Source organism: Medicago sativa, chromosome 3, assembly GCF_051527215.1.
Source record: "Medicago sativa cultivar Bolivia chromosome 3, Bolivia_mono, whole genome shotgun sequence".
In the NCBI taxonomy this organism is placed as follows: Eukaryota; Viridiplantae; Streptophyta; class Magnoliopsida; order Fabales; family Fabaceae; genus Medicago; species Medicago sativa.
Window position 1 is genome coordinate 71270692 of NC_140751.1, and position 55668 is coordinate 71326359.

A 55668-nucleotide genomic window follows, 5' to 3' on the forward strand; every position below is an offset into this window, starting at 1 on the left:
TCCGACTGGTTTCCGACGCCGTTACGGGGCTTTACTTCCTATTCTCCATACAAATGTGGATGAGAAGCTTGTGCACACTCTAGTGCAGTTCTATGATCCGGGGTATCGGTGCTTTACTTTCCCAGACTTTCAGTTGGTGCCTACTCTAGAGGCTTATTCTTCCTTGATGGGTTTATCTATTGCTAAGGGGGTACCTTTCTCAGGACCTGAAAACCCTCCTCCTCCATTGGTTATTGCTAAAAGACCACCGATGTCTCCAAGAATCTTGTTACTAAGGCACATATCCGAGGGTTCACTTCAGAGTATCTTCTTGGGAAAGCCAACCTCAATACCACTTGTCAGGACACTCTTGAGGCTATTCTTGCACTTCTCATCTATGGGCTTATTCTCTTTCCGAATCTTGATGGCTTCGTGGACATGAATGCTATTATGATCTTCCACTCCAAGAATCCGGTTCCTACTTTGCTAGCTGACACATACCATGCTATCCACGATCGTTCCGCCAAAGGTCGTGGATATATTCTTTGTTGTGTGCCTCTCCTCTATAGGTGGTTTATTTCGCACCTTCCGCAGTCTTTCCACGACAATCCGAGGAATTGGTCTATTTCACAGAGGATTATGGCTCTCACTCCTAATGAAGTGGTTTGGCTCACTCCCGCTTCTAGGGTCAAGGAAATCATCTTTGGTGGTGGAAAGTTTCTTAATGTACCTCTCCTTGGTACCCGGGGTGGAATCAACTACAACCCGGAGCTTGCTTTGCGACAATTCGGTTTTCCGATGAAAGATAAGCCCATCAATCTTGCTACAGCTCCTTACTTCTTTCACTACTCCAATGCTCCCACAGGCATTAGGGAAGATTTCATGCAAGCTTGGACCAAACTTCGGAAGAAAGAGGTAAAGCATATGGGTGTGAGGTCCGGTATCGCTCATGAGGCCTATACACAGTGGGTGATAAACCGAGCTGAGGAGGCTGGTACGCCTTACCCCTCTATGAGATATGTGTCTGCATCTGTCCCTACCATGCCTTTGCCTCTACTCCCACCTACCCAGGAGATGTATCAGGAGCATCTAGCTATGGAGAGTCGGGAAAAGCATCAGTGGAGAGCTAGATACTATGAGGCTGAGAACTTGATCATGACTTTGGATGGAAAGGGTGAGCAGCAGACTCATGAGGTCTTGACACTGAAGAAAGAGTTAGCTAAGGCTAGGAGAGAGATTGAAGAGAAAGATAGGTTGCTTATGAGGGACTCCAAGAGAGCTAGGGGTGCCCGTGACTTCTACGCACGATACTGCAGCTATGAGTCCGACTCTGAGGACGATGCTTCCACTTCCTATGCTTGAGGATTTCCATTTCCTGTTGTTATTTCCATTTGTTCATGTTGGATTTGTCTTGTAAAACTATATGTTAGTTGTTTGATTCCCGTTTATGTTAATTGTTGTTTAGTGATGTTTACGAGTTTATAATTTGTCTAAAACCCTTCGATAACCTAAAAAGAGTCTTTTTTGCATATACATCAACACATTTCATGCATCATATGCATTCATTGGTCACAAAAAACTTCTCTCGTGCTCATTGCCTCCTGGTTTTGTCCGCCGCAGTCTGAAAAGTGGCTCGTGTTCGCAAAGTCTACCAACCAGATAGAATTCATCAAACAAGATTTCACAAGAGAAGGATAATGGCTAACTTTGAAGAAGAAAATGCTCAGCTCCGTGCCGAATTGGCTGCTATAAAAGAAGACTTGGCCAAGGCTCATGATGCTATGTCCGCTATGATGGCTGCACAGGAACAACCAGCCACTTCTGTTCCAGTTACTGCTGAGGTGATTCCCTCTATCCCACTGTCTACTGTGGCTACTAATGCTCGTTTTGTTATGCCCAACGGCCGTCCTTATGGCCTCTCAGCTTACTACTCTCCTAATACTGCTGCTGGTGTCTCTGGTTTTGCTGGACAAGGACAGATTCCTGTATCTACTGCTATGCCTCAGGTGACTACTGTTGTTACCGACCCTATTGTACACACTGTGCAACAGGTGATTGATGTTGACGCTCCACGTGGACAAGATCCCGCAATGGAAACTATGAAGAGACAGTTAAGGGAGTTGGCTGGAGAACTCCGTGAGGTCAAGGCTAGCCGAGGAAACAATGGTGCCCCTGCCAAAGCTCGTGATCTGTGCTTGGTATCCCGATTTGAGGTTCCTAAGAAATTCAAAGAGCCAGAATTTGACAAATACAATGGGACTTCTTGCCCACATAACCATGTTATCCGGTATGTCCGAAAGATGGCTAACTATGCCGACAATGATGCGCTGATGATCCACTGCTTTCAGAGTAGCTTGACGGATGATGCAGCAGATTGGTACACTAGTCTGAGCAAAGATAACATCCATACTTTTGAGGAACTCGCTGCTGCTTTTGAAAGTCAATATGAATTCAATACCCGTCTGAGACCAAACAGGGACTCTCTCAAAGCCCTGTCTCAGAAATCAGATGAGACCTTCCGTGAATATGCTCAAAGGTGGAGAGGGGCAGCTGCCCGTGTTTCTCCTCGACTTGATGAGGAAGAATTAACGCAGACATTCCTGAAGACTCTGAAGAAGGAATATAAGGAGAGAATGATAGTCTCTGCTCCTAACAACTTCTCTGATATGGTTACAATGGGAACCCGTCTAGAAGGGGCCGTCCGAGATGGTATTATTGTCCTAGAGAAAGGTGAATCTTCAAACAGTGCGCCAAAGAAGTATGGCAATGGTCACCACAAGAGGAAAGAATCTGATGTAGGGATGGTGTCTGGTAACCCGTCTGCAGCAGCCATGCAACTACCTTTGCCCTATCACTACATGCAGTACTCTCAACATCCCTTCTTCCCACCATTCTACCAGCAATATCCTCTGCCACCGGGTCAACCACCAATGCCCGTCAATGCTATCCCTCAGCAAACACAACAACAGCCTCCTGCTCAACAGCAACGGCAGCAACAACAGGGTCCCCGACCCAAACCCTCTTTTCCAACAATACCAATGCGGTACGGTGAGCTACTCCCAACTCTACTAGCCAAGGGACACTGCGTCACCAGACCAGGCAAGCCTCCGCCTAATCCATTGCCTCCCAGGTTCCGACAGGATCTGACATGTGAGTTCCATCAGGGTGCTCAAGGCCATGATGTCGAAGGTTGCTTTGCCCTGAAATATATTGTGAAAGATCTGATAGAAAAAGGACGGTTGACTTTTGAGAATAGCGTTCCTCACGTCCTTGACAACCCACTTCCAAACCATGCTGCCGTCAATATGATTGAGGCCTTTGAAAGGGTTCCCGTTCCTCAAGAGGATCCCATGTTAGATGTCCGCAATGTCGTAACTCCTTTGGTGCCATTACATGTCAAGCTGTGCCAGGCTTCTCTGTTCAAACATGATCATGCTTCCTGTTCAGAATGTCTTTGGAATCCTATGGGCTGTTGTGTTGTGCAAAACGATATCCAGAGTCTGATGGATGATAAATACTTGATCGTCAGTGATGGATGTGTGATTGTGCCAGTGTTCCATGATTCTCCTGTTGAAACTGCATCTCATACAAGAAATGTTGAGCCTTTGGTGATCAGGTTACCTGGTCCGGTATCTTATACCTCTACCAAAGCAATTCCCTACAAATACAATGCAACCATGATTGAGAACGGAGTGGAGGTGCCTCTCGTATCCCCAGCTACAGTTGATAATGTTGCTAGTGAAGTTACAACTCTGAGAAGTGGAAAAGTCCGTCCACCCTTGTTTCAAAAGAAGGTGGTGACACCTATTGCCACGGTAACTCCACCAGTTGCTCCTCCTGTTGACAAGAACACCGGCCCAGCAGGCCAATCTATTGAAGGGTCCAATCTGGACGAAATCCTGAGACTTATCAAGAAAAGTGACTATAAGATTGTTGACCAGCTGCTACAAACCCCATCAAAGATATCCATCCTGTCTCTGCTCATGAGCTCTGAGGCTCATAGGAAAGTGTTAATGAAGATACTCGAGCAAGCTTATGTTGACCACGAGGTCTCTGTGGATCAGTTTGATGGGATAGTGAGTAATATTACTGCCTGCAACAACTTGGGGTTCGGTGACGATGAGCTCCCCGAAGCAGGGAAACGCCACAACTTGGCTCTACATATCTCAGTACATTATGGATCTGACCTGATATCCAACGTATTGGTAGACACTGGATCATCTCTGAATGTAATGCCTGAATCCACGCTAAGACAATTGAGCCATCATGGAATTTCCCTGAGGGGTAGCAGCTATCTGGTTAAAGCTTTTGATGGGTCCCGCAAGGATGTTCTTGGGGAAGTGGACCTGCCAATCACCGTTGGTCCCGAGACATTTCAAATAACTTTCCAAGTTATGGACATCAATGCTTCCTACAGTTGTCTCCTCGGAAGACCATGGATCCATGACGCTGGAGCAGTCACGTCCACTTTGCATCAGAAGCTCAAGTTCATGAGGAATGATAAGATTGTCACTGTGCACGGTGAGGAAGCATATCTAGTTAGCCAGGTATCATCGTTCTCTTGTGTTGAAGCAGGGTCCGCTGAAGGGACGTCGTTTCAAGGATTGACTGTTGAGGGTGCAGAGCCCCGGAGGGCTGGTGCTAGCATGGCTTCACTAAAGGACGCCCAGAAGGCTGTTCAAGCAGGGCAAGCTGCTGGCTGGGGCAAAGTGATTCAGATTCTGGAAAACAAGCGTAAAGAGGGCCTTGGATTCTCCCCGACATCTGCTGTTTCAAAGGGAACCTTCTACAGTGCTGGGTTCATCAATGCTATTGCTGAAGATGCTGCTGAAGGTGGTTACGTGCCTGCATTTGTTATACCAGGAGGCACTGTGAGAAATTGGGAAGCCATTGATGTCCCCTTAGTCATGCATGCTTCCATGTAATGTGTCTTGTTGCTCATGTTTTTTTGTTTTCAAAATAACAATCCTTTCGCTTTGCCCAAGGCGAAAGTGATATCATTGTAAGGGCGTGTTTGTTTTGGCATTGCCGTTATCAATAAAAGTTGTCGTTTTTCTCACGACTCTTTGTTTTTTTTTACTTTTTAGTGCCTTTTTCTTGGAAATAATGGTAATGCCAGAAAAAACCAAAACATCTGTATTTTTCTTATTAATTTCAAAAATCTGCATGAAAAACTTTTTCTAAAATCATCCCAATCATATTATGCAGATTGAACCATAATGAACCCGTTGAACACAGTGACCCTATGGTTCCTCCAAATTTTGAATTCCCTGTATATGAAGCTGAAGATGAGGATGATGATGATGAAGAGATACCATATGAGATCACTCGACTGCTTGAACACGAAAGAAGAGCCATTCAGCCTCACCAGGAAGAGATTGAACTCGTCAACCTGGGTACTGAAGAGAACAAGCGAGAGATCAAGATTGGTGCTGCACTTGAGCCAGAAGTGAAAAGGAAGATCATTCAGCTTCTCCATGACTATCCAGATGTCTTTGCATGGTCCTATGAAGATATGCCGGGTCTAGATCCCAAGATTGTGGAACATCGGATACCGACAAGACCTGAATGTCCTCCTGTCAAACAGAAATTGAGAAGGTCTCGTCCAGACATGGCTCTTAAGATCAAGGCTGAGGTGCAGAAGCAAATTGATGCGGGTTTCCTCATGACAGCTGAATACCCTGAGTGGATTGCCAACATCGTACCAGTACCAAAGAAAGATGGGAAAGTTCGAATGTGTGTTGATTACAGAGATCTGAATAAAGCCAGTCCAAAAGATAACTTCCCATTGCCTCATATTGACGTGCTTGTTGACAGTACTGCTCAATCCAAAGTATTCTCCTTCATGGATGGTTTCTCTGGCTATAACCAGATACGAATGTCACCTGAAGATAGAGAAAAGACGTCCTTCATCACTCCGTGGGGAACGTTCTGTTATAAAGTAATGCCGTTTGGCTTGATAAATGCTGGTGCTACCTATCAAAGGGGTATGACAACTCTGTTTCATGATATGATTCACAAAGAAATTGAAGTATATGTTGATGATATGATTGTGAAGTCAAGTGATGAAGAGCAGCATGTCGTGTATTTGAAAAAGATGTTTGAAAGATTGAGAAGGTACAAGCTGCGGTTGAATCCTAACAAGTGCACATTCGGTGTACGATCTGGGAAGTTGCTAGGCTTCATTGTCAGTCAAAGAGGCATTGAAAGTTGACCCTGACAAAGTCCGAGCCATCAGAGAGATGCCAGCTCCTCAAACTGAGAAGCAAGTCAGAGGTTTCCTCGGACGTCTGAATTACATTTCAAGATTCATATCTCACATGACTACTACTTGCGGTCCAATTTTCAAATTGCTCAGAAAGAATCAGCCTGTTGTATGGAATGATGAATGTCAGGAAGCTTTTGATAGCATTAAAGAATACCTGTTGGAACCACCTATCCTTGTCCCGCCAGTGGAAGGGAGGCCTTTGATTATGTATCTGTCAGTGTTAGATGATTCAGTGGGATGTGTTCTCGGTCAGCAAGATGAGACTGGTAAGAAAGAGCATGCTATTTACTATCTGAGCAAGAAGTTCACCGACTGTGAGACTCGGTATACAATGCTTGAAAAGACTTGTTGTGCTTTAGCTTGGGCTGCTAAATGCCTGCGTCATTACATGGTGAATCATACAACTTGGTTGATATCCCGAATGGATCCAATCAAGTACATTTTTGAAAAGCCTGCTGTTACTGGAAAGATTGCGCGTTGGCAAATGTTATTGTCTGAATATGATATTGTGTACAAAGCTCAGAAAGCAATCAAAGGAAGTGTCCTTGCTGAACATCTTGCTTGCCAACCTCTTGATGATTACCAGCCAATTAAGTTTGATTTCCCTGATGAAGAGATTATGTATCTGAAAGCAAAAGACTGTGAAGAGCCACTGATCAATGAAGGGCCAGATCCCAATAGCAAGTGGGGATTGGTGTTTGATGGTGCTGTTAATGCTTACGGTAAAGGAATTGGAGCCATCATTGTGACTCCGCAGGGGCACCACATTCCTTTCACCGCTCGAATAACCTTTGAATGCACGAATAACATAGCTGAATATGAAGCATGCATCTTGGGCATTGAAGAAGCCCTTGATCTGAGAATTAAGCACCTTGACATCTATGGAGATTCTGCACTTGTTATTAATCAGATAAAGGGTGAATGGGAGACTCATCATGAGAAGCTGATCCCTTACCGTGACTATGCAAGACGTCTGTTGACATATTTTACAAAAGTTGAGCTGCATCACATCCCTCGGGATGAAAACCAGATGGCTGATGCTCTCGCTACTTTGTCTTCTATGTTTCGTGTCAATCACTGGAATGATGTGCCCGTAATCAAAGTGCAGCGTCTCGATAGACCCGCTCATGTGTTTACCATTGAAAATATGCCAGATCAAGCTGATAGAGATGTGAATGATAAAAAGCCTTGGTATTACAACATCAAACAATTCTTGCAGAATCGTGAATATCCACCTGGTGCTTCCAACAGGGATAAAAAGACTTTGAGACGATGGGCTAGCAGATTCCTTCTGGACGGAGAAATCCTATACAAGAGGAACTATGACATGGTCTTGTTGAGATGTGTTGACAAACAAGAAGCTGAGAAGTTGATGCATGACGTACATGACGGTACTTTTGGGACCCATGCTTCGGGTCACACCATGTCAAGAAAGCTGTTAAGAGCCGGCTATTACTGGATAACTATGGAGCGTGATTGCCACAAACATGCCAAGAGATGTCACAAATGTCAAATCTATGCTGATAAGATTCATGTGCCTCCACATGCCCTCAATGTTATATCTTCCCCATGGCCTTTCTCTATGTGGGGTATTGACATGATCGGAAGAATTGAACCAAAAGCTTCCAATGGACATCGTTTCATCCTAGTGGCAATTGACTATTTCACCAAGTGGGTTGAAGCTGCCTCCTATGCCAATGTGACCAAGCAAGTGGTTGTCAAGTTTATCAAGAATAACATCATCTGTCGATATGGTGTTCCCAACAAAATCATCACTGACAATGGTTCCAATCTGAACAATAGCATGATGCAAGCTTTATGTGAAGAATTCAAAATTGAACATCACAACTCCTCTCCTTATAGACCTCAGATGAATGGTGCAGTTGAGGCCGCTAACAAGAACATCAAGAAGATTGTTCAGAAGATGGTCACTACTTACAAAGACTGGCATGAAATGCTACCTTTTGCCCTGCATGGTTACCGTACTACAGTGCGCAGTTCAACCGGGGCAACTCCTTTCTCTCTTGTATATGGTATGGAAGCAGTTCTCCCTCTGGAAGTGGAGATTCCATCTCTTCGAGTAATCATGGAAGCAAAGTTAACTGAGGCTGAATGGTGTCAAAGTCGGTATGACCAGTTGAATCTGATTGAAGAGAAACGTATGGATGCCATGACTCATGGACAGTTGTATCAAGTGCGAATGAAGAATGCTTTCGACAAGAAAGTCCGACCTCGAGAATTCAAGGAAGGCGAACTTGTATTGAAAAGAAGGATAAGTCAGCAACCCGACCCAAGGGGCAAGTGGACACCTAACTATGAAGGTCCTTATGTTGTCAAGAAGGCTTTCTCTGGTGGTGCTTTGATTCTTACACACATGGATGGTGTTGAACTCCCAAATCCTGTCAATGCCGATATAGTCAAGAAATACTTTGTCTAGAAAGAAAAGAACAGCGTGGTAGGTCGAAAACCCGAAAGGGCGGCCTAGGCAAAAATACGCTTCCCGGTGGATCGAAAACCCGAAAGGGCGATCCAGGCAAAAGTTAGGGACAAAAAAAACAAATATATGAAAAAGCTCGCTGAGATTGTACGCAACTCAGGCAAGAATGAGCGCCTCGATGAGCCGAAAACCCGAAAGGGCGGTTCATGCAAAAATGAGGTTGACAATAAAAGACAAGTAACTATATCCGGCAAATCACCACCACCCCTTGGGGCATCTGCAACTGTCAATGATCATCTTCATCGGAGGCTTCTGTACTTGTGAATTCAAAATTTCTATGAAATGTAGCGGTCATCGTGTTCAATGTATCACCAACCAATAAAATTACCATTTTCCAAGCTTTGTAAATCCGTGAAGCCATGCCTTTGGCTGACCCTCACTCTTCTACATCAATTTGAGCCTTTCTATTGTTTGAAACTCTATTTTTCTTCCTGCTTTCAATGCTATATACAAAACATTTCTTTTCCATTTGATAATGTCAATGTCTGAAACAAACATCTTTTGAAAATTGAAAAATCTTTTTCTGTCTATTTTGAAAGCAAACCTGAGCAACAGGGTACATTTCAATGAAACATGCATGAATAAACGAATGTCAATGTCTATTTCAATACATGTTACAAGCAGGTTACTCCCCAGGATGATCTGTGGTCAATGGCAAGAATGAAAAAACAGAATGAAAATGAAAAAATGAAAAAATGAAAATGAAAAGCTCGCTAAGTTGAAAACCCGAAAGGGCGGCTTAGGCAAGAATGAGCACCCCGCTGATTGACAACCTATGAAGGCAATTCAGGCAAAAATGGGGCAATGAAAAGAATATTTATTCCCCGGTGAATCGAAAACCCGAAAGGGCGGTTCAGGCAAAAATGGGGTTTGAAAAGGAAAAATGAAAGAATGAAGTATTGAAAAAGCATTGACCACAGATGCGAACATCCAATGTTTACCCAGCACTGACACGCCTAGCAATGGCGACCTGTATCCAAGAACTCTCCAAGGGTCTATCCTTTACAAGTTTTATTGCCCTCAGCCATGGTTTCGATACGTCTCTCAACGACGGTCTTTTCCAAAGAGGTTTTCTCCTGTGAATATGTTGCAGCACGAGCCACTACGTGCCCAATCTTCCAATGTTTCGTCTGCCTTTGTGAAACTTCTCTGTCAAGCTGCCAATCAATCATGCATTTCAAGCATTCATACATGCATAATCATGCATTCTATGTGCTCATACATCCAATAATCTTGCTATACCATACATACATGTTGCATATCCAACTTTCAACTTTCAACTGTCAACTGTCAAATTCAATCCAAATTCCAACTGTCAAATTCAATTTCTATTTCAATTTCAATTCCAATTCCAAATTCAATTGAATTTCAACCTGTCAAATTCGAAGCAATTTCCAATTTCAATGTCAAACTGCCAAATTCGAAGCAATTTCCAATCTCAATTTCAATTTCAGCTGTCAAATTCGAAGCAATCTCATTTCCAATCTCCAATTCCAATTCCAATGTCAATGTCAATGTCAATGTCAATGTCAATTTCAATTTCCAAGCCAATGTCAATGTCAATGTCAATTTCAATTTCCAAGTCAATGTCAATGTCAATGTCAAATTCAACTTTCAATTCAATTCAAATCAATGTCAATTTACTCTCAATTTGCTCTTGGGCCAACAAAAATGGTCATGTCTATTTGCAAATCAGGTCAATGACAATTTACCCTCAATTGGTATCTTGTTAAACCAGACTCTCAATTTGTATCTTGTTACTGGTCAAGTGCCAGGTTCGATCCAAAAAAGAACCACTTGTACCTGCTTATATACCTATGCTTCCGGACAAACGGCAAGTTCGATTTGAAGAACAGTTTGTACCCAGCTTATGCTTTGTTATCGGTCAAACGACAAGTTCGATTTGAAGAACAGTTTGTACCCAGCTTATGCTTTGTTATCAGTCAGACAGCAAGTTCAATCTGAAGAACAGTTTGTACCCAGCTTATGCTTTGTTATCGGTCAAACGACAAGTTCGATCTAAGAGAACAGTCTGCACTCTCCCACATGATGTGGTGATAATCCAACAAGCAAGTTCGATCCAAAGAAACAGCTTGTATCAACCCTTTTGTCTATGTCTCCAGCCAAACAGCCAGTTCAATCCAAAAGAACAGTTTGTGTCTGCCTATCTGTTTGTATTTTCAATCAAGTGTCAAGTTTGATCCAAAAGAACAGCTCGTATCTGCCTATGTGTCTATGTTTCCGGTCAAGCGCCAAGTTCAATCCCAAGAACAGCTTGCACCTATCTCTTGTTTTGTCTTTCTTGGTCAAGTGACTAGTTCGACCCAAAGAACAACTTGCACCTTATTTTCTACTCCCTGGTTTGTCTACCCTGCCAATGTCTATCTGAATCCCCAGTGACATGATAGGTTCCATAGACTCCAGCTGTTTGTCTTGCATTCATAATCAAAGTACTGCATAACATTCATATCTTTGAAACTCTGAAAGCGTATTTTTATGTCCAAAAACAGTGCAAATGTTAATATTTAAGTATCTTCGTCCCGTCAACTCTAAGACTTCGTCTCTTGACTCTCCGGACAAAGAAACTTAAATAGGGGCAGCTGTTATACCCTAATTTTGGACCTAAAAATACTAGTCAATTTTTCTTTTCTTGCATTATAAGCCACTTGAACTGGCTCTGATCAATTGCACCTTTCTCTGCATGTTATTTCAATGATATTTGCAAAATGTACATGCAAGGGTATTTTAGTCATTTCCTATGTCAAATTTCTCTCAGTCTTTCAAAATTTTGTTTGAGTCCTTTCAAATAGGTTGAATAAGTCTTTGTTTCATTCTATGTCAAAATCCATTCCAAAATTTGCATTTGAAGTCATTTTGAGTCAGTTTTGCCCCTAGGGGCATTTTGGTCATTTCAAGTGTCAAGTCACTGTTTAAATCCTAAAAATTGTCTCTGAGTCTTTTAATTTTGCTTGTATGAGTCTCTGATTCAATTTCTGTTAAAAATCCATTTTTTTCCAATTGCATCTGAGTCATTTTTAGTCGTTTTAGCTCCCAGGGGCATTTTGGTCATTTCACACGAAATTTTGGCAGAGAGGTACTTTAAAGTACCTCATTTAGGCCATTGGTTCGTTTTAGTCCGTTTTGTCAAATTTTAAACGTTTCACTTTACGTTTAGTCAAATTACCCTTTTATTCCAATTTTATTTTAGTTTTTTTTCTAAGTCCTAAAGTTCCTAAAAATTGCACTTTGGTCCTTCATGTTATTTTCCCTTATTTTAAGACCTTTTTTTTTATTATTATTTTTATGTTTATATTAGGTCAAATTTCGTTTAAGTCTTTTTGGTCAAAATTGCACTTTAGTCCCAAAGTCCCAAACATTGCAAGATAGTCCTTTTTGTGTCCAGGTCATCTCTTTTTAAGTTCTTATTTTTTGCAGGTCAGTCCTTTTATTTCTCAAAATTGCAAACAGGTCCCCAAGTCCAAAAATAGTCCAAGGCCGAATTATTTCAAGTTCAGTTCCAGGTGTCACAAGGCTATTGGTCCAGAACACTACACTTGGCCTATAAATTGAGGCCACATCACCAATTACACAGAACTTTCCCAATTACTCAGTGACACATCACCATCAGAAAACTCTAACAGAATTTCTCTCTCCAATCACCACCGTAACAGAATTCCATCACCACCGTAACAGAATCCAAAACCACCGTAACAGAATCAAAACCACCGCAAAAATTCTCAGTTTCATACCAGTTCCACCACATTCATCATCAAACACACAGAATCAGTATGAACTTTTGAAAAATCAAAACGGAAGCATAAAAATTCAACGAAGTTCTTTTGAGTTTGGTTCGTTCTCAGAGATTTTCTACGAAAATCATCATCATCGAACGTTTTCCTTCTTCCTCTTGCAATTCAAGCCCGTAGGCGATCACAAGACGAAGGTCAGAGAGAGAAGAAAGGGGAAATTGAAGCAAGATCACAGTTCGAAGAAGAGAAAGATCAAAACACCGATTTATTTTCGGTCCCGAAGCTCGCTCAAGGATCTTACGTTCGAATCTCCAAACAAATCCAGGTATATTCATAAAAACCTTCTCGTTTTTGCTTCGAAATCATCATCGAAGGTTTGAAATCAAGAATAAACGGTGAATTGAAGAAAGATTTTGAAAAAGATTCGAAGAAGTTCGAACGAAACCCTGGAAATATGAATCGTCCAAAATTCACCGTTTATTTCATCAATTGAGGTTCAAATCCATGATTAATGAAGAAAGTAGTTCGAATTAGGGTTTTGATTCAGAAAAATTCGAAAAGAAAGTTGAAACCCTAAAAACGTAAGCATCCAAAATCAAACCTGTAGAAACATGTAGATCGAAACGTTTTGAACGCTCGTCTTCAAAGAACTTGTAGATCGAAACGTTTCGAACTCTTGTTCTCCAAAAAGTCAAAATCGAACGGTTCAAACAACTTTCTTCAGAAAAGTAGCAAGATCGAAGTGTTTCGTGTCCATTCTATGTTTAATTTGAGTGTTGATTCATAGTTCATAGCCCAAAATCATGTTCGATGTGTGAATGCCATGAACGGCGCCGCTAGGGTTAGGGTGAGAAGAAGAGAGAACGAGAGAAATCTGAGAGAAGAGAGAGAAACGAATGGGAAAATGAAATGAACCGGTCTTCAAGACTTTTTATAAACAGACTGAACCGGTTTGGTTCAGTCTTGGACCACTGGCTTTGCGTCCTGGCCGTTAGATCTGAGGGTTGATCCAGTTGGATCAATCCAACGGCCTTCTATGATTCCTGAAGGATCCAGGATCCGTTCCTCTCTTGGGCTTGGGTTTGGGCCTAGTCTTACTGCGTGTTTCTTTGTTTTTTGCTATTCTTGTCACTGTCTCTTGCTATTTGCACCTCTTCATGCTTTAAAATTTAGTTAAAAATTCCAAACCATTTTTCCATGCTTTCTTGATATTTTCTTGGTGTTTTTCTAATACTGTTCCACTGGAAATTTTGATAAAAAGTATATAGACAATTTTAGTGTTATTTTCTTGAATTTTATGTTAAAAAGTGGTGAAAATTGGTCCAACTTTGTTTCTTGTCCTCGATGTATGTTTGTGATACATAATATGAGCGCCTATAATTGTTTAGCCACTGTTTGAACAGGGTTTTGATACTTGTATGTGAATTTTAGTTAGTTACTTAGCTTACAAGTTACTTGTGTGAATAGATAATGCAAGTATGGTAAAGTTTGTTTTAAATGCCAAGTAAATCATATGGTCTTAATTCCCATTCCAAGACTTTATTATAAACCTTTTGAAATGGAATTGGAATGTGAGAATTATAGGTCACTTGGTTCTTGCATTTTTTATGAACAAATTTTAGCTATATTTGCACTCCTTAGCCTTTATTTTCTATCCTTTATGTCCTAGTGTTTCTCTTGCCTTATTCCCTTTAATATTGCTCTATGCTACTAACCTTTCCATTTCATGTTTCATATTCATCATAAGCATTCCCACTTCATCTTCTTCTTCATCTAGTTTCTTGCATTTTAGGTTTCAATTCCATGCCAAGTTCAAAATGTAAATACTTAGAGGTTTTGTAATATTTTACTTTCATGTCACTTTAATTTCTTGGCAAAGAGGCCATAGAATGTATCTAGGGTATGATGTAAAGGACAATGGACTCTAATAATGTACACCGACACAAGCACCGACACATGCACACACACCACTTTAGGTATATAGCTAGAATATGTATGTTTAGATGTATGTTTAGGATTGTATGTTTAGATGGATGTTTAGGCTTTATACTTAGAAAAATCATTTTCCAAAAAATATGAACAAACTTCACTCAAACATTTTTCATAATAAACCTTGGGGTCAAAACCCCATTGAATTTTCCTTTTATTTTCTTAATCAAACTTCAATGAAAATAATCAAACTTAGACCCTTTTTGCAAATGACTAATTCCACCTCACTCTTTTCATAATCTCATGCCTTTGAAGCCCCTTTCTATGCTTCAAACTCCAATTTTCAAACTTTAAAATCAACCAACAAAAACAAAAACATTTTTGAGAGAGAACTACGGTGGATTTGATCCCTTAAACGGGTACGTAGGCAAGGAACAAAATTCCTTCAATTCAACTAAAATAAAAGTTCAAACACATTCTTCTCCCTCCAATTCTTCACTTAGAACATTCTTAGGTTTAATAAACCTTTTCAAAATAGCATTTAAAATAAAGCGCGCGCGTAGAAATTAAAGACGGTTCCTATAGGTTACTATAGTCGTTATGGGTGCCTAACACCTTCCCGTAGCGAAAACAACTCCCGGACCTCGATTCTCAAGGGTTTTGCTTACTTTTTCCCTTCCCAAGAAAAAATAAGATATCACCGGTTTAAAAGGTTCAAACGTAATCAATGTTTGACACCCGAAAACCAAGATAAAACATGCATAATACAGGAAAAGAACAGTTTGAAGAAGATTGGTTCAGCTGAAGAAAGACATGGCTTATACTACTTGAGGATAGATGCAAAGTATAATCCAACTTCAGTTTCAAATGTGTCTGCTTCAAATAAAGAGCATTTGCCTGATGGAGTTCTGTGGCATCTCAGGCTTGGTCATTTGTCTAAAGATAGAATGATGAGTATGAATAAGTTGTACAGCTATATTTCTAATAGTTCTCACACTGCTTGTGATGTATGTCAGATATGTAGACAGAAAGTTTTACCTTTTCCTGTTAGTAGTAAGAATGCTAAATCTGCCTTTGAATTAGTGCATTTTGATATTTGGGGGCCATTTGGTACAACTTCTGTGCATGGACAGAAATATTTTCTTACTATTTTAGATGATTGTACAAGACATATTTGGATTGTGATGTTGCATAATAAAGCTGAAGTTTCTCAGAAAGTGAGAAACTTTATTTCTATGGTTGAAAGATAGTTTGACTGTAAAGTCAAGAAGGTTAGAAGTGATAATGGGCCAGAGTTTATGTTGAAAGAGTTTTATGATGATAAAGGAATAATTCATCAAAGAAGTTGTGTGTATACTCCCCAACAAAATGGGAGAGTTGAGAGAAGGCATCATCACATACTTAATGTTAGTAGAGCTCTTATGTTCCAATCCAAATTACCAAAGAAATTTTGGTCCTATGCTGTCTTACATGCAGTATACTTGATTAATAGAATTCCTATAAAGATTTTGAATAGCAAATCTTCTTATGAAGTGTTATATGGTGAAGTACCAGATTTGAGTAATCTCAAAGTGTTTGGATGTTTAAGCTATGCATCCACCTTACCTGTCAACAGACATAAATTTGATTCAAGAGCTAGGAAGTGTGCTTTCTTAGGTTACAAGTCAGGAATCAAAGGTTTTGTACTGGTTGATATTCACACTTCTGAGATAATAGTTTCTAGGAATGTGAAATTTTTTGATTTAGAATTTCCATTCCATTCCTCTAGTGTCACTAGTGTACCCTCCACTCATATCTACCTTGACAGTCAGGTAGCTACTCCTGAACCTGTTGTTGATATTGTTGTACACTCTTCTGAAGATCATGATGAGGTTCTTCATGAAGTTTCAGTTAGTGACACTGAAGAGAGGGAAGTTGAAGCAGTACCTGTTGTTACAAGAAAGTCCTCTAGATGTTCTCAGGCACCACATTACCTGCAAGATTATGTGTGCAATTCCACAGCTGGTTACTACCCTATGACCAATTTCATCAGCTATTCAGATTTTTCTCCTAAACATCTTGCTTATGTTTACTCTTTAAATACTGAGATTGAACTAACTAGTTATCTTTCAGCTGGTAAAGATTCTAGGTGGTTAACTACTATGCAAGCAGAAATAGAGGCACTTAATGCAAATAAAACTTGGGAGTTTGTTGATCTTCCTTCAGATGCTATCTCTACAGGTAGTAAGTGGGTATATAAGATCAAAAGGCATGCAGATGGTACTATATAACGTTTCAAAGCTCGTTTGGTTGCCCAAGGTTTCAATCAAACTGAGGGCCTTGATTATTTTGAAACATTCTCTCATGTTGCCAAGCTATCTACTATTAGGGTGTTACTTGCCCTTGCATCTATTCGTGGATGGTATTTACATAAACTTGATGTAAATAACGCCTTCCTCCATGGAGATTTACATGAAGCAGTTTATATGAAGGTTCCACAAGGTGTCACTCCTCCTAAGTCTGGCCAAGTTTGCAAACTTCTCAAATCCCTTTATGGTCTGAAACAAGCCAGTAGGCAGTGGTTTGAGAAACTTACTCAGTTTCTGTATGCTCAAGGGTTCATTCAAGCCACTGCAGACCACACTTTGTTCACCAAAATCACTGCTACTTCCTATACTGTGGTTTTGGTGTATGTAGATGACATCATTTTAGCAGGAACCTGTCTGCAAGAGTTTGATGTTTTGAAGCAAGCTCTTCACAATGCCTTTCGTATTAACATGTTTTGTTAGCTGTTTGATGTGGTTTTCTTCTCCATGATTTGAAGCAAGCTCCTTCACGCCTACCTGTCCTCTATTGTGACAACCAGAGTGCTCTTCATATCTCAGTAAATCCAGTATTTCATGAGCGTACTAAACACTTAGACATTGATTGTCATCTAGTGCGTGAGAAGGTTCAAGCTGGTGTTATGTGTTTGTTACCAGTCACTTCCCAACATCAAACAGCTAACATGTTTACCAAAGCTTCTGGACCGAGACAATTTCATGAGTGTATGCTCAAACTAGGGATGGTAGATCTCTACCAACCACCAGTTTGCGAGGGGGTATCAACATCTGAAGAAAATAAGGCAAAATACGATAGCTTGGGGCGCAAGTTAACTAATTAGTAGCATTTGAATTTCATTTCATTTTACCAATTGTAATTTCATTTGCATCTAGTTAGTTAGAAGAATGATGAGCTGGCATTATTATGTATATAAGCAAGTGTATTGAACTATCTCAGGCTAATGAATTCAGTTACTACTTTTCTTCACTTTGAAGCTTTTCTCTCTTTAACCATGGTGGTTTATTCTTCTCTGACATTTGTGTTGTGTTGCTGCGGTTGTCAGATGGATATCCCTTGCTTTTCAAATTTTTCTTTAGTTTTGAGAGAAACAACAAAGAAAAAAATCTCATAACAAAAGGGTGCGAGAAAAAGAGGAAAACAGAGGAAAGGTTTATTTACTCGATTATGAAGGTACTGTTCGTCACCTTGAAGGTTAGTTCTTACATATTTTAGTGAAAAACTGACAAATAGTGATGTTTACATTTTTCACATTAGTTTACTTCAATTACTTTGATATTTGATATTTAGCTAATAATAATGATATGTTAGTTAATTTTTTCGTTAACAAACCATGCCTTCTGAATTCATTGATTTTGCATTTTGAAAGACATACATGTCCCTTTGATGGACTAATATGAGAAAAAGTAGATTTGCAATCTTTGAATGGCAGACTCAAACACCTATAATGCATTATATCGGTGGAGGTGGATGGGGCAATCTTATAACCAGATTGAATTCATGTATTTTAACTTCCATTGAGTTGTGCAATTGTTAGCAACATGGTGCACTTTTGAAAGTATTTATGATGTTTACTCAATTGAATGAATATATAGTTTTGGGTTGACCCTTTATTGTCACCAACATGTTGTATTTTGGAAGTATTTATAGTGTTTTTGATGTAGTTTGCAAATTGTTGGGTTTAATTGCTTAGTTTGTTCAAAGTGTAGTTTAGTCTAACTGAATGCATTCTCATAATTCTATTATTAATGAATAAGTAGTGAACATATAATTTAGTCCGACAACTATACCTTAACTAAGCGAATGACTTATATTTTAGTATGATTAAATATTGACACCCCATGTAAAAAATATCAGTTGTGCTATATGTCCCGAACAGTTCTATCACGAAGAGGCATAATAAGTAGCCAATCAAAGTTGCACCTGGCCGGGAAACACGGCAGATCATGTCCCGAACAATTCTATCACGAAGAGGCCGTGAAATAATAAGTAGCCAATCAAAGTTGTACCTGCCGGCAAACACGGAAGATCTGTTGTTAATTATTTTTATTTTTTTTGAAGTGAGTCAAATTCTTATAAAATCCAATGGACACTAAATTGCCACCTTACTCGGGAACACATTCACGAACTCCATTTCGCTATATGTCGCATTATCGAAAAAATATTATCGAGTACCCTCTCAGTCAAATAAACTATTCAATACCCTCAAATAGCTAAGAACTAAGTATTGAAATATTTAAATTTGTCTATAAGGTATTTAATGAATTTGCTTGATATTCTTGGAGAAATATCTTGGAATACACAATTTTATGTTTTTCAACTGAAGTTATTGTTGCATCCATAGAAGCCTACATATAGGCTCATAACTTAAACAAGTTTATTCCTTCTTAGATTCAATACTGAATTCTGATGTAAGATTTTTACATGTCATAAAACTATTTACACGTGAGTATAATATAGGATCGTTTCCACAGGGAGTTGCTTAAATCATAAGCATTTTCACAATAGTTCACATTAAGGGTTTGAGTATAACTTGTTTGTTTGTAAAACTATTTTCCTATTCGACATAAAAGTAAAACGAGAGGAGATAGAACTATTTCGCTTGCGGTTAGAGATATCAACCAAGCATAACAGCAGCAATCTCTCGATCGATTAACGGATTCTAGCTTTATAACCAATATTATCACAATCACTCGACAATATCATTCGTGTCCAAATAATATCGTTAGTTCTAAGGGATCGTTTAAACATCGATTTCCCAAACATTTAAATGATCACAAAGTCGTTTGAAAGATCTAATCGACGATTTCCCAACCGATTAGTTTATCCAAAATCATTAAGTTCTAGATTACAAGTGATTATCAAATATTAACATCCATGTCTAGAGTATTAACTTAAGATATATTGTTATTCTATGCCTAGATTCAAAAGTTCGTGTCCAAATCATTTTGAAACTCAATAAACATTTAAAGCAAGAATAACAACAATATTGAATCATTAAGCTAGAACCATATATTAAAAGATCAAGAAATTATATAATAGCTTGTTTGATTACCTCAATACTACAAGAGTAGATGATAGCTACATATGTCTATGAAAGCTATGCAAAGGATGAAAAAGAGATGAAGATTCATTGACAAGATCCATGATGTCTCAACAAATCTTGGCTTGAATCTACTCCTAACACACTTTCTTTGTGTTTCTCTCTTAAGAAATAGCTCTAACCTCTCTCTAGAATGCAGAAAATTGAATAAAACAGTAAGTGAATGAGAAGAGAGAGGTGAAACTTCTATTTAAATGGGCTGAATTCGTGACATCTCGCTTAAGCGATCTGAATCTCGCTCAACGAGTAGCATGAGAATCCCACTCTGGCCATTGATGTCTTGCCAAGTGGACCTTATCCCTGTAGAAGTTGAATCTCGTGTGAGCGAGATGCACTCGCGTAAGCGAGCTGGCTTCGAACTTTAAACCGCCTTTGAACCTTTGCTTGCGCGAACTGGAAGCGAGATGGAAAGCGAAATTCCATTTGCTCTCGGCATAAATCTCGCGTAAGCGAGATACCAAAATTCACGAGCGAGATGGAAAGCGAGCTAGCTGCGAGATGCTATGTTGGTCACTGGAACTTTCTCGCTTAAGCGAGGTGATCTCGCTTAAGCGAGTACTGCTTAGCTTGGAAAGTTGATTTTTGGTCCTTGCTTGTCATTTCCTGCACAAGTTAGAGGAGAGTGAGACATGTAAAGCATAAATGGTGAAATTACAACAATAGATTGCTTTTCCTTAGATAACTTGCATAACAAGTCACTAAAATGTCTATTTTAACACATGAAAGATATTACTTTTAAACTCTTATCAAATTCATATTTTGCATATATCAACTAGGATTAATAGGCTGTCTTAGGAAAATGGTGGATGAAGGGAAGAGATTTTTAAGTTGTTCTCATATCTTTTTGTAATTAGAGGTAGAAATAGGTTATTTGGTCCACTGAGATAAACTGCTGACCTATCTTAGGTTAGATTTAGGATAAGTTAGATTCTTTTAATAAAATAAAGATAAGACCACATTTTTTATAAATTTATTTGACTAAAAATACCATATTACATGATTTTATAAGTTTATTTGACCGAAAATAATTTTTTAAACCTACTCTTTTTTTACGCAACATTGTAAACCTACTAAACTGGCTTGTTTAAATATACGTTGTGAAAGTTAACTTAAAATCAGGTTCTGGAGAAATCGTGCCACGATTCAGAAGCAACGTACCACGATTGTTGAAAAAGATCCTGAAGCAAGTCACTGGAAAAATCGTGCCACAATGGAATCGTAATGTGGCACGATGGGACGCTGAAGACGAAAACAGAAACGTATTTTCAATGCAGATTTGTTCCAAATTTTAAGAGTTACTTTTACTATAAATATAAACCTTGTATTAGATGAAAAAGTGTGTAGAAAAAAGGGTTTAGAAGCCAACATAAAACTAGGGTTTATAGAGAATTTCTCTTGGCAACAAACACTAGGGTTGGGATTATTTTTGATTCACCTTGAACAAAACACTGTTAGGATTGACTCTCTTGGCCACGGGAAGAGATTGGGACTTGGATGAAATTAGGTTTGAAGAATGATTCTTGTAACCCTCAATATCTCTTTGTAAAGAAACTCATATCATTATAGTGTAACGGAGAGCTACGCTTTCCCCTAGAATAGGTCATCATTAGACCAAACTGGGTAAACAAATTCTTGTGCTCTCCTTCTTCCTTTTATCTCTTGCTGTTTATTTTTGCTTGAATTAAATTGTTACCCGCTTGATTTGATTGTTTGGTTTTAATTTTCTCCACGCATCAAGCTTTTATTGGTGTGTTTTTGTAACGAATTCACAACATACGTAAATATATCTCAATGCAAAAAGATTTCTTTGGAAATGCATCCTCAAGATTGGTGATTGTGTTTTAAATATACTTAAATGTGACAGTAGCAGCTTTGATATGCATAGCATTAGTTGATTTTATGTCAACTTTAGGTGCCTAATGTTGGGGTTTTGACTTGGTGTCCTGTTGCTCATTCTTCTGGACTTCTGGTGACTTGTGCATTATTGTAAAATTGTGGGTTTGTTTACTAGCTGGCATCTTAAATTTGGGAAATAGAACAGCCTTGTTTCAAGCATGACCTGACTTGTTGGTGAGGAAGAGAAGAGATAACTTGAAGGTACTAAGTTCATAGACGGTTGTAGAATATAAAAAAATTTCCCCTTCCCCGATAAAAAAAAAAGTTGGTGGTGCAAAAGATTTAACAGTTGTCGAGTATACAATTCAATTATCAAATGTTAGTGTTGGAAAACTCATTATATATAAATCCTTTAAAAAGGGAACCCTCTGTTGAAGAAAAACCCTTGAACAAGAGAGAATTGATCTCATATCTTTGACAACAGAGAATTGTGAAACATACTTATTACTCATTTTTATGGTATGAAACCCTTGATAATAGTCTAACTCAATATAAAGCAAACCAATCCTTGTAGATTACAATCAAATCCATACTTGAGATTGCTCCAGTATCAGTAATTTCATACATTTATAAGAGACATTATTACGACAAAGACATTACTATATATTCCACATTAACATATGAAAAGAAAATCCACTTGCCATATAAGAAGCACATTGAAGCTTGTTGAAAGTGAAACTGCGGTCCCAGCTCATAAGTCCAAAGTCATTTATTTTCAATTTTTGAGTTTCTTTAACCTATTTTTTAACACATTGTTTGTCGGTTGATGCATGCATTGAAGATAAGTACTGAACCAAATTTACATTGTTTTCACTGCATAATCTAGTAGATTCTCATTTCATTATGTCTCTACCTCTCATTTTCTTCTATTTTTTTTTGTCGTTTGCCACAATGAATACTTTCATTTGTCACTAAATACCATTTTCTTCAACCCTTTTTGTGTTCTCCATTACTTTAACTGAGATGCAAAGGATGAAGATGTTGCAAACATCTGTGAAATGGAACCATTGTTTTCTTTAGTACATAAATATTTGCAACATCAACACCACAATTGATAGAAATTTGCATAGGTAAAACTGAGCACAAATAAAGAAAAAGTTAGCTCTAGATTTTGAATGATAAAGTTTTGAATTTTCTGTTTTACATAAATTTACTAACTTATGGAGCCATTTTACAGCTTCAAGAAATGTGTAACACATTTATCACCAAAGACATATAGATAAACTACATTCCAATATAGAAACGTAAGCACAAACACAACAAAATTATGAGATAAGGAACCAACACCTTGAGTGTATAGTCTTGCAATTCTTTGTAGAGGCTATCAAGAATTTAAATTTTCCGTATATAATGTATATTCATTTTAACAATTCCCTCATGTCTATAGTTAAGAAAGGTGTTGAAGTCGAAGGTACAGACATATTTTATTTGGTGTTGTCCGACAAACGTAAGCACAAAGCATCAACAATAAGTAAATTGTTCATTTCAGAAGTCTGGACCACTGTTTCCATCTTTCAAAGTGTGGATAATGCTAACTTTTTAATCTCATATGAGTATTCAAAAGTTGAATAGCCATCAGCGGATCAGAGTAACAACTTAATTAGAGTTCTATGTCCCATGTGTCAAGCTAGCTCTAAACCTTTAAGAATAGTTAAAAGCTCAGCACGAAGGAAGTTTGATAAGCTAATATAGCCAGCAAACTCTGAAATCCATTGACCTTCTGATTAGGCCACCAAAACCATACCTGCCTTTTCAATGGAAGGAGTATAATTCTAGAAGTACAACCTTAGGAAATTTTCAATATTTTTGGGAGCATCTTGCTTCGAAATCCAAGAAAAACATGTGGCATGGTGAAGGGGAGTGTTATTTATGGTTAGCAAATCATAACCCGATTTTGTGGTATAGTTCCCTTCCACATTTTCACTCGAAACAAGCACATATCAGGAACTAATGAATTCAAGACAAAATACATGAATTTCTTCTAATTAGTGATGTTTTGTGGAAGGTGAGTCCAAAGAGAATCAAAATTTCAACGATCATTGTCATAGACATCCTAAATTCTCAGAGAATATCATGAATGGCTACGAAATCAACAAGCACACAAATAGGGAAACGATTACCACAGTTGGAAACCCAATTTTAATACCTCTTGAGTTTGAAAATAGAATTCCACATACAATAGCTAGTTCCCTGAGAGATCACTTGGTTGCTAGATCACTCTTCAACCTTGAGAAGCAGAGAATTCCACACACAAAAGCCTTGGACGTTATTTGTTTTCATGAGTTGAGATTGCTTGACATACATGTAACTCAACAACTGGTACCAGATTTTATTGCTTTGGTGTTGCGATCCTCCAAACCAATTTTGCAAGTAAGGTTGTATTGGCTTCTCTGGATTTTCTCATCCTTAATCCACCCAATTTTTTTGGCAAAGAAACTTTATCCCAATAGACATATGAAATATCTAGTATATTAGGTTGCAAGTAGATTGAGGCAACCAAGCTATTTGAATGTGGTAAGATGGATTGAAGGTAAAAAAATGATTGTGCAAGAGTAAGTCTGCCAGCCTTATTAAAGACTATGTGCTTCTAGATTGCAAGTCTAGTCTTCATCTTCTCAATGATAAAACCAAAATCTTTCTTCACTCTTGATTAACGATTAATAGTGCATCCTCAAAAAGCACCTAGTCATAAATGATGCTGCACACCTATGGACAACTATGGACTATACATCGAGATTGCATTTGTGGAGATGATGCAGTTGGAGAGTGTGGCAAAAATATGGTTGATCATGTTGAATTTAGAAAGATGTAACAAAATGTTAAAAGAAAGGAGCCACCTAATGGATAGAAAGCCACATACTCCATACTTCAATCTAAAGAAACCATGATATTGTATAAAATGAGACAACAACATCAAAATTGTAGGATTTGAATGGAAGATACCACAAACCTATAGCACGATTAATGTATTGAAATTTTGAGTCTGCAAATTTTATCAATCAAAACACTTGTGATTGTTTTTCGTCCAAACTATAATTTACTCAATTTCATTTGCTTGATCATTCCACTATTGACAGAGACTTGATTACAACTAATTAACTCATTCTTATAAAACTGGACCTACTTAACTCATTTACAAAACCTACTAGTTCCAACAATCTCTCATCCAATGTAGCAAGCATGTGACCTAATAAATCTTGGAACCAGTCTGTTTCGACAATCTCTCATCCAATGTAGCTAGCAAGCACGTGACCTAATAAATCTTGGAAGAGACTCGGTTATCATCTAAGGATTTTTATAGTGGTCTAACTCATCCTTATAAAATCGGTTTTAAAGGTGTAGGGTGCCTAACTTTATAAACTCTTATCAAAAGTCTTATCTTTCAAATATGAGATTTAGGTTTTTCCCAATAAAGCACACCACAAATTTGGAATCATATTGTTTTTGTCATTGACAACAAAAAGTTGAAGACAAAGATTATGCCAAAAATTTAAAAATAACTGATCAAAATTAATCCAAAGCTCGGGTATGAATACAAAGAACTAAAAGGTGCATTAGCAAAAGGTAATGACTCTAGTTGACGTCTTTAGGAAGAAAGGATGGGAATGACTCAGCATCAGTTTCAGCTACGCCCTTGAATATGGGCAGTGCGAAGGAAAACAGAGCAACCATTTTCTGTGAAGGGAACTAAGCTGGTAATAGTAGCGAAAAAAACTGGAACTTAAACTACGCAGCTCAATCGAGATTTTTAAGAAATTTGATTATTTAATATAAATTAGATTTTAAAAAAACATTTTATATTTTACTTTGTTTTTATGTACATATGTCACTACCATGTTAATTTAAATATAACCTTGTTTTTTGTAATTTTTTTTTTTGTGGAAATCGGGAATTCTTTGTCCCTAACTGCAAACACTAATCTATCAATTTGGATAGGATCACAATGAATGATAATGTTCTCAAAATACATATATTAATTTGATACTACCTACTAAATACTTTATTTAACAGTTTAATTGATTTATAATATTTTCTGTAGCAGAATTGTTTTAAAAAATACACATCTAAATTTTTATCATAGCTTTTTTTTTATTTCATTTTAACATCTTTTTCAACAAATTAAATTATTTACTATTAATTCAAATCTTCAAATTATATTTTATTTTTTATACAGATGGGCACTCCCATGTTAATTTATGTAATTTCTTATCTTTGCAAATTAGCTATTTTCATTGATACTGAGGTTCCGCTTTAACATCTTGATGTAAATTTTCTTTTCTTGGCAACATTACAACTTGCAAGTCGCTTTACAAGGACTAGACACGTGCTCTCCACGCATCCTATTTCACATACACAACAAACTATCACATGCACAAAACAAACTATCACCCCTAATGGAAAATAAGATACAAACTTTATGAAAGAAAAATGAGAAGCAACATATTTTACATGAAAAAAGGATTTTGTCAAATTAAATACAATGGATGCATGTTCTCTATATAATAGAGCATACTTTTAGTTGTGACTATTGGACATTATAAATATATAAGCATTAACAACAAAGCAAATAAAACATAGGTTCAAAGAGGGGATTGAGATATGTGATACAAAAAACAACTCATTCTTTCTCCCTCTCTTGTAAAAACACTCTCAACCATATATTTAATTATTTATACAACATTCTAACCATAAAACTTTGATCACGCATCAAACCATCTTCCTTTGTTTTTTTAATAAAAAACTTCAAATCACACCTCTCACATCATTGAGCTGCTTGGTTTAACTATAGTTATGTATGTATAGGTATATCCACGCATTTTTCACTTCTTTCAAATATGGTTCCACAGCCCACTTCTCTTGTCATTCGTTTACTGCATCTATTTATTTTATTTGACTATATATTTTCCTTTAAACATCACTGACTATGCAATCTCCACTATGCTCCTTTAATCATATGGCTATTGTTTTTTTGAATTTTTATATCTCTTCCCTACTTACTTTCATTAATATGTGAAGGACTGTATTTGTAAATGTGATAATTACTACTAGTATTTAAACTCATGCAACACACGAGGAAATGTCTATTTTGTGTAAAGAAAAATGCTATTGTACACGACAAAAAAATGTGCAAATCGCTCAAATCCGTAAAAGAGTGAGCTTGCCATTCAATTACTGTGTTTTTTAATTTTCATTTGCCCAATAATATTTATGACTATCTTCCCACCTTCTTCCATTGACAGTGCTTACCAACTTCAATATCGTGACTTTTGCTTGGTTTTTATATTCACTTCATCTTCTTTTCCTTTTCTTTAATTTTGCATGGAATATGACCAAGGAATAGAAATTCAATTCACTAGCATTCTTTAATTATGTTATTTTACCAATTGCTAAATGATATTGTTATCAGGAAATTAAATTGTACCTTATTTTTTCTCACTTATCCAAATTACTCACGTCTTTTTTATTTTTGAAAGAAAATAACTCATGTCTTTGCTTTGTCTTTTCTCTTATTTGTCTTCTTAATATCTGGAAACTAGTATGTAATGCTTTAACATTTATTTTATGAAGAAAACTAGCGGTCCAATAGTATGTTAAAGTGCGATCATGCAGAAGTTGCACCACATTCCATGCAGAAGGAAGAAGGTATTACTGTCATGTTTTATATAACTTTTATAGTTATCTTTTTTTTTTGAAGGAATATAGTTATCTTTCTTTATTATTTTTTTTATTTATCAGAAATAAAATTTGAAAAATACATTTGAATAAATGGGTTTTCCCGAGTTCTCGTGAACAAGTTCAACTTTATTTAACGGTAGTGCGCCAGCTATGTTAGGTTTACTTGTGTGTTAATATATACCAAAATGTTAGGATCACTCATAGTTACTTAATAAGGAAATTTATGGCGGGAAATGTCTTGTACATACTATTCTCTATGATGATCTTCAAGACTAGGCTATAAGGTGCTTATTAATATGTGTTTCTAATATGATACAATTCAAGGCATGAAGTGAATTATTGAATACTCAAGAACAGTTGGGAAGATGAACGGGGTAATAGTGTTACTTCTATTTCATGAGGCACGAGAGGTTTCCTTTCAAACAATACATGATTCTTCTAGAAGCTATATTCCACTCTTGGCCAGATTACTAGCTTTTAGGAAATTATCCTAGTTAGAAAGTTAATTTGGTGATTAGTGCATATATAACTTTTAAGTGAATATTGCATTGTCTTGAAAGGAGCTGATTGTTTCTCTTTAAATAGAAGTATTGATTATTTCCCCATTTATTTCCTCAATTGAGAATCCAATAATCTACTTTATTTGTATCTTATTAGCAACATATTAGGATCAATGGACGTTGTAACCCAGATACAAAGATCACAATTATAGAGGTTACATCATTACAACGAACAAGGCATTTACCATCATAAATTTGATCCTCATACAAAGGAAAACAATTGGTGCGATTAACATAAATTTTTAAGTGACTACAGGTGGTGATTACCTTTTTAAGTAAGAACACGCCGGTTGGGCGACAACAATTTGCATCAAGCTGAAATAAATTAGATTTCAATGATCTATATGATATGATACACCCTAAACGAGCCAAGACCTATGTTGCTTCAAGTTGCAACAAACAAAGTGCTTGGCCACCTATGCTGCTTCATATAAGGTTGTAGTTAGCTTATATGAAATAAGATAAATTTATCACTATCCCTATCATTGTCAGCGTCCCAAAATTGTGTCAAAAAAAAAAAAGCGTCCCAAAATTGAATTGTCTCCCTCTGTTGAGTTCGACCGACATAGTTCCTCAGCTCACTTCATTCAATTCAATTGACTCTTTAACGAAGGATAAAAAAAAAAAATAGTACATTATATAAAGCAAAAGTCAACATGTAATAAAATAGTAAATTATTTTTTTTGTTTTTTTTAATATTTTTAAATTTTTTAAAAATAATAATAATAATAATAATAATAATAATAATAATAATAATGATAATAATAATGATAATAATAATAATAATAATAATAATAATAATAATAATAATAATAATAATAATAAATTACATATGTGGCGTCCACGTCAGCATTGACTTGGTCAAAATTGACCTGGAGGGCCAAAATTGCAAAAGAGACAGTACTTAGGGGGCTGGATTGTATTTTATTTTGTTAGGGGGCTAAAATCGCAACTTCCGTCAAAATTGCTATTAAGCCTTAATTTTTTTTTTTGTTTTTTGATCAGGTAACCTAGTGGCTAGAATTCACCTTGTAATGTGATTTTGTTTTTTGGTCAGGTAGCCTAGTGGCTAGAATTCACCTTGTAATGTGATTTTTTTTGTTTTTGGTCAGGTAACCTAGTGGCTAGAATTCACCTTGTAATGTGATTTTGTTTTTTGGTCAGGTAGCCTAGTGGCTAGAATTCACCTTGTAATGTGAATAAGTGGAGAGTCCGGGATTCGAACCCCGACCCTTGCATATAATAATGCATTGTCTTACCAACTGAGCTATGCTCACGGAACTATTAAGCTTTAATTTTATTATAAAGTATTTAAAGAAGTTGCTTGATATTCTTGGAGAAATATCTTAGAATACACAATTTTATGTTTTTCAACAGAAGTTATTGTTACATCCACAGAAGCCTACATATAGGCTAATAATTTAAACAAATTTATTCCTTAGTTATTGTTACATCCACAGAAGCCTACATACAGGCTCATAATTTAAACAAATTTATTCCTTCTTAGATTCAATATTGAATTCATATTTTGTATATTCCGGCAACTACTCCCTCCGGTCTCAAATATAAGAAAAGATTCCTTTTTTAGGTTCATTGAATAATTAATGTATTTGTTTTACAATGTAGACTAGATATATTAACTACTCAATGAACCTAAAAAAGGAATCTTTTCTTATATTTGAGACCGGAGGGAGTATATTTTACATATTTCAACTAGGCTGTCTTAGGAAAATGGTGGATGAAGGGAAGAGATTTTTAATTTCTTCTCATATCTTTTTGTAATTAGAGGTAGAAATATGTCAGGTCGAATGACAGAAACTGATGACCAAATTTATTTTATCGAAAACAATTTTTTAATTATTTTACGCAACTTTGGAAATCTACTAAACCGTTTTTTTTTTTGGCTGTGTCTGAGGTTTGAATCACAGACCTTGCATATATTATGCGGAAGTTTTACCTTGTACCCCTACGACTATACTTTCACCCCTACAAATCATACATAATTCCAATTTTATCCTTTTTGTCATTTGATTTCACCCCCACAAAATATTTCCCAAATTTTATCCTTCTTGACCGTAAATGAAACCCCAACATCTACATAAGGATTTCTGGAATTTTAGCATTTAGATTCCTCCATTTGTTCATGGAACATAATTTACGGTTACGAGCAATAAAAAAGAATAGCATAGTCGACTTAAGCCAAGATTATTCATTTGTTTTTTCTCGGTAATAGCCATTCTTCTTTTTACATGTTAACTCTACAACACAAATCAAACAGCCCACATCTAAGGATGAATCATCCACCAATTTCAAAGTTGTAGATCACATATTTTTTATCTTTTGTTGAAAGTGTGAAAGTAGAATAATTATTTTGATTCAGGACAATTCTGGTTAACGATTCAAGACGCCATTTCATACATCGTTATTTCCAGAATCGTCATCACCATATTTTCATGTGTTTCTTCTATTTATCATTTTCAATTGACAATTCCAGTAACCGCTAACCCAGAAAACCTAGCAAATCTTAATCAATGATTCAGGTAAACCATAAATAGAGCAAACACATGAAAATATGGTGAGAATGAACACAAAAACGATTAAGAGAACAAGGAAAGAAGGATTACTCTTTGTTAAAAGTAGAAGCAGAACAAGGTTTTTTTTCCAAAAAAAGGGTTAACACGCGAAGTGATTTTTCCAGAAAAGTGTGGGGTGAAAAGTGAATGGGTATTGTGTTTTGTTTTATATAAAGGGTAAATTTGATAGTTTGTGTCAAATGTTGGGGTGAAAGTATAAATGTAGGGGTGCGAGGTATAGCTTCCATATTATGCATTGTCCTATCAACTGATATCCAGAAGTTTAATTGGGTATGCACCCATCATCCAATTACTCAATGATGTCATATTTTTGTATTAATTTTTTTAATGATAAAATCACATTTTGAATGAATTTTGTCTTCAAGGTACCAATACCCAACCAAACTCAAGAACGTATGAATTTAAGTTGTTTCTTTTATCAAAGTAATTGTGATACTCATACAATTGAGAAAAACTAAATTATTCAATGAATATTGTTGTTGTTTTTTTTGTTTGTTTTTTCTTTAAACAAAATTGGGAAAAACTAAATTATTATTAATAATTGTGAAACTAATAATATTGTACAATGGTCTATGTGTAATTTAAATATTGTGTCTTGACGTTACCACCGATGAGTTGGACCGATACTTTTTTAGTTTCAAAAAATGAAAATGATTTATTTGGAAAACACAATTAGTTTCAAAAAATGAAAATGATTTATTTGGAAAACACAAACTAGAGGTGTAATGGGTTGGTTGAAGTTACAAAGAAATTTATTTCTTTACAAGATTAAGAAACTTATATTAAGAAAACTTAAAAAATTAAGAGTAAATTACACTCCCCTCTCCTCAAAGATGCTTGAATTACACTTCCCTCCCCTCTTATGTTAAAATATACACTCCACTCCCTTGAAAAGTAAATTTACACTCCACTCCCTTATAAGATGCTTGAATTACATCCCCCTCCCTTAATAATTAAATATGGACTATACTTTAATCTATTTTAACATAAATAAATATTTGTATAATATATATTAATTTTGAATCACCATTTAAAAAATATAAATTCGTTTCTTAATAATCTAAATGACAATAACAATTAAATTTAAATATTTTGTTATTAATTTTATAATTTAGAGTATAAAATTCACTTTTAAATAACCATACTTAATCGACTTTAGTAATTTTTCACATATTTTAATTTTATTTTGGGTTGTTTCATATTTTATAATAGGGTATGTTAATGAAATTGTGAATAAAAAATAGAGAAAGATATGTATTCAAAATTTGATTATATTAAAATGAACCCGCAATGCTATTTTTCTTTTAAGTGTGTTAGATTATTTTTTTGTTAGATTATTAGAAATAAAAAAAATTGAGGGACTAAAGCGTAGATTTTAACATAAAAGGGGAGAGGAATGTAATTCATGCTTCTCTCAAGAGAGGAGAGTGAAATATTTTCTAATATGTTTTGAATAAGAGGAGAGGAAAATGTATATTTTAACATAAGAGGAGAGGGGAGTGTAATTCAAGCATCTTTGAGGGGAAGGAAGTGTAATTTACTCAAAAATTAAATTTCTTTCAACACACTTTTACACTGTTTATTTTTTTTGGTTACAAAGCTAAGCAGACAAACAAAAAGGAAAAGGACAGCAAAAAAGAAAAACTGCAGAATTTCCAGGTTCCTTTGATCTGGTATGGGAGGTCCTCAGTTATGGTTGAATATGCAAAACAAATTATGGCCTGATGATAGTTTATGTTTACTTAGTGTGTGCTAGTGTTGTGTTGTAATGTTTTTGGAAGTAGGACCTCCAGTTATGACAGTAGCAGCTTTGCTTTGCATAGCACTAGTTGATTTTATGTCGATTTTAGGTGCCTAATGTTGGGGGTTGTGACTTGGTGATGCAATGTTCTGGTGACTTGTGCAATAGTCTAACTCCTTGGAATGGAGTGAATTCCTGGGAGTGTGGTATGAAAATGGCCTAGATAATAGTCCAACTCAATATAGAGCAAACCAATCCTTGGAGATTACAATCAAATCCATACTTGAGATTGCTTCAGTATCAGTACGTAAAACCATACATTTATAAGAGACATTATTACGACAAAGACATTATTATATATTCCACATAACATATGAAAAGAAAATCAACTTGCCATATAAGAATCATATCGAATGTTGTTGAAAGTGAAACTGCGGTCCCAACTCATTAGTCCAAAGTCATTTATTCTCAAATTTCGAGTTTCTTTCACCTATTTTTTTAACACACTGTCTGTGTCAGTTGATGCATGCATTAAAGATAAGTATTGAACCAAATTTACATTGTTTTCACTGCATAATCTAGTAGATTCTCATTTCGTTATGTCTCTACCTCTCATTTTCTTCTATTTTTTTTGTCGTTTGCCACAATGAATATTTTCATTTGTCACTAAATACCATTTTCTTCAACCCTTTTTGTGTTCTCCATTACTTTAACTGAGATGCAAAGGATGAAGATGTTGCAAACATCTGTGAAATGGAACCATTGTTTTCTTTAGTACATAAATATTTGCAACATTAACACCCACAATTGATAGAAATTCGCATAGGTAAAACTGAGCACAAATAAAGAAAAAGTTAGCTCTAGATTTTGAATGATAAAGTTTTGGATTTTCTGTTTTACATAAATTTACTAACTTTAAGATGGAGCCATTTTACACCTCAGTAACAGCTTCAAGAAATGTGTAATACATTTATCACCTAAGACATATAGATAAACTACATTCCAATATAGAAACGTAAGCACAAACACAACAAAATTACGAGATAAGGAACCAACACCTTGAGTGTAGTCTTGCAATTCTTTGTAGAGGCTACCAAGAATTTAAATTTTCCGTATATAATGTATATTCATTTTAACAATTCCCTCAAGTCTATAGTTAAGAAAGGTGTTGAAGTCTAAGGTACAGACATATTTTATTTGGTGTTGTCCGACAAACGTAAGCACAAAGCTAAATTGTTCATTTCAGAAGTCTGCACCACTGTTTCCATCTTTCAAAGTGTGGATATGGTAGGAGTATAATTCTGGATGTACAACCTGATGAAATATTCAATATTTTTGGGAGCATCTTGCTTCGAAATCCAAGAAAAACATGTGGCATGGTGAAGGGGAGTGTTATTTATAGTTAGCCAATCATAACCCGATTTTGTAGTATAGGTCCCTTCCACATTTTCATTCGAAACAAGCACATATCAGGAACTAATGAATTCAAAACAAAATACATGAATTTCTGCTAATTCGTGAAGTTTTGTGGAAGATGAGTCCAAAGAGAATCGGAATTTCAACGATCATTGTCATAGACATCCTAAATTCTCAGAGATTATCATGAATGGCTACGAAATCAACAACACACAAATAGGGAAACGATTACCACTGTTGGAAACCCTATTTTAATACCTCTTCAGTTTGAAAATAGAATTCCACACACAAGAGCTAGTTCCCTGGGAGATCACTTTGGTTGCTAGACCACTCTTCAACCTTGAGAAATCGGTTTGAGACTGGCACCGAGAGAAGCAGAGAATTCCACACACAAAAGCCTTGGACGTTAATTGTTTTCATGAGTTGAGATTGCTTGACGACTCAACAACTGGAACCAGAGTTTATTGCTTTGGTGTTGCCATCCTCCAAACTGATTGTGCAAGAGTAAGTCTGCCAGCCTTATTAAAGACCTTGTGCTTCTAGATTGCAAGTCTAGTCTTCATCTTCTCAATGATAAAATCAAAATCCTTCTTCACTCTTGATTAGCAATTAATAGTGCATCCGAAAAAAGCGCCTAGTCATACATCATGCTGCACACCTATGGACAACTATGGACTATACGTCGAGATTGCATTTGTGGAGATGATGCAGTTAGAGAGTGTGGCAAAAATATGGTTGATCATGTTGAATTTAGAAAGATGTAACAAAATGTTAAAAGAAAGGAGCCACCTAATGGATAGAAAGCCACATACTCCATACTTCAATCTAAAAACACTATGGCATTGTATAAAACGAGACAAAAACATCAAAATTGTAGGAAATGTATGAAAGATACCACGAACCTATAGGCGATTAATGTAATAAAATTTTGAGCCTGCAAATTTTATGAATCAAAACACTTGTGATTGTTTTTCGTCCAAACTCAGATAATTTACTCAATTTCAATTGCTTGATCATGCCACTATAGATAGAGACTTGATTACAACTAATTAACTCATCCTTATAAAACTGGACCTACTTAACTCATTTAATAAACCGACTAGTTCCAACATATATGTGGAAATAAATTTAACCCATATATGTTGATGAATACTCAACATGTGAAATAAAGCCAAAAAGCCATTCATATGAGTTAATAACCAAGACAAAGCTAATCATATGAGATGAAGCACTAATTATGCATAAACATTGTTTTAAAGTTGTTGATCGTACTTTGAGGGATGTTATTCAGTCTTACAAGTTACAATAATGGAAGATATGGACCCATTTGATAGAAAAGTAGTTGTTTTGGGTGGAGATTTTTGCCACATCCTTCCGGTTATATCTAAAGGAAGCAGACGAGGTTGTTCATGCTACAATAGATTCTTCCTCTCTTGGGAATTTTTCATGAATTTCTCACATTAACTACAAACATGAAACTTCAATATGGGATTTTCAAAGTGGATTTTAGGAATTGGTGATGGAAGTATTGAAGAAAGGAATGATAGAGATAACACAATAGGTATACCATCCGATTTTTAGTGATTTGATGCTTAAGTCAATAGGTTTGTAATATTTTCTCCGTTACATACTTTAAATCACTCATTTGAATTTTTATAAATCTGTATAAACAGATGGAAATAAATTGCAGACAACATCCATTTTAGAATATCTAAACATGTAACTGAATCAAAGGGGCAAAGAAGTAGTAGCAAGAATCAAAGGAGCAAAGAAGTAGTAGCAAGAAAGAAGCATGTAATACATTTATCGCCAAGACACAAACAATAAACTATATTTCCACATAGAAACGTTAAGCGCAAACACAACAAAACTTTGAGATATGTGACACGACGAAATCAAATTAAACAAAGTCGTGTGAGACGACTAAATCACAAAAACAGACGAAAGAAACTGAAGATATTTGAAAAATACTTATTTAACTAAAAGAGAAAGAAAATATGTTAAGCCTTGTTTTTTTAATAAGAAAAGAATATTGTTTTGGTACCACCTTTATTAACATTAACATCTTTCATATTGTATTTTTCTGAAAACCCAAATTCTTGATGGTGAATTCTTGGTTGTTCACAATCAAGAATTGTGAATTGTCAAAATCAAGACCCAAATTCTTGATGGTGAATTGTCAAAATCAAGAATTGTCAATTAACCTGGGTGGAAAATTCATTTTGAGAAAAAAAATTCAACATTTAATTTGGAGATATTTTTCCTTAAAAAAAATAATTTAGAGATTATTTTTACATTTAATTTGAGATTCTCATTAAAAATTCAAGAAGATATTATAGGATATATATATATATATATATATATATATATATATATATATAGACACACATTTATAGAAAAGATAATGTTTTTTTGGTTAAATAAAAAGGAGATAAATATATCCTATGATATCTTTATTATTTTTTAATGTGAATCTCACATGTTAAAATAATCTCCAAATTTATTTATTTTTGAGGCAAAAATATCTCCAAATTCAATGCTTACTTTTTTTCTCAAAATTAATTTTTCACTCTTGTGAAGGATATTTTGTAATTGCATCCTTTATTTGGACAAATTCTTATTTTATTATATGGTAATAACTTATTTGCAATTATCTTATTTTTTATTTCTTTGCTCTTTATTTGGTTAAATCAATATTTTTTATATTCGGGACCGTCATATTTATATAAACATTACCAATATAATAAACGATGCAATGAAGAAAAACAAAAAACTAAGGTTTATTCTCATGGCTTTGTTAAGAGCCAAGAAAGAAATCAACGAGACACCCAAAAGCCTTGTTTTGGCTCTTCCAAATGAGTTATTTGCTGATATTGTAGGAAAAGTTGCAAATTTTCAATGGCTGATTTTGGCAAAATCAAATTGAGTTGAAAAGATTTTCTTAACGCTTTAACAGATAGTTACGTTTATCAACATGCATCACTAGATAAATTTCCTTTCATACCACTTGCATGGTTCACCAATGAAAAGGAAACCAGATTTTTGAGACGTTGTATGGAAAGTGGTAATTTGGAGATTCTTTATCGTGAAGGAATGGTGCAATATTTTTGTACTTTGATGGTGAATTTGGGTTTTGAGAATCTGAAAAAGGTTGCATTAGAGGGTCATCATGAAGCCAAATATGTTTTTATACGCTTTTGATGGCTAATTCTGAAGATGGAGAAGGAAGAAAAATAGGTTTTGATCTCTTTGATGAATTGAAAAATTAAACGTACATTATCTTGTGAGTTGCAGAAAGAGGGTGAAGTCTTTTATTCAAAGCATGTGGGTGAAAAATAACGTGGTTGTTCCAAATCAAGAATTGTCTTTGTGGACATTTGACTATGTATTTGTTTGTAGAGAAATAATACATAAAGAGTGCAGACCTAGAAATTTTATGTATTGTAAGCCACACATGTAATATTTAAATTTTAAAATTATAAATATACATTATTCTCTAGCATTTTCTTGTTTAGAAAAACATAGGGATTAATTATAATGTATATTTATAATTTAAAAATTGAAATGTTACATGTGTGGCCTACACTTAAAATTTTTGGGTCTGTCACTAATCATGTATCATTTCCTTACAAAGAGTTATAGTGAAATGTTTATAAAGACAATTCTTAATTTTGAACAACCACGGGATTTTTCCCCCAATGCTTTGAAATTTGAATAAAAGACTTCAGCCTCTTTCTGCAATTTACAAGATAATGCACGTTTAATTCTTCAATTCACTAAAAAGATCTAAACCCAATTTTCTTCCTTCTCCATCTTCATGTTAGCCATCAAAAGCATAGAATAAACATATTTGGTTTCATGATGACCCTTTAATGCAGCCTTTTTCAGATTCTCAAATCCCAAATTCTCCATAAAAGTACAAAAATAATACACCATTCCTTCACAGTAAATATTGATCTCCAAATCACACCACTTTCCCTACAACGTCTCAAAAACATGGTTTCTTTTTCATCGGTGAACCATGAATGTGGAATCAAAGCAAACTTATCTAATGACACATGTTGATAAACGTAATGATCTACTGAAGAGTTAAGGAAATCATTGCAACTCAATTTGATTTTGCATGAATCAGCCATTGAAATTGTTGAAATTTTTCCCACAATATCAACCAATAATTCATTTGGAAGAGCCTCTACAAGGCTTGTGGCTGTCTCTCGTTGATTTCTTTCTTTGGCTCTTAAGAAAGCCATGAGAATAAACCTTATTTTTTCTTCTTCAAATTATGGTGTATTAAATTAGATATTGGTAATGTCTATATATAGGGGACAATCCTGAATAAAAAAGTATTGATTAAACCAAATAAAGAGCCAAGAAATAAAATATGACATATAATAAGATAATTGCAAATGAGATATTACCAAAAAATAAAATAAGAATTTGTCCAAATAAAGGATACAATAACAAACTATCCTTGAGTCCTCGTGAGCTTAACTTAGTTGGTAGAGAAATTGCATAATATATGCAAGGGACGAAGTTTCCCATATACCCAACTTCTCCACATTTAATATGTTTGAGCTCTAGCCACTAGGCTACTAGACCGGAAAAAAAAAACTATCCTTGACATGGGTGAAAAATTATTTTTTTAAAAAAAAGGAAACATTTCATTTGGAGATTATTTTTACATTTCAGATTCTCGCTAAAAAATCAAAAAGATATTATAGGATATATTTTTTTAAGAAAGGAAAATATGTTAAATAAAAAGAGAGTACAAAATTTGGAGGGACATAAACCTAACAAACCCTTAAAAAGGTAATTCAACAATGATTAACAAAAGTGGTATAAGATAAACATATATACGAAAATCCAGTGATAAACCCAAATACTTCGCAGATATACACACACTAAAATTAAAACACAAACCGGCAATGCCAACGCGGAGGGTAAAACTAGTTTGCAAAAGAAATTAATGTGTAAAAAGTCGCAAGCATTGAAAGAACCATAACACGTATACCAGAAACAAGCATGACTAAATTAAACTCATTTTTTTGAAGTATGGTGTATGAACCTACCACCAGCACGGAAAAATTCACGAACCAAAAGCCCTTGAAAATCACAGCGACCGTCAACAGCCCTTTTGAGCCAAGCGAACCTCCACACAAAGCATACTAGATCTAAAAAGTAGAAACCAACACGACGTCAACAAGGTTTTGAAGTAGAACCTGAAATCAAAACATCAACACGAACAGACCCTTATGGGTTTTAGACACCACCGTGAAACAACATCTCAGGACAAACCAAAACTTGTCACGTCCGGTGAACCTAGAAACCGACAACAAACATCTCGCTGACGGCGAGGGTTAAAGACAGATTATTTGGATTCGAACAAAAAGTTGAGGTGGTGCCATCGTGAAGCGACGCGAGCACCACCTATTGTCGGATCTACATCTGGATGGAAGGCGTTTGGCCTTAGGAGGGTGTTTGGAGTGTATATATATATATATAGTTAGACATTTATAGAAAAGATAATGCTTTTTTGGTTAAATAAAAAAGAGATAAATATATCCTATAATATCTTTTTGACTTTTTAATGTGAATCTCAAATGTTAAAATAATCTCCAAATTAATTTTTCTTCTGAAGGGAAAATATCTCCAAATTAAATGATTACTTTTTTCTCAAAATTAATTTTTCACTCATGTCAAGGATAGTTTGTCATTGTATCCTTTATTTGGACAAATTCTTATTTTATTTTATGGCAATATCTTATTTCCGATTATCTTATTTTCAATTTCCTATCTCTTTATTTGGTTAAATCAATATTTTTTATATTCAGGACTGTCCCCTTTATAGACATTACCAATATAATAAACGATACATTGAAGAAAAAAAACTAAGGTTTTCTCATGGATTTGTTAAGAGCCATGAAAGAAATCAACGAGACACCCACAAGCCTTGTATTGGCTCTTCTAAATGATTTATTGGTTGATATTGTGGGAAAAGTTGCAACATTTTCAATGGCTGATTTTTGCAAAATCAAATTAAGTTTTAAAGATTTTCTCAATGCTTTTGTAGATCGTTACGTTTATCAACATGCATCACTAGATAAGTTTTCACCACTGAAATGGAAACTACATTTTTTAGACGTTGTAGGGAAAGTGGTAATTTGGAGATTCTTTATCGTGAAGGAATTAATGGTGCAATATTTTTGTACTTTGATGGTGATTTTGGGTTTTGAGAATCTAAAAAGACTGCATTAGAGGGTTATCATGAAGCCAAATATGTTTATTCTATACTTTTGATGGCTAATTATGAAGTTGGAGAAGGAAAAAAAATTGGGTTTTGATCTCTCTGGTGATTTGAAAAATTAAACTTGCATTATCTTGTGAGTTGCAGTAGTAAGAGGGTGAAGTCTTTTATTCAAAGCATTTGGGTTAAAAATTATGTGGTTGTTCAAAATCAAGTTGTGGACATTTGACTAGAAAAATAAAAAGGGTATACTAACGTGTGTCCCCTAAGGGCACAAGATAAGAGACAAAATGTATAAATTTAATCTTGGAAAGTGTACGTTCATAAACTTAAAAGTTTAAAAACTTTTTTTAATGCAAACATATTTTGTGCCCTTGTTAGCATTTTCCAAATAAAAAAGATGACTAAACTAGATAAATTTAAAATATGTTATTACGGTACCATAAAACGAATTGTATCCTTATTCAAAAAAAAAAAAAAACGAATTGTATCCAACTTTTTGGATTTTTTTTAAAGAGAGAAAAGCAATATCCAAATCATATACTTTACCAATTTTTTTTTTTAAAAAAAAATTATAATTCCATGAATTTAGAATTACAACGTGCTTGACCGACAAACTTGTCCATTCAAATATATCCTTAGCTATCTTTTTTGGAGGGATACCCTTAGCTGGTCCCATTTAGAATGGACAAATGCAATACTTGTGCACAAAACACAACTTGTGCATTTACCTACAGCTGCAGGTTTTGGTGGGGTCCAGTGACCTGCTAAAAATAAATAATTAATAAAAGAAAATATATTATATTGGGAAATATTGGTTTTATTGTTTTTGCTGGAAACACCCCCAAAAACTGAAAATGTAGAGTAGCAATTCAAACTTACTAACTACCAACCCCCATTTTGAATCTCACGTGAGTCTTCTTTCTCTCTTCCTTCACTTGAATCTCACAAAGAATCATTTTCATCTACCACCATTTTCTTCATATTTTCAGAAATTGATACTCACTATCAACCTACCCATTAACTTAAATTTCACCCTCTTGAACAAGATTGTTAAATTTTATTTCACTTTCCATTAAAGTTTGGAGATTGCAACTTAGTTTGGTTTCTAGATCTGGATTCATTAAATCTCATTGTTAATTTCTGAAATCTTTGAACTTGAAGGTATGTATAAGAATTTGTTAAACATATTTAATTCTTTATTATGATGTAAGGTTGTTGAATACTAGTAGTGCTCGTTTGGATGAGCGTTGGAAGGCACTGAACCCACGTTTAGAGGGCTTAACGTGATTTTATTTTATTATGAAGTTGTTTGGATTGAAAACGGTGAAGTGATTCTACAACTCAAACTTGATTCTAGGTAAAGCTCAAAATTGGAGCTTCTGCGGCACTTTGAATTGATTATGAAAATTTACTGATCCGTGGGACGTCTATATTTTCTTTATTCCAAAATTATCCTTTGTATTTTTATTGCTTAGTTACTACTTTCTGTACTAGCTGACCTTTGAGCTATTGCTGCAATGAATTAACTGGATAAGCTTCTACAAAATGTGTACAGTAGTAGTGGTACGTGGAGCATTTTTTTTATGCGGGCTACCTCAATGAATTTGTTTGCTTCTACAAAATTATCTGCATTTTTTTTATGATAAGCTTCTAAAAAATTTGATTTAATTGTTGTTAGCAGTTTTGAATAGTAGACAATTAATCAATGATTTAATTCATTTTATTATGGGTTGACACAAGCCTACCATTTTAATATTTATTTGACACAAGCCTAAATAAAATTTATTTTGACACATAATTAATTTGTGTGTTCAAATTTTTTGATTTGTAGTTGTGTTCAATTAAGAATTTCTCTTCATATAATTAATTTGACCGTTGAATAAAACCTAAGCGGATTAAGGACGAAATACAAACTCAATTTTCGGCGACCCAAAGTTTTGTCATAAATCAATCGCACAAACTATCCCTTCGTTGAAATTCAAAGTTTCTGGTTCATTCTAAGTTCAATTAAGTCATATTCCATGGTCGAAATGATTTTGTTTGACATCGTTCGTTGTTTGGGTAAATTTCAATCGACTGACGATGGCAATTTTCTTTTTATAAGAACGGTTGAAAAAAAAGTTGATGCTCGTTCTACGCACGTAGATTTTCTTTTCATAAGAACTTGTAGATTTCTATCCAATGTCATAGGAGTACCCCTAAGTGGTGTAACATGTGAAATGGTTAATTTATGTAAATATTTCGGTATAAGAATGATGAAGGAAAGTTTTTATTCTTGTCATCCATTTTGCTATTCTCTTTTTGTCTCTACAAATATTTGTTACCATTTTTTAATATTTTCTATAAGCATAAATATAAAGTTAGACTTGCTATGATATAAGGGAACAGCTTTATTTGCATCACGTTTTATAAAAACTACACGTGATTTCAGAAATATATATCCACAACACAAATTTTTATTTTTATTTTTATTTTCAAATGTATACATCTGAAAAACGGTGATGACTGTAAGTTAGGGGTTCGATTAGTCTGTTGTAGGTCGATCCAATAAACTAACACAAATGCTTTCATGATTACATCAAATGCATTAGGAGACTAAATATACATTGGCTAGATAATTCGTAAAAAGAAAAGAAAATTGGTATATCAAAGGCAGATAATGGCCGGCTTGATGTAAATACTACTTTCACAGCACACCATGATGCTCCCGTTGAATTGAATAAAGTGGAAAGCACTCTCAATCACCTGAGCAGAGTTCTGAAATGTACCACCAAGCAATCTAGCATAATGGGCAGGTTCATTAGACAGCAGCAGGAAACATGTTTATCACCAGTAACACTTTCAAATTTTAGTTGACTCAAGACAGCAAGATGAACAATCACCATTTTATTTTAGGAACTTCTTGTATTAATTTTCAATACTACGGCAAAAACTTAATACACAGGCCAAAGTAGATAGATAGGAGTACCTAACTAGCCTTAAACTTGTCCCTTTGCAAAAGTTTCCTTCATAAAATTTGCCAAAATTTAAGCTAACTTAGCTAAATGCTCAATATATGCATGATCAGCTCCTTCTACGGTATATACATGATCAGCTCCTTCTACGATATGTAACTTGTGTTTAGGTAGGATCTTGGCGAACTCAAGTGCATCTCCAACGGGAATTATTGTGTCGGCGTCACCATGAACAGTAAGGAACCTATCATGTATTATGAGACTGTATTATATGTCCATGTGTTATGGAAATGCCATAACTTCATTAAAAAATATCAATTTTCATTAAAAAAAAATTATCATAACTCATGTTGTAGCAGCATCTTACATATAGACAAACATAGCATCTTACATTTTTAAAAGCATGAGCCTAGCATCAATTTAGATATAAACATTATCTCCTTCACTAAATAATAAGAGAAAAAATCATCTCATCAAAAACAAAAATAAGAGAATACATCATTATTATGAGACTATGTTTACTACAACATTATTATGACAAGTTCTGTAGACTCCCAAAATTCTTACCCTTATAAAGCTCATATTCCATAATAAAAAGTTCTGACATGATCAATTGATAAGGATTTTGTTTTGTTTCAAAACATTGCAGAAGCATATTTTTGAATGAGATCACTTGAAATGCTTATGATTTAAATTTTAAAAGAACAAAATAGATTTATAGAGGTAAGATGCCATCTGTCATCGTTGTACCCAAGAACCTTCACTATTCACTGATGAGAGGCAAAGTATCAGACAATTTTTTCCTCACCTGCAGTCTTTGTCAATCTGCAGGCATGCTTGATGCATGTCTATGCTTAATCGATCCTTCAAGCTTTCCTCGGTTATGCGATAATCAACACTTCCTACAAAAGAAGATTGATGTGATGCCCTCAAAAACTGAAAACAAGTAATATAAAACCGACAAAAACCAACAAAGCTCCTAAAAAGAACTTAAACTTAAGAGAACAATTAACGGGGATCAGTATATCATCACTAGAAGAGATCAGCACATCCAAAAAAAAAACATTCAAATTATAATCTAATCAAAGGTGCAATAACAAAAATCCTAATCATATTTAACAGGAAAGAATAACAACTTGTAAATAGCATACATTTTATTTCTTAAATAAAATATAGACGAAATATAATCTTCCCAATAGGTATACATCCTCTATGTATTTTGATCAATATTCATCTTCATTACAATGAAAAATAGACAAACTTCATATATCATTTAAATATGATGATTGAAAACTATGCCATATATAATTCCAGGAATGAATGATGGCATGGGCCAGAAAACTAACTCAGTGTGGCAATAAAGAAAGACAAGCTCATTCAAGGGAGCACAATGAGAACAAGAATATGAAAAACATTAAAACCTGAGTTTTATCTATAAGTATCGAATGAGAGAACCAACTAGACAACATATTCAAACATACCTAATAACAAAAGTTACTTGTTAACATTGAACACAATCATGTATTAAAAGTTAATAACAAAATAAAACATTACGAGATTACCGCAACAAGAGATTCAGCACCCTCAAATTGTTTCACATTGTTCTTTCTCTTCCTTGGCACGAGTTTTAAGCAACTTCTGCTCATCCTCTACCATTGCTTTCAAACAAGGAAAGATCTGTCATATGCATCCACCGCTTCTTCTGACTTAACTCTCACTTCCCTCTCACTCAACAAATTTCCAATTAACAAACATAAAAACCAATATAAACATAAAAATGCACAGAAAATGAAATAAACCGAACTAATAAACAAAAGATTCACTGCAAATTTGTATTGGTTAAAATCACAAGGAAAAATACAAATACCTCTTCTTATGACTCTGCAGTTAGAGACTTTTATGCAGGATCTTCGTACTTTACTCTGTTCTTAGAGTCTATTTCGAACCCTAAGTGTAAAGCACAGTCAGAAATTACAAAATTAATATTTGAAAAATAGAAAATATAAGGAATGACATAGTCAGAGTTACAGATTTGCAATAGAAATTATTGACGTACCTGGATGAGGAAAAGATAACATCAAAGGTAGAGGGGGAACTGATATTTTTGAAGATATCAGTGTTTATGTTCAAATCTGAACTTAAAAACCCCAAATCTTATGAAGGGAACCATCTTGTAGCTTCGTAGTATTTTGCAATCGCAGAGAGAGAGAGAGAGGGAGAGATAGAGAGGGAGAGATAGAGAGGGGAAGGGAGGGAGGTAGGGAGGGAGGGAGGGAGGCGAGGCGTTGGCAGTGGGAGCTTGTTCCGGTCTTCTGGAATTGGGTAACGAAAGGGATGAAAAGGGAAAAATTAGGGTAAACTAGATAGAGGGAAGTGTTTTGCAACCCAAAAAATTCAGGAAAGTGAGCCAAAATAAAATGTGGGAAAACTGAGCGCATTGGGTAAATTAGATGGAGGGAAATTTTGGAGCCATGTGTGAAAGTGGTGAAATTGAGAGGTAGAATAAGGAGGGAAGTGAAATTTGATTATTTTGGCAGAAGAAGGAAAGTGAAATTGAGTGAGATAATTCTGCCAAAAAAAAAATACCTAAAATGAAATTAAGTTTTTTTAGTTAGTATTCAATTTACCTTTATTCGGAAAAAAAATCATTTTTTTAATTTTTTTTAAATCATTGTATTTTTTATTAATATGTTCGTTCCACATAATAAATAATAGGGTTAAATATGTTTTTAGCCCTATAAATATACCAACATTTCGTTTTAGTCCCTCTAAAATTTTCCTTCAACTCTTAGCCCCTATAAAATTTTCAATCACTACTTTTGGTCCCCATTTTTAAGTTAATTTTGGTATTTTTTTTTTAATGAAATTGTGTAGATGTGTGAAGAATATTGGGAAAAAAATCCCAAAAAAAATTAGAATTTTTTAACAAAACATAAATTAAATATGAATTTTTAACCGTCAAAAATATAAAAATTCATACTAAATTCATGTTTTGTTAAAAAATTCTAATTTTTATTTTGGAATGATTCTTATAATATTATGAATTTTTCTGCAAAAATATGAATTCTACATATGAGTTTACAACTCTTGCCCCAATGACAACTCTCACCCTAATGACAAGATTCTTTGAAAAGGAAGATCTAATAAAGTTCAACCATAGTAGAAGAAATAAAATTATAGAATTAGAAAAATGACGAATTTGGAAAGGAAGATCTAATAAAGCCTAACCCTAATAGAAAGACATTAGATGAATAGTTAACATGTAAGTTGATCTGAAAAAATATCCCATTAGAAGCATAGTTAACATGGAATCCATTGAAAGAAACTTGCAGTGAAGGTACTTAGATGAATGTTCAACGACTAATCAAACTCTTTATTGACTAATCAAGCTTAAAACTCTAACCCTAATGACAAGATCTTTTGACCCAAACTACTTTCAATACGTCAGAACGAGTGATCAAACTCAGAACTCTTACCCTAACTGAAAGAATCTTGTAGTCAAAGTACTTGGATGAATGTTCAATGACTAATCCAATTATTCACTGACTAATCAAGCATACAACTCTCACCCTAATGACAAGATTCTTTGACCTAAACTACTTCCAAGATATCAAGACGACTCATAAAACTCACAACTCTTACCCTAATTGAAAGAATCTTGTAGTCAAAGTACTTGGATGAATGTTCAATGACTAATCAAAGTACTTTGATGAATGTCCAATGAATAATAAAATTTTCAACCGACTAATCAAGCTTAAAACTCTAACCCTAATGACAAGATCTTTCGACCCAAACTACTTTCAATACGTCAGAACGAGTGATCAAACTCGCAACTCTTACCCTAACTGAAAGAATCTTGGAGTCAAAGTATTTGGATGAATGTTCAATGACTAATCAAACTCTTGTTATCCGCTAACCAAGCTTACAACTATGACCCTAATGACAACTCTAACCATAATGATAAGATTCTTCAACCTAAACTACTTCCAAGATTTCAAAACGAGTGATCGAACTCACAACTCTTACCCTAACTGAAAGAATCTTGGAGTCAAAGTACTTCATTGAACGTTCAGTGACTAACCAAACTCTTAACGATTGATCAAACTCAAAATTCTTACCTTAACTGAAAGAATCTTGGAGTCAAAGTACCTGGATGAACGTTCAATGACTAATCAAACTATTTATCGACTAATCAGGCTTACAACTCTAACCCTAATGACAAGATTCTTTGACCTAAACTACTACAAAGACTTCTTAACGACTAATCAAACTCAAAATTCTTACCCTAACTGAAAGAATCTTAGAGTCAAAATACTTGGATGAACGTTCAATGACTAATCAAACTATTTACCGACTAACCAAGCTCACAACTCTAACCATAATGACAAGTTTCTTAGACCTAAACTACTACAAAGACTTCAAAATGATTCATCAAACTCATAACTCTTACCCTAACTGAAAGAATTTTGTAGTGAAAGTACTTATATGCACGTTCAATGACTAATCCAACTATTTATCGACTAATCAACCTTACAACTCTCACCCTAATGACTAGTTTCTTAGACCTAAACTATTACAAAGACTTCAAAACGATTGATTAAACTCATAACTCTTACCCTAACTGAAAGAATCTTCGAGTGAAGGTACTTGGATCAACGTTCAATGACTAATCAAACTCTTTACCGACTAATCAAGCTTGTAACTCTCACCCTAATGACAATTTTCTTAGACCTAAACTACTACAAAGATTTTAGAACGATTGGTCAAACTCAAAACTCTTACCCTAACTAAAAGAATCTTGCAGTGAAAGTACTTGAATAACCGTTCAATGACTAATCAAAATATTTACCAACTAATCAAGCTCGTAACTCTCACAGTAACGACAATTCAATTTTTCCTAAACTACTTCATCGATGTCTGAACGATTGATCAAACTCACAACTCTTACCCTAATTGAAAGAAACTTATACGGAAATTACTTTGATGAATGTTCAATGAATAATCAAATTGTTCATCGACTAATCAAGCTTACAACTATCACCCTAACAACAAGAATCTTCGATCTAAACTACCTGAAAGATTGTTAATTGATCTATCAAGAGTTCACAACGACTAGTCAAACCCACAACTCTTACCCTAATAGAAATAATCTTATAAAGAAAGTCATAAATGTAAACTGACATAAAATGACATTTTTTATTCATAATATTTTTTTTAGAGGTCATAAATATTTAAGATATTTAGTCATTTAAATTTATCATAACAATCAATATAATTTTGGTTAAAATTTTGTTTTTTTACTTCGTTCGGTTTGTATACTTTATGAATGAATAAAATATAAAATTTTATTTTATAGACAAAGTAAAAAATAATCTATTAATATATAGGATTAAAAATGATAAAACAAATAAGTGTTAAAAGAATAGCAACAAAAAACTAACATACGTAATCTATTATTTTTACGGCAAAATACGTAATATATATATATTCGGGAAACAACATCATAGCACTAAGCCTAATACATTTAATATAAGATTTAATGTATATTAAATATATATAAATACGCAATTATATATATTAATGTAACATTTAATATAAGATTTAATGTATATTTAATATATACGCAATTATATATATTAAATTTATTCGGGAAACTAACATACGTAATATATTAGGGTGAATAATTTTGATTTAATGTATATTTAATTTTTTTTTTGGTATAATAATGTATATTTAATTTATAAATACAATTTATTGTATATTTAATTTATAAATATGATTTATTGTATATTTAATTTATATTATGATTTAAGGAAAATTTAATAATTTCCTTCTACCATTAAGCCCAATACAACATTTTCTTATGGGCCTTATTTTGTTATATAAGCCCAATACAACATTTGCAAAAAAAAACATTAAAATATTCCGATTTATTCAACAAGTGGGACCCGCGTGTACTGTAGCAGCAACAACATCAGCAGGTCACCCATGCCTTTCTCTCTCCAGATCTGAACCGTTGGAATATAATAATAATATATCAATGGCTCACAATAGCTGTCAGGCTTATATGCACAAGTTGTGTTTTGTGCACAAAAAGATAAATTTGTGCATTCTAAACTGGGCCCCCTTAGCTACCTATCAATGGAGGTGGCATTTAATATACACACTGCACAAATTTGTGCACCATAAACAACTTTGTGTACCATAAAGGTCAATTTGTTCTTGACCATTAGATCAACTAAAGAGCATATTTTTATTATAGTCTGTCAATATCAGATCTCACTAACTTTCTCCAGAGCAGCAGCAAGCAATGTTGGTTCTGTTCCTCTCTATCTTCCTCTCCTTACTCTTCTTATTCAAATTCGCCACCGCCTATGGTATTTTTCACTCACTTTTTTAATCTCTTTAATTTATTTTAATAATTTTTTTCCATGCTTATTGTTGTTTTTTATTTATCAGGTGATTTCACTTTGATGTCAAAGAAGAAACCAAAACATCAACTAATTGAAGATAAGGTAGGTTCTGTCACTTTTGAATTTCTTATGCTATTGCTATGAAATGAAATAATATATCTTAATGTTCCGTTTTTCCCCCAGGTTTTTCGGACTACTGGTGCAAGCCGTGGAATTGGTATAACAACAATAACTATACCCTTTTATGAAAATGAAACGGAGATGATGACCGGAGTCCATAACAACGGCGGTGGACGGTGGCTCTCCGGCGAAGGTTTTCCAAACACAAAAAGTAGTAGATCAACATAGGGATCTTGTGAAAGAGAACAAGATATAGTACTCATTTTTCTAGAATATTGTCTTCAACATCTCCATGAGCACCATCCTAAGTCCCTTAAAATAAAAGACAACAACATGAAAGAAGAAGCGATGAAAAGCACAGTGACAACAACGGTGAAGGAAATCCGTTACGGCGACGGATGGATTAGCTACTGTAATTCGAGATCCAACAAATATGAACTTGTAATGCCTCAGTTTTCTTTTAATAATTAAACTCACTTATGTGTTTTTTTGGTGCTTACCGGTAAAACAATTAAATTTTAAGTGTTTGATTTCACTGTTGTAGCGAGTGAATGGGGACATGAAGGAGGGTGGTGGAAGAATAGGGTGGGTGAAGGAGGTTGAAGACAAATTAAGTGAAAAAAATACAGTGCAGGAAGACTATAATAAAGATCAATGTTCATCTTTCATCCAATGGTTAAAAATAATTTCCTTAAATTTGTGTATGGTGCAAAAATTTGTGCAGTGTGCATAGTAAATGCCACCATCAATGGATATATGAATAAAGCATTATTAAGAAAATAATAGTCAATATTCTAAGGAATGTAACATTAATTTAAAATAATTTAAGTTCACCCAAAATTAGCACCATAATCCAGTTATGAAAATTGATTACACAGCTCAAAGGCTTCGGCAATCTATTTGGACGCACTGCTTGAACGAACCTAAAACTCTGTAGCATCACCGAAGCTAAAGAACAAAAACCAGTGCACCAAAATAGAACCCCAAAATTTTGCAGCATCACAACAGTGCACTAAGAGGAATCGATGCACCAACCACAACATAGCATTGCCGGAACACAAATACTTCCTATCAAAACATGAAAATACTAACAAGAACGGTGGGATTTAGCCTGCACAAGCAAAAGACTTGTGCACAACACAAATTTGTGCAAATGGTGGGCCCAAAACAAATCTGGACCGTTTATATATTATTATTTTAATGCCAACGGTTGGGATTTGTTTGGATTTGGGAATGGGTGACCTGCTGCCACAAAGGGAGAGAGGGCATGTGGGTCCCACGCGGGTCCCACCCCTTTGATTAAATCAGAATATTTTATTTCATTTTTTTTTTGTAGATTTTGTATTGGGCTTGGGCTTGGCATTTGTAGAGTAAAATTTTGTCTACGGGCTTCCAAATTTAATTTTCTTGGCCCGAAAAAAAGGAAATATTTTTAGCATTGCATAATTTTATTTATTTTTGGCCGAAAATTGCATTTAATTTAATATGGAAAAGTCTGAAAAAGAATTAATAATTAGTAGAAGTTGTTTTATTAAATTGGACGGTTGTAATTGGATTTTAATTTTTTGGGAAAAATTATAAGATGAATAATTTACTTCATATTTTTAAGAACAAAAATTTACTTGTTGTTTTTGCAGTTTAAGCAGTGTTTTATTAAATTGTTGTTTTGCAACCATCACATTCGCATATTCATATTTTTGAAGGTTGTACGTGAACTTAATTTACTTGTATACACGTGAAATCAATTCTCACCTACGTACATGTAAAATGAATTAACGTAGGTGAATTTATGGCAAAATTGTAAGTGTATTCCATTTTCGAGCAACACGAAAATTTTTGGGAAAAATTGACCGAAATCAATTCAGCCAAGGGATGTGCTTCACAATCACATATGATATTGTTCAATTATTCCATTTCTTATCAATTCAATTTTTGGTGTTGTTCAATTATGGGATGGATAAATCTGCAACCTATATTGTTTACTTTTTAAAATAAAAAAAATCAAGGTGAATTGAATTTACGTTCATCGCCATGCGTCAAAATATTTATAATATACTAAATCATATTTATAAATTAAATATACTAAATCATATTTATAAATTAAATATACAATAAATAATAATTATAAATTAAAGATACATTAAATCGAAAAAGAATAAAAATTTAGTATAAGTTGTTGAAGTAAATTGAGAAAATTTATAGAATTGGATTTTTTTTTCGGAAAATTTAGAATATTTAATAATTGGATAAAAAATTTGTAATTATAATTTTTTTTCGAAAATTTTGATAATTGGACAAAAATTTAGTAATTGGCTTTTTTATTTTCTTCGAAAATTTAGAATATGAATAAATTTGGTAATAAATAGACATATTAGTCACTATTATAAGCTAAGTTTATATCAACACTAGCTGGTTGAAACAATGAAAAACTAATGGTCATGGCACATGCTACTTCAATAGACACTACTACACTAGCGTTTGTTGCTGTTGTTAATCAATTGGTGGTGATGGCTAAGTCATTTGTCCAATTCAATTTTATTTTCATAGTTAGAAAATCTTACAATAGCTAAATGCCTAATTCAGTTTCATAGTTGGGTAAGCTCAAGTACTATTGATATTCCAATATGAAGGAGCAATACTCTGCAACATTTTGTCAAAGCGAAAGAAATTGAATATGGGTGATATGCTTTGACAGTCGATCAACAACCTTTGAATCTTCATGTCAAAATAGTTTGAATGTTTTGATTTCATATTGATTATGTAGTTTTATTTCAACAACCTTTTGTTTTCATAAGATTTAAGATTTGACATCACGGTCGCGTTATGATCCTGAATAGTGCACAATTTTATAAGTCATTTCTAACAAAATTGAAAATCAAGTCAATTGTTTTCATGTAAGTTATAAGCTATTCTTTAAGCTATCATGAAGAGCTTACGAAGATAAACTAAAAATAACTTTTAAAAAATTATCTAAGTACATATATGCAGGTTTTGTGGTTGTATGTACTTCCATTTCCTTAACTTGTTTTTTTTTTTTTCTTTTTCTTTCCATTCATATGGTTGAATTGAAAAAAATAAGAGGTTGAATTAAAAAAAATATTTGTGCTTGCATCTCCTAAGATATATGGTTGCTTCAACTATCAGAATAATTTTATTTGATATCGTTAGTTGCTTAGGTCTATTTTAATCGACGAACAAATGTCCTTATTTTAAAGATTCTGATAGTATCCAAAATGATTAATCACATAAAACATTAAAAAATTAATTTTAAATTACATAATTGCACGACTAGGACTGTTTTTTTCCTTTAAAAAAAGTTTTTAGTAATAATATAATGCAATAATTAATTGGACCTGTTATTGCTTAATATGCCACTATCCAATACTTAAAAAAAATAATATCATGAAATGCATATAAAACATGTATTAATTGTTCACAATTCACAACAAGTTATAAAAATTAAATAAAACAAACATCCTAAATTAACGTAATTGTTTTCCTGTTGTGGTTTGTGCTGAACGTGTGGCTTTGGGAGGAGGTCGTGAGTTCAACTCTTGCCATGCTAGATATTGTATTTTTTTTTTAGCAAATTTTTTCATCTTCTTCGCCCGTGTTGTCTGAAACGGGTTGTTTTGACCCGCGAAATGACCCAACCGGATCTCCCTTTGTACCTGATGAAATTCAATGATTTTTACGTAGTTTTAAACGGAATTGAAAGGCAAGAAGAATGCACACACTTATTTTGAAAATCCACAAGTTAACCGCAGATAATTGTTTTTTTAAGATTCTTGCAAACAAACACCTTTAAAATCTTGATTTTTCACGGAAATTATACCATGTTTCGCAGTAATTTCATATTGGTATCGATTCGGCATTTAAAAACAAGATTCCATATCAAATTGAGTAATAATTATCCACACAAGAGGAATCTCACTCAAAAATAAATGGGTTATGGAACGATTTCAGAAATCAACCAAGAAAAGAAATCAAACTAAGCTGCAATCTCCAAATTTCAAAGGAAAATGAAATAATATTGAACAATTTTGTTGATGAAGAAGAACTTTAAGTTAATGGGTAGGTTGTTGGTGTGAATGCATTTCTGGAAATCTGAAGAAAAATGTTAACCATGAAGGAGAAGGGAAACAAAGCTCAAAATAAGATTTAGGGTGTTGTTTCACGTGTGATAAGGAAAATCTGAATTACTACTCTCCATGTTTCAATTTTAGTAGGGGGTTTACAAGTAATTGCTGATAACTGGTGGTTTTTTAGGGGGTGTGAGCAGCAGAAACAATAAATGGAATAGTTGATAATATAATATGTTTCATTAAAATATTTCAGCAGGTAAAAAGTGCTTTTTTTACCGCCAGCTGTCCTTAATTTTCTCCCTTATACATGTGCACAAGTCTTTTGCTTGTGCAGGCTAAATGGCACCAACAAGAACAAGTGTTGTGACAACTTATTCTTCTTTATGTTTGAATAGAAAAATGAAATTTTTTGTACCAAAAAAAAAAAAAGAAGAAAAATGAAATTTAGAGAAACAAGGATTACATATAACCTTGAATAACTAGTTCAATCAGACTTTGGCATTCTAAGTACAAGGATCATCTGATTCATTTTCTTGATATATAACAAGTGGGAGTATTCAACTAGTACTTGCAATTTAAGTTCAACTATTTTTTGAAGCAGTCATTGGTTAAAATGTAATAACCGGCAGTGTCACCAACGATATTATATCTGCGCCGATATAATTCTACATAATCATCCAGTAACCATCTATTTCATGCATATACAAGACCCAAAGAGAGAAAAAGGGATACTAATTTTCAGATTACAAGCATATAGAACATCAGTGACTGAAAAAACCAGAAAAGTAGAACAACAGTTGCAACCCAAAATTAGAACACTAGACCCCAACACTGATAGAATCTCAAAACAGTCACAAACACATAAAAGACATGAAAAGGAACGCATGAACCCTTCACTAAAATGTACAGTCCCAATACCAGAAACAACAACAGCCACTAGAACGCAATCATATTTGTGCAAAAAGCGATGTTAATCTACATCTACAATATAAACAATTCAAAGGTTCTCTATTCAAATAGTACACATGTCATCTTTTAAAGACATTTTTTTTCTCATAAATCATTAATGCTATGTAATGTAATTAATGCTAATTCTCAATGTCATCATTCTAATGGCTTCCAATCATATTACATTTTTGTGACACGTTATATGATCATGATCATATTGCATTTTTTTTTTCTAGAATAGTTGACTAAATGAGATCACAAGATATAATCCGCATTCAATTGTCATCAAAGCAATGAACGAACTTCATATTTTGACCAACACTATTAAAATACAGTAGTATCTTTAAATTCTATTACCTTCTAAAAATGAAATCAAAACAAAATAAGCAGCAATTAATATATGAAATGAATTTTTTAAATACATTAACACTCATAATAATTCTTTGTCTCCTATGTCTACAAAAAAAAGTAATTTTCGGTCTCCTAATTACATTATTTTCGGTCTACAAAAAAAAGCAAGCAATGTGTATATGATTACATTCAATGTGCGATGTCAACGTAAACCATAATTACATTATTTTTGAATGTAAACCATAATTACATGATTGCATTCAATGGCAATTTCGAATTACTAAAATTGAAATTGCTCAATTCCCTTCAAAACCATAATTTTCTACTATATAATGCAAATTACATGATTGCATTCAATGGCAATATCGAATTACTAAAATTGAAATTGCTCAATTCCCTTCAAAACCATAATTTTCTACTATATAATGCAAACGTTGTTGATAGTTTTTACACAATTTTGAAGTCGTTTCACAAAACCTTCCATCTTTATTTTTTTCTGCATGAATTCTTTACCCTTTTTTTTATATTAAATCAACTAGATATACCACCCTAAATCGAAATCATCTATGAAATTAACCCAATTGACAAGGGATGTTTTTTTTTTGAAAGGAATTGACAAGGGATGTTTGTTGTTTCATATTTTTTCTACACATATTTTTGATATTTTGTGTACCCAATGTTGTTGTTTTCATTATTTGTGTGTGTTTTGTCCGAGTTGTGTCCGGCGACAACCACCCTTTAATTTTCTTTGGATATAATTACGGATTAAACCACACTTTTAGGTGAATATTAATACTATCTATATATTATATCTTATGATTTA

General features: G+C 34.3%; 3 long non-coding RNA genes and 3 pseudogenes across 3 annotated transcripts; 4 read left to right on the top strand and 2 right to left on the bottom strand.

The window, feature by feature from the left end:
• The first annotated feature begins 36515 nt into the window (after window positions 1–36515).
• On the top strand, window positions 36516–37187 carry LOC146939808 (putative F-box protein At1g67623; annotated as a pseudogene).
• Window positions 37188–37342: 155 nt separating this feature from the next.
• On the bottom strand, window positions 37343–37988 carry LOC146939809 (putative F-box protein At1g67623; annotated as a pseudogene).
• A 1640-nt stretch (window positions 37989–39628) lies between these two features.
• Window positions 39629–40200, top strand: LOC146939810 (putative F-box protein At1g67623; annotated as a pseudogene).
• A 451-nt stretch (window positions 40201–40651) lies between these two features.
• On the top strand, window positions 40652–42255 carry LOC146939811 (uncharacterized). The gene is made up of 2 exons (XR_015031768.1): window positions 40652–41135; window positions 41280–42255. It is a non-coding gene; the product is annotated as an uncharacterized LOC146939811 (long non-coding RNA).
• Window positions 42256–42399: 144 nt separating this feature from the next.
• LOC146939812 (uncharacterized) lies at window positions 42400–45264 on the bottom strand. The gene is made up of 5 exons (XR_015031769.1): window positions 44985–45264; window positions 44491–44875; window positions 43737–43830; window positions 42943–43172; window positions 42400–42753 (listed from the first exon to the last, which is right to left on the bottom strand). It is a non-coding gene; the product is annotated as an uncharacterized LOC146939812 (long non-coding RNA).
• A 3810-nt stretch (window positions 45265–49074) lies between these two features.
• On the top strand, window positions 49075–50129 carry LOC146939813 (uncharacterized). Its single transcript, XR_015033468.1, has 3 exons — window positions 49075–49305; window positions 49388–49443; window positions 49525–50129. It is a non-coding gene; the product is annotated as an uncharacterized LOC146939813 (long non-coding RNA).
• The last annotated feature ends 5539 nt before the right edge of the window (window positions 50130–55668 follow it).